Below are 72,089 nucleotides of genomic sequence, written 5' to 3' on the forward strand. Positions count from 1 at the left end.
ACCAGCACTACCCCTCCAGTACCCAGCCTGGAACGGAAAGGACCTATAGGTAAGCAGGACACCGCTATCCTATATCATTGAATGAACTAGCGTAGCATCAATTCGCTAACCATCTGGACACTTCAGTGTGCATATACCCTAATACTGTATTTCATTTTCTTGTCTATACTCTGTAGTATTGTCATTTTTTGAGTGTATATTGTTGTGAGCAACCTCATTTGTACATTTATTACAGGGTTTTGATATTGTATTTCAGTCAATACAATCTTTTTCTACACCTGTATAGTTTCTGTCACAAATATATGTATTACAATTCTGTGATTGACACTGTGTTTAACCATTAAACAGATTTTTCACTCATTATCCATCCAAATCTTTATTAGACTAAGGTACACAAACCACATATAGGGGTATAGTGCAGTAAATTTCGCTCTATATAAAGAAGAAAAGAAAGCTCTTAAAGAACTAAAAGAAGATAAAACAATAGTTATTAAACCCGCAGACAAAAGGGGAGGAGTGGTCATAATGCAAAAAGAAAAATATACAACTGAGGCAGAACGTCTATTATCAAACACATATACTTATGAATTACTAAAAAATTATCCCACAGAATAAGTTTCAAGAGAACTGGATGAATTATTGGAAGAAGGTTTCGAACTAGGTATAATTAACAGAAAAGAATATGAGTTTATTAAAGAAAAGAACCCTAGGATACCAACATTTTATTTCTTACCAAAAGCCCACAAAGACATAAACAATCTGCCTGGATGTCCAATCATATCCGGGATAGGATCAATTACAGCAAACCTGTCAAAGTACATCAATGTATTTTTACAAGATCTAGTAATACAACAGAAGAGCTATCTGAAAGACATGATCAGTATCCTCCAAATTTTAGAAAATATAGAATGGAGAAAAGGTTACACACTATGCACAAAAAAGCGTTGTACACATGTATTTCACATGAGAAAGGCTGTGACCATGCATGCCACTATCTCTCTGCCCTAACAGACATTCCAAATCGACATATATACTTTGTTATGGAAGGCATGAACTTTTTTGAAAAATAATTACGTCTGGTATTTAAAAATGTAGTAGTTGTGCCAAGTTACGCAAATTTATTCATAGCCAAATGGAAGGATAAGTATTTCTTGAGCAATAATAACTATAGAGGCAACATTGTATGTTGGAAGAGATATATAGATGACATCTTCTTTGTTTGGGATGGCACAGATGAAGACTTAGAAAATTTAATTCAACACATCAACAGCAATCCAATCAATCTAGAATACACAATTACAAATAAAGAAATGGTAGTATTTTTAGACTTGGAAATCTACATAAAAAATGATTCAATACATACACGAACCCACATAAAGAAAGTGAATGAAAACAACATATTACCTATTTCAAGTAATCAACATCAAAAATGAAAAAAATAATATACCGATTGGCCAATTCAGAAGAGTGAGGCGCACTGCACAGAAGATGAGGTTTATCAAACACAAAGTAATGAACAAAAGAAGAACTTTATTGACAAAAGGTATAAAGAAATGGATTTAGAAAGACAAATGCACAAAATAGACCAACTACAAAGGAAAGACCTGGTGCAATATAAAGTAAAGAAAAAGAAAGAAAATCAAGAACTCCTCTTCATAACACAATTTAACAGTAATTCAAAACTAATAGAAAACATGATGATGAACACTGGCATGTCCTCAAATTAGATGAAGACCTGAAATCAATACTTCCAGATAAACCAAGGATAGTCTACAGAACGGCAAAAAATATAAAACAAGAGCTTACTAAAAGTTTTCTACCATCTGAAAAAAAACACACAGAAAGTAAATAAAGGATTCCATTATTGCCTGAATTGCAAAGCCTTTGAAAACTTAGACAAAGCCACAACAAAAAAATAATAAGTTTTTAAATCAAATCAAACAGGAATAGTACATCAAATTAAAGATCATATTTCCTGCGATACAGAGGGAGCTATCTATTTGCTTGAATACCCATGTGGGCTCCAGTACATCAGTCAAACAAAAAGAAAAATCTAAATTAGACTAGCAGAACATCTATATAACATCAAGAGGGGATTAACCACCCATAGTGTGTCGAATCACTTCCTGGAAGTCCACAACTAGAATCCTAAAGGCCTTATGTTTCTAGCAGTGCAGAAAGTAGATTGCAACTGTAGAGATAGATACACAACAATTAACTTAAAATGAAAGAATCAGAATGGATTTTCAAACTGAAAACCCTACAACCATATGGAATGAATATTGATTTTGAACTGAATGTTTTTTTGTAACAAACAGTATTAACGATATATAAATGAAATTATTATTATAATTATTATAATTATCATTTATTTTTTATGGCACCACAAATGTTCTGCAGCACCTTACAAAGTACATAAACAAGCTGTAGACAAGCGACTTACAGAACAATACACTACAGGACCAGGACATGGATAATATATATTGCTAAATTAGCAACCATAACACCCAGATTAGCAACAGAGCATAAGCAACCAAGTGTTAGGTGCCCTAGTGGTGAGTAAGAAGTAGATGAAACTAAAGTAGGGAAGAGCACAAGAGGGTAGGGGGCCCTGCTCGTAAGAGCTTACATTCTAAAAAACACTTACATATCATAAGTAGCACCAAATCTTTATGTCTCTTATTTTTTTATAGCTTGGTTTATCATTTTTCATTCTTAAACTCTACTTCTATATTTCTTTTTATTTTTGTTATTCATCTTTATTTTTATTTATTTTTCACTCTATATCCTTTACACTGTTAATTTAACTTTCTTATCATTTTGTTTTAACTCACCCTTTTTTGTATTAACATTAAAGCCATTTGAAATGAAGATCAAAATGGCTTTTTTTACATGCAGTTACCGCCGTTTTTAACACATTTCCAGATTTGGACTTCCGGTTTTTATGGGATCAATAAAGATTTTGGGACTATAAAATAGGAACATTTCCTTTATGCAAGCCATCCTTGAAAAAGTGCCTTCAATGCATGAAACACGTTGGAGGCTACCTGGTGAGACCGGCAGGAAGAAAACTACATCCAGCAGCATTGCTCACATACATCATCCACCCACGGCATGCAGTAGTGACGTCATCGCCATTGGCGAGCCGGGCCAAGTCACGCGGCAATACAGCGCTCATAGAAGAATATCAGCACAAGCAGTGCATCAGCCGGGACTCGGCAAACTGAACCAAGTTGCTGCCACCCTTAAAGATAGAGGTAGGGAAAGCTAGCACTGGACTTTTATGGTGTGTATACTACGTACAGGAGCATCACTTATCTGGTCTCCACCAACACTTCAGAAAAGAGCTATAAACATATTTTATACATCAATATTTATACATAAATGTTTTGTTTACTTTCCCCCCTCTTTCTATCTTTAACCCTTATTTATCTTCCTTTTCAGGTTCCACATATAGTAATAGCGCTCATTTCTATACAAACTTGAGGTGGTTTTGCCAAAACATGATGAATTAGAACCAAACCCAAAACTAAAACACATGGATCCCCAGCAAATCTGTAATGTAGATAACAATATATTGTAAGGGAAACTGTATTCACTTTGAGTTGTCTTTAATGAGAATTTAAGTATATGCTCCACTCTAAATTCTAAATCAGTAGTACTTTACACTAGCCACACATAATGAAAACTGTATATGGACCACCATGCTTATGTCTATGCCTGTTTGATTCATTATGTAGTCTCTGTAGATTTATAACAGACAATCCACCTAATGCCTGACATTATGGTACCCCAAAAATGTCTTTGTAAAATAGCAGACTAAAGCCTGAAGAGACTTGAAATATACAATTTGGACATACATATATTTGACACTTTTAATACTGCACACTAGCATTTAATGTTAAATAAAGGGCAGATGGACATATAGTACTGTTTAATTGTAATTGAGTCCAGCTACTTGTCACGATTGTCTTAAGTAACATATATTCTTCATACAGATTAAGTTAACACAAGATGTGTTTATAAGAGGGACTTTCTAGATTTTTCTTTCATGGCACCCAAAGTAATACAGAGAAATTAGTCCTTTTCCCAAAAATGGCACTATCTGAAACATAAATGTATGAACAATATGGTCCAAAAGGTATTTCATTGTGTGTGTGATTGTGGTATGCTTTAAAAGAAGAGAGAAGCTCCAAGAATTGTAAAGTATGAGGGGTAAATTCACTAAGCTTCGTGTTTGATCGTATAGTCCAATACGGGAGTGTTTGCCAACACAGAGATTTACTATTACAAAGACTGGTGTTTTTTCCGTCTTTATGGAGGTGAACACTGGAATTTTTGTACTTAAAATGCGGCCGTAAACAATACACCAAATGAATTGAATACCACATCAACTCAAGACGGCAGTACTTTCCATACACAGATGCAAAACATGGGAATTTACCATCAATTGTATTATAAACATTGGCAGTAAATGTGTGAAATAGAAGTTTCAAATGCATCTGCTTTTGGCCAGCAATTTGGATAAGCACCTGCTTTGGGAACAGCCTTTTTCACATGTGTGTTCATTTGAAAGCATTCTGCAAACATGATGCCTATAAAAGGGTACAAAGTTGCAACATACCTTTCTCTGATTCCAAGATGGCAGAATTTGTGTAGTTTGGTTTGATGCAGGGTGCTATGGGAGTCCTGAGACTCTAACACCAGGCTTAAAGGACCCAGGAACAAGACACTAAACAAGATCAGCAGGTTATTCAGGTACAGTAGAGGCTGCACAGGCATTTTTTTTTTAGAGGGCATTTGAACCTAAATGCATTGGTTGATGGCGAGGTCATACAGCTGTTCCAGCCCAATCATAACAACTTACTCCATCTCTGTGATCTAGTCAAACTTAACCTAGACCCTGAGACAGCACATTCACGCTCTGTCTCAGGCCTGCATAAACTCATGGCTGTGTTGCACTTTCTGGCTACTGGGAATTTTCAGTCTGTCACTGGCAGAGTTATTGGGATCTCACAATCCACCTTTTCCCACTACTTCAATCAGGTAATGGCTGCAATCTAGCCTTTGATTGGTGCCTCTATCTGCTTCCCTAGCCAGGAGTCATAGTGGCATGCAGTCAGGGTACATTTTTATAGTATAGCATGCATACCAAATGTTCTGGGTGCGATTGACTGCACACACATTGGGCTGAGACCACCTAGCACTCGTGCACATGTATATCTTAATAGGTACCACACACACTCCACTAATGTGCAGGTGCTTTGTGATGAAAACCTAAAAACTATGAGTGTTGTGGTGGATTACCCTTGCCCATGTCATGACTTATTTATCAGTCAGTTGGCCCTTCCTGATAAATTTGAGGCTGGACAAATTCCAGAGGGTTGGCTATTGGGTGAGTAATTAAATCAATGGCCCTTTAAAGCCAACACAAATGTCTGTATGTAAATGTTTTTTTATTTGTTTCTTTGTTTAGGGGATTCTGGGTATGGCTGTTTCTCCCAGATACTGACTCAGTTGTTGCTTCCAGAATACCCTGCTGAGCACAGGTATAATGATGCACATAAGGCCACTAGAGCGGTGATAGAACGATTTTTTAGGCTACTGACATCTTGGTTACGCTGTCTGGACAGTTTGGGTGGCATTTTGTTGTACAGTCCATCTAAAATATCAAACATTGTGCTCAGTTCCTGTATCAATCTGACATCAGAGAGTGGGATTTATGTAAATATACAGTATATCTGTCATGTGGGTACTGTAGTAAAAAATAACCAATATATTTGATTACATCATTTAATTTTAAAATATTGTGTTTTTCTAATATTTGTTAAATAATAAACACAACATAAAAGATTGACAGTGACATTTGTCCCCGTGTCACATTTTTCGCAGAAGTCCATATACGTCTGTTCAGTGTCTATGCACAATTGGCATGTTGGACTCTGAAGAAATATATAATTTCAATATAGTTGTTAAACTAATTATTTTCTTGGATGTATATTAATCTGTAAGTATTAAATAGTGTAGAGCATAGTGATGAAAGACCACAAAATTTATCTTATTTGTCCACACTATACATATTAACCTAAAAAGAAGTAATCCAAGGAAGTTTTTAAAATGTTTATTTTTTGGATGTATATATATTTTTTTCAACTGTTTGACCACTGTACTCAATCAAATGTATAGGTGCCACATATCTTATTGGTCGTAGATTTGTAAATTTTAATGTAAAATGCCAAAAAAACACAATTTCAAATAATGTTATAAAAACTTATGAACATTTTTCTCAACACAGCCACCCCATAGAAGAGCCAATCCATGACTTTGTTTTTTGCTGTGATTTGCCAGAGCATTTTTGATGATGAGTAAACATGTTTTTCTTTTTTTTTTTTTACAAATGCATAGAAATAATATCCCAAACTATTATTCACATGTAAGTAAATGGGACATTTACAACATTTCAGAAAAAATATGCAAAAGCATAATTCGTACAATATATACATGTGTACACATAAAAAATTATGTTTGGTGTAATAAGAACCAACATTTTGTAACCGATAAACATTTGGTTTAATGTATATTATAAAATGATTAAGTATGTTAATTTATTCCATGCACATGACTACTACCAGAGGAGTGTCCTCTTTGTGGAGTAGCTGTAGAGTCTCTATTGCACAAACTGTGCCGTACAGGAGTCCCATTGGTGTGGTATGTAGGGTGGTACCCCCTAAATTGCTGACAACATCATCTGGTATTTTATTTATGATTTGTCTCCATAAATTGTTTAGGCTGTTATTTAAGCCCCTAGTACCATCATTTTAATTACAATTTGCTGATGTTTTAAATTAGCCTCCAGCATATGTAGCATGATGACATTTTTGATTGTTCTCCATCAAGTGCACAAATGTATCATGGCATCTGTTGTTGTCAGTGTGCATTTCTTCTAGCATGTTACCGACTCTTGTGACCTCTGTGTTTAAATGGCTGACATTTCTTGACATACGATCGGTATATCTTGTTTGTGTGCTTATTTCTTTTACTTGTTTTTGTAGATTTTCAAGCTGCTTGGTTTGGTGCTGGCCCTAGGTGTCCCAAAACCTTTCCTCAACAATTTGTTGTTCTGTTGGTGGTGGTGTTGGTGGTGGTGTGTGGCATGCTTGTGGTGTTGGCATGAATACTAGTGGAGTTGCACACAGCATCGATGATGTGGCAGGCTCACTGACAGCTGTGTAGGGTGAATGTGTCTTCTTCCATATTAGGTTGTGACCCTTCTGTCTGATGATCATCCTTGCTGTTGTCTTCCTGTGAGACTGCAGTTGAAAAATGTGTAAGTATAGTACATTTTTAAAGTAATATTTTATACATATTACATTCATAAGATTGAATAGTTACTGACAAATACTGTGCACATATATTGTCCACTATAAAAATAGTGTTTAAGTAATTTTTGGGCTTGATTTTGGAATGAATATTAATATTTAAAACAACATTATTTTTTATGTAGGGAGTAGAAAATTACTAAAAAGTTCAAACCTCATCATAAAATTTACATCACTTAAATGTTTAAACACATTGTACATCTTATTTATATTACACTGTATGTTCTGATAATGCACAACACAGTCATTTTAGAGTTGTGGAGTGCACATTGTTTGGTTCCAGGGATTCTTTTTTTAAACAAATTTAAATAACATTTTGAAAATCATTAGAAATTTGTTTGTACAGTGTTAAACCAACACAGTTCCTGCTTCCATACCTTTTCAACTTCTTTCATTATATAATGTATTTATTGTTTTGGTATATAAAAAAATGAGGTTCATTTTAATATGTAAAAATACATACAGGCCTTTAATAGTAATTTGATATTTTCTTGGATGCTTTGTAAGAAGTTGGGTTAATACAACCTTAACTTATATATTTTAACCCCATAAAGAAACTAACAGCAGTTTCACCACTATACTGAAAAAATGTTGCTTCCAAAGAATAAAATGTATTTACTCATTAAGGGTAAAATATATAATTGGTATGTTTGCTTTTTTTGTGTGTGCTGCAATGTATAATTGTGTATTTCAATGTGCTATAGACTCACCAATAGGCTGTGGTGAAGGCAGCTGCATGTTTTCAGTTGTCTCCAGGATCATGCTGGGTGGTGTACTGGCAACCACGGAAATCCTCTGAGTGGGTGGCATTGTAGCCGAAGATGGTCCTAAAAAGAATAATGTTTCATTTTTGCAATAGAGAACTTTCCTGGAAAACATTTTAAGTAGACATTGTTAAAATTTGTACCTGTGGCCTCTTCATCCCCCACAAAATGTTTTGCAACTGTGTGCCTTTCCTAATCATTTTTAATGTATAAAAAATTGTTGAAGGATTATAAACACCATCATAAGTATTAATATTAAACATTTGTATCAGCCTATCCCTGAGAAAAAATATTTTCAATAAAAAATGCAGGAACAAATTAAATACAGTTTCTGTGAAAAATGCTATAGTAGTAGTTTTCTCTCTGCATGTGAAGGTTACTGTGAATTATGTATTGTTACTCAACAGATCTGGTGGTTAGAGTGTGTGTAAATACTTTATTTTAGAATTGAAAAAGTGTAAATCAAATGACAGCAGCTTTAGAATCATTCAACACACAGTGGAGGAACATGATGAAGGGAACTAAACTTATTAATGTAGCAAAAAAGTGGATTTTGCATCCGCATGGGCATAACTGCACACGATAGGGTATTGGTATATACATGTAACTTTCCCTTTTAACTTGGTATGTATTGTAATGTTATTTGTGTATAGGAAATATAAAACCTTTGAAGATGGACATAAAGATTGTGAGAGAGGTTTAGGAGGTTCTGCTTTCCTGCGTTGGCCATAATTATGTCAAATTGTATATAGCAGGTCAGAAAGATGTCCATGGAAATTACATGACATCTGGCCAGACCCTGAAGTATTGCTTATACCAGTGACACACAGTCTTGAAATGTGTGTATTCCCACACCTAAGTCCATGGGCATGTTTATTGACACAAGTCTGTGATCCCAAACCTCTCAGCTTCACAAAGGGCTGAAGGTATAATAAAAGAACCCCTGCCCAAATGACCGGGAGACACTGGAGCTCCAGCTAGAGTTACAATACACTTCGAGCTGACAAAGGTTAAAATCACCCCAGGGAGGGGGGTGAGGGAGGGATGCTGGAAAAGCAGGCATAAAAATGTGATACACTGGTAGTTCAGGGTTCATTCTGAGAGAGGCTATCGATAGGTACAGATGAGTTCGCTAGTGGGACTGCCTTGTCCCAGAACCACTTAAATGGTGTGGTTTGTTTATTCCATTTTTATTTCTGAACTTGCAAATAATTGTGTGATTCCTTTTTTACCATTATTATATTCTTGTAACTTTTTGTAATTAAACTCTGAAGATATTCTTGAATTAAAACAGTAATTCAAGTTCTGGAACTGTTTTTATGACCCAAGGCCTCATATGGCTCATGTTACCCATTTTTGTAAGTATTGATAAATGTGTTTTCAGGTGGGAGCAGAAGCCTCCCTTATGCTTTAGCATTACAATTTCTTTCTGCTGGCGACAGTTACCTAGTTTATTTAATCACACGTGCTGAGGTAACCTGTAAATATCACGGGTGGCAATTCTCAGATTGGTGTATCTGGAGGGTCGGAACACAGGACCGTGACAATTAAGGCCAAAAGTGATTTGGATCTGCTAACCACCTTAAAATTCTACCTAAAAAATTCTACCTAAAAAATGTTGACAAAAAAAATATAAGCAGTGGGTATATAGGTGTGGTCAAACCACATGTGGCAACATGTATTGGTGGATTTAAACTATCAATACAAATTAACATATTGCAAACTTTATAAAGGAATAAGTTCTTTCACAATACCTAAAGAAGATCACATTGGGACAGGTTTTTTTGGTTATTGATTTTAAGCACAACACATGTGTGAGTGTGTCTACATCATTACAGTATACAATACAAACATTACTTTCTAATGGTAGTGGGATGCAAAAAACATTAAAGTACACACATTTATATGTTGGTTAAAGGAACTTAACCCTGCGTTTTGCACATATGGAAATGGTCATACATGATGCCTACAATATACTCAATACATTAGACATCACTGTAAAACACAGCACATACAAAATTATAATAGATGGCTTAGAAGCACACACACAGCCTCAAACAGAACCACTGACAAAACAATATGGCTAAAACATTGGACAATTATGAACCAAATGTATAATTACCAGCTTGCCTGGGCGCATTGGTGTCATGCACATGCGCTCCACTACCTTAGGAGGAATCAGCACCTTCAGTGACTCCTCATAGTCAAGATATTCTGCAACATAGGGAGAGCAACCACCTGTCCCCCTTGCAGACTTTGCCTCCTTCCCCATCTTCTTTTTCATATGGTGCTTGATTTCTGACAGGCGTTTCTTACAGACATCTGTGGTCTCACACACATGACCCCCAGCATTAACTGCCGCCACCACCTTTTGTCATATTGCATTCTAATTACGGGTTCTGACCCAAGCTCTCTCATGCCCAAAAAGCTGATGGTGATGCTTCATAACCTCTCTCACCATTGCCATGTTTTCACCAGAAGAAAATTTTACCAAGCATCCAGTCTTGGTCATGGTACGTGTCCTGGGTGCACCAGCACTACCCTCATCAGAAGACTGAGGATCCTAGACTACAACACCTTCCACCTCATTAACCTCTGACCCTGACATGTTATTAGAGAACAATTACAAAAAACACTGAAAATTCAAGACAAACAAACACACTCCAAAACTCCCAATACACTACAAACACACAGTCACACAAAGACTGACAAAGACTTTAAATTAAGTGAACAAAGACCACAAAATTAATCAGACTAATAAATAATAAGAGAACATAATGGACAAGACAACTTACACACACAATACAACACTCAGAAATCGCTTCAACACCAAATCCACCAACAACTCACCAAACTCCAACTACCTCTCCTTACTTCACTCAGTAAACCCACAAGGTATGGACAGTTTTGGGCATATTTCTAAGTCTGGAATTACACTCCCACATAGGACACTTTCCACCAATCAGAAATGTCTGAGTACGTGCACTCTCATATATACATGAATGCGGCTGCAAATAACAAAGATGGTCATCTACCAAAACAGCCATATTAGTGATTTCAGCAGAAAAATATGGTAAACTAATTTGGATACATGCACCATCGGAAAACACGGGAGCATACTAAGTTCCTGTATATATTTTTAAAAAACTCCTGTGTTTGCTCAATCCGATCCATGTTTAAACATGGTCAAACATGGGCAAAATACGATTCTTAGTAAGTTTACCATTGAGAATAAAAATACATCTATACATTATTTCCAAAAATGGTAATCTTTCCCAAACAAGATAAAGGGTGGGATGTACTAAGCATAAAAATGCAGGCAAAACTCAGAAAATGCTGTTTTTGGAGTTTTGGCCACATTTCCATATGTACCAAGTTCAAGAATGTGATACATTCCAGAGCTTGGACAAAATCTTTAGATGGCCTTACCCAATAAAAACCTATGGGCTTCTTATTGGGTTTCTTTTGAGAGGAATCTAATTGCATCCATCTCAGCGTCTCCTCTGTGGCGCATGCCATTCTGCGCATGCACAGAGGGACTTCTAGGTAATAAACCCAGAAGTCCCTCTAGCATCTAGCTTTCACAAAGGACAGCTCTTATCTGGAGAGCTGTCCTTTGTGACCTTAATCACATTTCTAAGTACATACTGGCATAATTAACATTAGTATGTACCCAATAAGTGGTGGCATGTACCACCATATGTGATGCTTTAAATATCCTGTCCTAAATCTCTCAGCAGCTTTACCACTGTTCCCTTCTGTTATGATTCTGCCTCTTTAAATATAACAATAGATCTACTTTTTTATTATTATTATTACATTTTATTTATAGGGTGCAACAAGTGGTCCACAGTGCCGTACATACAGTAAAGGGTACACAGAACATTACATTACATTACAATACAGTAACCAAAATATAAACAGAACACAAGTAACAATTAGCAACACTATACTCAGTACACAGTATACACGGTACAGCTCTGAAGGTGAAGGCTGTCATAGAAGTGCTAGAGAAGAAGGCTGTGAGACAGTGGCGAGGAGGACCCTGCTCCTAGGAGCTTACAATCTAGGGGAGAGGGGAGACAGACAGATGACATGAGGCATGAGTGTGTAGAGGGGGACTTGAGAGCAGGAAGTAAGAAAGGTAGAGATGGCTGAGGCGGGAGGGACAGAGACCTGGTAACATGGTTATGTGGTGGAAGGGTAAGCTTTGGTGAACAGGTGGGTTTTCAGTGCATGTTTGCAGCTCTGCAAGGTCAGGGAGAGCCTGATCAAGTGAGGAAGCTCATTCCAGTGGAGGGGGGCTGCACAGGCAAAATCTTGGACATGAGCATGAGATGAAGTAACCAGGGTGGAGGAGAGGTAACAGTCATTAGCAGACAGGAGTGAGTGGGAGGGAGTGTGTAAGGAGATGAGGTTGGAGATGTAGGGAGCAGTAGAGTTAGAGAGGGCCTTGTATGTGAAGGTGAGGAGTTTGAAGAGGATTCTGAAGGGGAATGGGAGCCAGTGAAGGTTTTGGCAGAGGGAAGCAGCAGAAGTGGAATGGCGGGAGAGGAAGATAAATCTAGCTGCAGCTATGAGAACAGACTGGCGGGGGGCAAGATGGCAATGTGGGAGGCCAGTAAGGAGAAGGTTGCAGTAGTCAAGCCGAGAAATGATTAATGAATGAATAATCAGTTTGGTAGCATTCTGGGAGAGGAAAGGCGTAATGCGAGTGATGTTGCATAGCTGGAACCGACAGGATTGTGCAGGAGATTGAATGTGGGGGGTGAAGAAGAGTGTGGAGTCAAGTATGACACCCAAACAGTGAAGTTGGGGGACAGGGGAGATGATGGTGTTGTCAACAGTGATAGTGAGATTGGATGGAGTTGAGAGTCTCTTAGGGGGAAATATGATGAGTTCGGTTTTGTCCATGTTGAGCTTCAGAGAGTGCTCGGACATCCAGGGAGAGATGGCAGAGAGGCAGCTGGATACCTGAGTTTGGACAGAAGGGGAGAGCTCCAGAAAGGAGAGGTATAGTTGCATGTCATCGGCAAAGAGGTGGTATTGGAGGCCGAAGGAGCTGATGAGTTCTCCTAGTGTAAAGGTGTACAGGGAGAAGAGCAGCGGGCCCAGGACAGAACCCTGCAGGACACCAATGGGAAGGGTGGAAGGGGGGAGGTGGAGCCAGAGGCAGACACAGAGAAGGAGCGGTTGGTGAGGTAAGAGGTGAACCAGGCATGGATGGTGCTAGAGATGCCAAAGGTCTGAAGGGTGCGGAGGAGGAGAGTATGATCCATGGTGTCGAAGGCTGCAGAGAGGTCCAGGAGGATGAACAGAGAAAAGTGGCCCATGGATTTCGCTGTAAGCAGGTCAGACTTTGGCCAGGGCAGTTTCAGTGGAGTGAAGTGGGCGAAAGCCAAATTGAAGAGGATCAAGGATGGAGTTGTCAGAGAGATAGCTGGTGATGTGGCTGTAGACAAGCTGCTCAAGTACTTTGGAGGCAAAAGGGAGAAGAGAAAATGGGGCGGTAATAGCCAGGTGAGGACGGGTCGAGATTGGGTTTTTTAAGAATAGGTGTGACAAGAGCATGTTTGAATGAGGAGGGAAAGATGCCGATGGAGAGAGATAAGTTGAAAAGGTGAGCAAGGTGGGAGCAGGCAGTGGAGGAAAGGAAGTATAGAAGGTGAGAAGGGAGGCAGTCAAGGGGGCAGGTGGAAGGGGGAGAGGACAAGATGAGGGAGTTGACCTCATTGCCCATGGTGGGGCTGAAGGAGCACAAGGTGGGATGGCCGGGACGTACAGATGGTGGGGGAGGCAGGGTTGCAGCAAAGAGATTAAAGGAAATTCTGTGATGAATTGCCTCAATTTTGGAAGAGAAGAAGGAGGCAAAGTCAAATGCAGTGAGGGAGGATGGGAGGGGTGGAGGGGGGGGACGAAGCAGAGTGTTGAAAGTACCAAAAAAACAGCGGGGATAGGAGGACTGAGAGGTGATGAGTGACTGGAAGAAAGATTGCTTGGCAAGGGAGAGGGCTGAGTTGTATGAAGAGACTACAAACTTGAATTGAAGGAAGTCTGCCAGAGAGCGAGATTTCCTCCAGAGGTGCTTGGCTGTGCGTGAGCACTTTTGGAGATACCAGGTCAGTTTGGAGTGCCAGGGTTGGGGATTGGACTGATGGAGGGGGGCAGAGGAGATGGGGCAACAGAGTCAAGTGCAGAAGTGAGGGTGATGTTGTAGAAGGAGGCTGCCTGATTAGGGCAGGCCATGGTTGATAGAGGAGAGAGGAGAGTATCAAGTGATGAGGACAGGACAAAAGGGTCAAGAGTCTCAAGATTGCATCTTGTGATGGTGGCTTTGGGTGAGGGGAGGAGTGGAGAAGTTGAGAAAAAGAAGGAAAGCAGATGGTGGTCAGAGAGTGGGAAGGGAGAGTTGGAGAAGTCAGTGAGAGTACACAGATGGGTGAAGACAAGGTCAAGGGAGTGGACCAGACAGTGGGTAGCGGTGGAGGTTCATTGAGAAAGTCCAAAGGAGGAGGAGAGGGCAAGAAAATTGGTGGATGCAGGATTAATGATGTCAATAAGATGTTAAAGTTACCAAGGATTATGGAGGGAAGGTTAGCAGAGAGGAAGTGGGGAAGCCAGGCAGCAAAGTTGTCAAGGAATTGGGTGGAGGAGCCTGGGGGACAGTAGATGACTGCAACATGGAGATGAATGGGAAAAAGAGATGGATAGAGTGTACCTCAAAGTTGGAGAAAGAAAGGGAGGGCTCAGGTGGGATAATGCTAAAGGTGCAGTTGGGGGATAAGAGGATGCCCACTCTGCTGCCTTGGCAGACTGGATACATACATAAAAATGCCTTTGTTTTCACTGGTGTTTGGTAATGAGGTTTCCTACCCGTGGACCACGGTATGAGAAACTGTGCTCTTGTATTATCCAGCCGGCTGGGGAGTTGAGAAAAACTCAGCACACACTGTGATGAATTCAACTCAACTCTGAGGTACATCCTCTTTGAGCTGCCTTTTATAAGTTCAAGAAAACTGCTGTGTTACAAGCATTTGCCAAAAATGGTCAACAGAAAACTATACATATAATTGGTTAACAGCACATAAGATGTGTCAGAGGGTCTTCACTCTGTCTTGTATTCATAGAGTCCAAACTTAGGGGTAAATTTACTAAAGTGAGAGTTTTTAGAAGTGAGTTTTAGAAGTGATGTTGCCCATAGCAACCAATCAGATTCTAGCTAAAATCTTCTAGAAGGTGCAAGTTAAATGATAAGTAGAATCTGATTGGTTGCTATGGGCAACATATCTTCTAAAACTCACTTCTAAAATCTCTCACTATAGTAAATTTACCCCCTAGTTTTCTATTTCTGGAGTTGCCAGCTGTTCCTCTGTATCAGCTGCTGTTACGATCTCATGATTTTTGTGTAAAGGGAAATAGCTTTGTACTGATGAATCTTATGCTTTATTAAACACCCTACAAATTATTATAGACCCTCACAATCCCCTCTTTTTATTAAAACATAATATCCCTCCCTTATTGGAGTCATGGCATTTCTATAGTAACTATATTACTTCCATAGTCACCCTAATGATGGTATGCAAGTAGATGCAAGCATAATTCATTACTAGAATACCAAGAATCCTGGCTCATCTTTCCCTAGAAAGAGGGGTTTCAGTACTACAGAAAACACATATCTTCTCAACTGTGATCAATGTAATTTTTTCACACTCTAACCACTTACACTTTTTCCACTCGGAAGTACACTTCTTCTGTGTGACAAAGAGAGTTCCTACCAGTGCAGATGCCTTATTTACCATTTTCCAAAAACTATAAGACAGATAGCAATTCCACAGAATGTGCAAAATTAATACAATAATTATAACTATTACTGGTTGATTGAGACCACTAAACATCCTATTGACTGAAGGTGAGTTATCTGTGATTATATTGTATTGTATTGTATTTTAGTTGTGTGGTTTCTACAACTGTCTGCATTTGTGCATGATGGGCAAAATAGTTTACTTTCTGCAAGTGGTGAGCAAGTTTTTTTGTATTATTAATGGCATTAATGATACTTTGGAGGTTAACTATAAGGTTATGGGGAGGTATCTTAGTCACCTGAAATTCAAACTGTACATCTTCTTGTCTCTTTGCATAGAACACATAAGTAGTGTTCTTCCACCTGAGGTGTGTAACGTTAAATAAGCATCCAGAAAAAGGATTTGGTAAATTATAGAGGGAAGTTGTATTCATATTATATGTGACTAGGCATACAACCTGAGGCTCTACCTATAAAAACATATCCACCTTTTTATCATGCAATTCCCAGTTGCATACACTGGTTGGATGTTCTAACTTACAAGGCTCATATAGCTGTGTTTGCTGAGGACATACTAATCCATCATCGGTATCAGTACATAGGGATAAGTCATGTGTCCTTTTACTGGTGTCTATGTGTGTACCTCTCATATGGGGAGTCCACAACTCAGTGCCTCTAGTAGTTGTCCACAAGATTAAAAACTTCAATCATCACCTGTCTCTGTGTGACATTGTAAATATGAACTACACTCGTGCAACAGTTGTCAGTATACAAAATCTTCTTGCCCTGAATTTGAATCCAAAACAAGGAAGATATATTAAACATCCTTCTGTATATTTGTTCGTTACCTGTCATTAACTGTGTTTGTGCTTTGACCTTTTATATATGTTGATGCATGGTTCTGAGGTAACATTCAGACCAATTTAACAGTTTTGAAACAGTTGTTGATAGGTAAAATGTGCTAAACAATGTGCTATTGAACACCTGTAAATATTCATTTCCCAAGATATACTGGCCTGTAATGCGGTAAATACTGTAGGCATCCATGTAGCTTGCATTGTACCTAATATTTTTATATATTCTCCTGCATTACTCATTTTGCTGGATAAAGTTTCTATATCTATACTTTTAAGTAACCATATACCTGTACCTGATGCTCTTAGCAATGTAGCATACCATTCTCTCTTCTGCATGTTATAGCATTTTGGATCTGGGGGGGAAAGAAATATTAAATCTTAATATAGTGGTTTGTCTTTTGGTACTCACATTTACACAAGTGGAGGGAACTTTAACTAGTGAGTCATTCCTTATAATGGGCTTATTATTTAAGATGTACATCCTTGTCATCATTACTGAATTATTTGGTAATTGCATGGCATTAGTGCAAACTAGCACTACACCTCTTTCTATAGTTGTTTGGCTTCCTAAGCATATACCAGGGTCTGTACTATTGACACACTGAATACCCTGTGTACACATTTTCATAATTCCCTTAAAACCCATAAACTAATCAATACAACACTTAATTTTTATTCCACTTATGATAGTAATATTATCATGCTCCCTCAGTACCCAATAGAGATGCCTTATATTATATTTTCCCAAACTTTTTATATATATTGAACCTCCTGACCAGGTTACATTAAATCTATGTAACAGGTAAGTCTGGTTACCATAGACTACCCTAGAGTACTCTATTTGTTCTCCTGTTGTCCCATGTGTGTGTGCCATACCGGTAGACTAAGTATAGCCAACACTATTACACAGAAAGGATTCATGATGGTTGTTCAATCTTGGCTATCAGTTTCTTGCAATGTGAGGTGTGTATCCACGTGCTTCCTCCAATTTTCACTGCTGTAGTCAACAGAACCTGATGTGGACCATCAAATCTTAGCTCAAGAGACTTTCTGACATGTCTCTTAGTGTATACCCAATCGCCCCGGTTCCAATGAATGTACACCAGGTACCAATTCTGGGTCTGGAAGGGAGGAGAAAACTAAAGAATGGATGTTATTCACTTGAGTACAAAGAGTAGCTACATAGTCTGTTAAATCTGCATAATTGTGCTGCAACTGTTGGGGGAAATAACACCCTGTCTTAGGAGGTCCTAAGAATAATATCTCATAAGGTGACAACTTATGTTTCTTACTGGGTGTGGTTCTTACTGAATATAAAGCTATGGGCAGACAGTCCACCCATGTCTTGCCTGTCTGTGCCATCATCTTTTGTATCTTTAGTTTGAGGGTACCATTAATTCTCTCTACATGCCCACTGACCGGAGGCCTATAAGGGGTGTGAAATGCTTTTTCAATGCCCATATCCTTCATAATATGCTGCATAATTTATTTTGTAAAGTGTGACCCTCTATCAGACTCTATAGTTTCTGGTATCCCATATCTGCAAATTATTACACTTATTAATTTCTTGGCTGTTGTTTTTGCAAGGGCTTTAGCAACTGGCCAAGCCTCTGGCCAATTAGAGAAGAGATCTGTACAGATGAGGGCGTACTCATATGTCCCCACCTTAGGCAACTGAATAAAGTCTATCTGCAGCCTCTGAAATGGGTATAATGGCTTTGGTGTATGCCTTTGTGGTACTTTTACTGTCTGTCCTGGATTGTGTTTCCCACACACTTGGCATGATGCTACATACACTGTAGCTGCTGCATTAAAGCCTATTGCTATCCAGTGCTGGAGCACCATGTTAACCATGGCCTCCTTTGAATTATGCACTGGACCATGAGCCATCTGGGTCATCACGGGACACAGAGCCCTTGGGAGGCACCACCTGGTGGCCTTAGCACAATATATATTAACACAAGCGGTTCCCTCATTTTCCCAGCCTTTGATTTTCTCATTCTCTTGTTTTTGAAACTGGTGTAATGTCTGTATGTCCATGTGGTCTTTCTTTGTGTCTGTTTCTATACCATAGATGGCTTGGATAGGTAACAGGGCAGCTTACTTAGCTGCAGCATCTGCTTTGGCATTCCCCTTGGCCTAGGCTGTTTTCTCCTTGGTGTGTGCTTGCACCTTTAAAATGGCTACTCTATTTGGAAGATGTAAGTCTGCAAACAATGATCTAATGAGCTCAGCATGCTTAATGGGTTTACCAGCCGAGCCTATAAAATCTCTACTGTTCCAAATAGGCCCAAAATCATGGGCCACACCCCAGGTGTACCTGGAGTCAGTGTAAATGTTTGCTGTCTGATTTTCAGCCATTGTACATGCCTCAGCAAGTGCCCTCAACTCTGCTTCCTGTGCTAAGCAGGAAGGTGGGAGTGGTTGCTGAATCAATACCTCACCTAAGGTAGTGACTGCATACCCTGTTCTTGGGGACCCTTCATGTTAATATCTAGAGCCATCTACAAACAATTCTCAGTTTGGATTAGATAAGGGAACATCTTTCACATTCTCTTTTTTCTTCATTTCCATTTTCATAAGTTCAAGACAATCATGTTCACAATAATTTGATTTGTATTATTATCTAACTGTATTTGCAGTACATTATCCCCCACATAATCCTCACTGTTGTGTTCCTTATTGCCATTACCTGATATTTTGTCAACAGGTGTATGTATGCCTCCCTCACTATTCACCTCTTTGGAATCCTGCATTGGAAGCAATGTAGCAAGATTCAACACTGTGCACCTCTTAATGGTCACATTGGTAGGGCTTAATAGGGCTACCTCATACTTGGTTAACATGGCTGCAGAAAGATGCTTAGATGTGGCCTGTTTAAGTATTTAAGTTACTAAGTTGCGAACCTGTGTTATCAATGAGTGGTCCAGCACTAAATCTGCTGCCTTGTCTTAAAGCATAGCTACAGCTGCAGCAGCTACTACTCTTATACAAGAGGGTGCTCCTTTGATTATAATATCAAGCTGCACTAATAATATGCCAAGGGCCTTTGTTTACTACCATGTTCCTGCACTAATACCCCTTGAGCATGTCCTTGTGTTTCATGACAGAATAGCATAAAAGGTCTATCATATCTGGGTAATCCTAGGGCAGGTGCTTGTGTAACTCCAGGTTTTATCTGCATAAAAGCTTCCTTCTGTTCTGATGTTAATGTTACTGTTTTGTCTTTTGTATCTGTCAATGCATCATAGAGGGGCTGCATTATGAGAGATGTATTGGTAATCCATTCCCTGCAATACCCAATTATTCCTAGAAATGCTCTGAGTTGCCTGGTGGTAATGGGCTCTGGTACTTTCTGTATAGCTGATATCCTATCTTGTGTCAAATGTCATGTACCTTGAGAAATACAATGTCCTTACTTGTGCTTGAGCTGTTTGCAATTTTTCTTTTTGTCCCTCTGTATCTGCACATACAGTAGAAGCAATCATCCATGTACTGCAACAACTGGGTGGTCTCAAACTGTGATCTCCATCCTTGCAGTGGACATAGCCTCTGTAAATGCAGATGGTTAGGTTGCACCTCCTTGGGGTAATCTAATCCAGCAATACTGTTTGCCCATACTTGTAAAAGCTAAATAGAGCTGACACTCTGATGTAAGAGGTACAGAAAATAATGCATTAGCTAAGTCAATTACTGTGATGATTTGCTGTTGCTGGTATTTGGTTTAGCAAGGTGTGTGGATTAGGCACTATAGGTAGGTCCACCACCAACCATTTGTTTACCTCTCTTAGATCATGCACCATCCAGTATTCCTGTTTACAATCTGCCCCCGCATTCTTTTTCACTGGAAATATTGGGGTGCTCCATGGGGACCTGCATTCTCTTATAACCCCTTTTTCCTGATATGCAGCAATCTGCTGCTGTATGGCCTCTTCTTGATCTCTTGTCAGTGGGTATTGTTTAATCTTTACTGGCACTACACCTGGTTTTAAGGTGAGTTTAACCGGTTGTACATCCAGTAATCCCACATCTGTTTTACCATTAGACCACAATTTTCAGGGACTCCTGAAAGCCAGTCAGGGACCATCACTTCTATCTATCTATTGCTGCTGCTAGCTGACAATGAAGATCCTGCCCCTTTCAGGATTACATTAACATCCCTGTACTCAATGGTAGCTTGTAATACATTAAGAATATATGCTCCAAATAAATTAACTGGACAGGATGTGGAGGTCAGTTATTCTAAAGGGACTTTAATTTCTTCTGACCCCACTGCAGCTTTTATGGAGTTAAATGTAAGGAAATGGTATGTCCTATTAGTACTGTTCCAGGAATTGTCTGATTTGTTACATACTTCTTTGGAACATCTTCTGCTCTTAAAATGGTATGGCTTGCACCAGTATCTATTATACAGTCAATTTGTCCCCCCCCAGGTAGTGTCAATTGTATTATTCTATTGGGACCTAAGGTATTAATAGTGGATTGTGGGGGACCAGAAACTGGATGGCCTATTCCCTATGGGCTATGCACTGTTTGAACCCCTACGCCAAATTGCTGCCTTTCTCTGCCCATTCCTTATATTTCTGACAATCCCTTTTCATGTGACCTGCTTTAAGAAAGCCCTCTCCTTTTTGCTTCTTCTAGTGATATTTTCCTATTATCTCTGGTCTGTCTAGGCTTTGGTTCATTATAGGGACCATCCTGCATCAAATGGACTGTCACTCTCAGTACCTGACCTTTCTCTCTTACTTTCCTTTTCCTTTCTTCATTTTGATCTTCTATAGCTCTTAAGACATCCAGTACATCTGGAAGTGTCATAGTTCCTGCTTCTGGTCTCTTTTGATATAGTCCCACTCCCAAATTTTCAAGTAAGCCTCCCAAGAAATCAGTTCAAATCAACCACTCATGGGTAGGATTATTATCTTGGAATCCCCTATTATGTGTTTGATCATAATAATCCTTCACTGACTGTCCCACTATATGCCTGCCTGCAGGCACAGCAGGCATACATTGATGTAGCTGCTCACACCACCTCCTTAACCTAGTAACAAAAAGTGTTCCTGACTCAGGAGTTTTTCTGTTATCTGCACCTGGGACTGCCACTACTCCTGCTTTACCTTTTAGCAGAGCTAGTATTTCTGTCAGGCTGCCTGTTCCCACTGTAATCCTACATATTTCCTCCAAATCTCCCCAAGTAGCTCCCCAAATGGATACTAATCTCTCTCTACATATCTATGGAGAGCCACTGGATTCTTTCTGGTGTCTGGGGCTTAATTTACAATATCATTCATCTCTGCTGCAGTCCAGGGTCTATATTGATTTTGGGTTCTTGCTCTTATCATAACTGCTGCATTCTGGAGATCTGGCTCAAACACCTCCTGTGTAGTTATAGGATAAGCCTATACAGATGTGTTTTGGTAGGGGTGTGGGCCTGTGCCTTTCTGAAAGTATATCTGTTCACCCCCAGTGTTCACAGCTACAAGGTTCATCATTATTGCTTGTGGCTTGCTTCTTGCACACCCATGTCTTGTGTCTGTTTTTATTAACCATCCAAGGCATTAAGTTGCCTGACCAACCTTGTATGTGAATAGGGCTGACATTCCTCCTGCATAAGGCAATGGAGGAGCTGGTGGTGTAACAGGTGATAAGTGTGGAGGTGAGGGATAATAAGGTGATCTGGTTAAGCCTTGTTGATCACAGGGTTCCCCTGGCCAGGGCACTTGATTCCCACAAAATAAGCAATTAGTGTTATCATTAGGTACACATTTACCACATACTGAGCATTTCCTGCCATCCCTTACTGGTGTGGTAAATGGAGCCAAACTTTAGTACTTTGGGTTTAAATCAGGGGCTGTTAGTGATTCCTGTTGATTAACAAAAGGGGTCACTGGGACAGGCCTCACAGTATTTGGACCACAATCTTCCATAAACTCAGTGTTTTGTGTTTTGCCTCCTGTTCTTTATGTGTTTCTTTGGCTACCTTTAACCAAGCCTGTACTTGCTTGCCTACTTTCTTACACTCTATCCAAGCCCTGTTTTTTATGCAAAGGTTTCTTACAGGATCTAGGGAACACACATTGGGCAACTCTGCTATCTGCAGTATATTTTGAATATCTTTAGGTGCACTTTTCCCCTCCCTGGATTCAAATAGATCCACGGGAGCACATGGTATTTCTTTTGCCATGTCTTTACTTCCCTGAGCCCCCATTGTGGGTTACTGGCTCCTAGTCTTTCCTGAATCCTCTGAGGAATCTTTATTTTATTCAAAAGAACACTTACAACTTATTATTTAATTCTGGGTTCCTACTGAGTAAACATACAACAATACCTGTCTTATCAGCTTCAAATGGCTATCAATTGGCAACCCCATAATAACTGGACAGGCTAATACTGAACTGTCCCTGCACAAATTACTGGGTAACTAAATTATTAGTCCAGCCCAATCCTGCCCTATCCTGGTAGCCAAATATGTTGACACCCTATGAGGCAAGTATATACCAGAAGGATCCTTTTTATTTACTACAGCTATTAGATCAGGACTTATAAATGATCTGGTTTTCTGTAAGATCACTACACAAGTACACCCCTCACACTTTAGTTATATGTGGTTCATATATCAGACTCTGGAGACCTGTTATCCCTGTCCTTAATTTCCAGAGACAATACAGTATTCCCAATGTCACTACAACACTCACACAGATTATGACCCACTGTTCTAACCCTTCTGGCATGCTTCACAGATGAATAACATGTACAACCCTCCGGCCCCAGGTGCCCCTAGGGGTACCATCAAGGAAATGCAAAGGACACTATCCCGACTTAATGGGCACCTTTCTCTGCACCCCTAAACACTTTTACCATGTTTAGGCACTAGGTATCACTTTTTACAGCTACTATGAGAGCAAGGAGATCAGTGAATGTCTCAACCCAGGGGTCAAACCTCTCAAAAGACAGGACAAGCCTCTAATTGTAGATGAGAAGTGAAGTCTTTGGTTTATTATTAAAAGATCTGGTTCCTTTATATACATCTCATAGTTAGCACACATACTATCATACTCCTTTCACTCATCTTCAAGACAAGACAACTTATACTTTAAAAGAGCAGGTTTGTCATACAATATATTATTCATAGATCCCTGATTAGCCCATCCATATTGAACCACACAGTACTAATTAGGAAGTGCAGAAGAGAGCATTGAATGAGCAAATGCGCATTTGTTATTCAATACTCAACAATCGGAATTTGCTTCTGCGGTTCCAAAGTTTCTGGTGTTCATTGGTCAGTACTGGAAAGGCAGTTGGGGATCCCAGACAAGCCCCCAGGAAATATTGGGGTAATGAGGCTTCCTACCCTTGGCCCAAGGTATGAGAAACTATGCTCTTGTTTTATCCAGCCAGCTGGGGAGATCAGAAAAACTCAGCACACACTGTGATGAATTCAACACAACTCTGAGGTACATCCTCTTTGAGCTGCCTTTTATAAGTTCAAGAATACTGCTGTGTTACAAGCATTTGCCAAAAATGGTTAACAGCAAACTATACATATAATTGGTTAACAGCACATAAGATGTGTCAGAGGGTCTTCACTCTGTCTTGTCTTCACAGAGTCCAAACTTAGTGTTCCATTTTGGGATTTGTCAGCTGTTCCTCTGTATCAGCTGCAGGTTCAATCTCAAGATTTTTGTGGAAAGGGAAATAGCTTTTTCTCATAAGTACTGATGAATCCTTTGCTTTATTAAACACTTTACAAATAATTATAGACCCTCACACTGGTGCCTCCAGGTTCTTTTAAGAAGCACATTTAGTCTGTGTTCACTATTACTCTGCAAACTAAAAGTGCTCCTATGTTTATGAAGAGACTGGAAATTCAAAGATATACACTGTGCAAATGTCATATTTATCACAATGTTCCTACTAGTTAGACTCACACTATATATTGTATCCATTTTTTTAGTTTTTCTAAAACTTCTGCTCATTTTAATCTCCCTTATATATGGTACATTTGTGTAATAGAATTATTTGTTTTTTACATTAGCTACCTAAAGGTATTTTTCTCCACCAATGTGCAACTACAAATTGAATATCTTTAGAATCAAAGAACTAAACACGATTTTTCTCAGCTGTCAATTGTATTTTAGGTGCGAAAATCGCTGTTTGCCCTTTAGCAAAGTAAATAATGCCCTAAAATTGTTTTGTCTTCACCCCTTTATCTCATTTAAAAAAACTCACACCTCAAAATGATATTGTGGAGTTTATGTAATAGGGTGTGATCTGCAGCTGCTGCAAGAACTCCTTCGAGTCTTCCCGTATTTTTAAAGCATAATATAAGAGGCAAAACCAAGCTGGGTTTGCCTTTAAAATGATTGCTGCTTTAAAAATATGGGAAGATTCGCATGAGTTCCTGCAGCAATTGCAGATCGCACCCTATTACATAAACTACACAATATAATTTTGAGGTGTAAGTTTTTTACTACATAAGCCCCTGTATCTTGTTTATGCACTGCCCTATAAATTATGTTGTGCCTAATCATTACTTAAGAATGTATTTCTCATTATTTTTCTCTGCACGCCTATGTGTTCTGGAGGGAATCTATGCAATCCTGTGCAATTTAAGGTGCCCATCACCACCAAACAAAGATGTTGCTGTGTGTCTTAACTGTTTTGTCCTTCATAAATACCTGCACTGAGGATCTGATTCAGATTTGGGAACAGAGTAAGAAAGAGCAAGTAATATCCCTTTCAGATATAAGACCCAGGAAATTGTCTATCAAACTGGCAATTTCATGGAGCACAGAGCAGGATTGTGGACCCAGGACCTCAGCCAAGGATGTTTGCTTTCACACATAGTAAAAACCTGCATTCATGTGCAAAAACCAGGGTGAAAGGGGTATAGCTGTGCATCTTGGTAAAAACCATGTTGCACTGCAGGTAGGGCAGATATAAAATGTGCAGAGAGATTTAGATTTGGGAAGGGTGTGTCCAAACTGAAATCTAAATTGAAGTGTGAAAATAAAGCTGTCTAGCATGTGTGGGCTACATGCAATAGCAGTCACTATTTACCCAACATGCAAAAAAAAATTATGCATATGCACTCCTTGCACTGCACCATGGTTTGCCTAGGTACACACAGTTACTTGCTCTATATTACTCTATTCCCAAATATGAATCAGGCCCTGAGAGCAAAGGTAATAGTCAGCAGCGGCTCTTACCTGAGTGTCACCTCTGCTGGTCTTGCCATGGCTGGCCTGGTAACAACACCTTCGCAATGAATCTGGCAGGTGCTGGGACCAACGCATGCACATGGGTGGTATAGGGCTGCCTGAAAGACAGAGCAGTGTCTTCCACTGGAGCTGCTCTCTGCTAATTACAGCCCAGACTGGCAGTCCGAGGGGGATGAGACACTTTCCGGTAGAGCTGCCTGTCCTTTGTGTGACTGGCAGGTGGCACTTCCAATGGGAAGCCACTGCCAGTCACACTATAGCCAGTGTAGTCACAGACTGCAACTGGCTCACTGAAGTGGTAGATTTTACTGGGGGAGTCGGCGGGATCACAGCCCATAGGTAAAATCCACCACTGATGATAGTGCTCAAATAAATGTGTCATCAATGTTATTGGCACCACCTCTTACTACTCCAGCCCAGACTTTAGTATATAGCAAGCAACTAAAAAGATAATTGGGTGAGAAATATGATTCACAGATAGCTGCACACCAACTTTAAAAGTTACATAGTTGTAATATAAAACATATACAGAATAGTTGACTGACACTTAGCTGATTATGAGATTTATCTGAAGTTAGTCCAGACTAACAGGGTCATTTAACTAGTTCCAGTGTCGACAACAAAATACACAATTTGATACAATTTCGCAACATGAATATGTTTTTAATTTTGACCTTTCTCAAATACACTCACTAACTTTAGGGTTATAATTTGACCATTCTTTCAAGTATCCTTTTTTACAGTAGGCAGAGTAATACAGTGCACTCTGGCCCTGATTCAGGGCCGGATGCTCTGACAGAGTGCTCGCTCTGAATCAGGGCCATCCCTCCTTCATTTTGGAGCAGCCGCCTGGCCGCTCGCATAGCTGTGGGTGACCATCGGGCTTGCGACGAGACCCTGTGGTAGGGTCTCGCTGCCGCAAGCCTAGTTGTGCTTTTGGCTCTATCAGAGCCAAAAGCACTCCCACTGACATCACTAGTGATATCAGTGGGGCCGGCCCCAGATGGTAGGTGTTCCCATGGGAATGCCTACATCTGGGCAGCCACGCCCCCGGCATGCCCACCAAAAGGGGGCGTGCTGTCAATCACCATCGACAGCACGCCCCCTTTATTGCGAGACCCATAACGACGGCTTGTCTGTCATTATTCGGGTCTCGAGTATGCGCATGACGGAGCCGCCTCTGTCGTGCACATGCGCACTTGGGCACCATCGACCCGCTTGTGAGCGCTCCGCACTCGTGAGCGGGTCTAAATCAGGCCCTCTGTGTGATCTGGGTTGAGTAACAGACGGTGTTGGAGTGATACAGCTCTGTATAACTTGTACAGTTAGAGAACATGGCGTAGAGTGAGATACAGAGCTCCTGTGATTCCAGTTATTTAAAATGGTGTGGGCATCTTAGCCAAAGCCCCAGAGAGAAGGGGAGGAGTTCCTGGGGTCCCCTGGAATCCTAAACTGATGAAGAGAGAGAGAGTCATCCAAAAACATGTTGTGAAATACCACTCAAAGTAGGAGCATAGAGCCCATATATGTAGAGGAGAGAATCACCCATGACATGAGCCCAATTATGGAGAGATGGAGTTAGATCCTTGCATTACTATTAAAGAGGGGGAGAAATCCACACATACAAGAGCCATTAGCAGCCAGTAAATGGAGGGTTCCTACAAAGGCAGTGTTGTTAAACTAATAAGGTAGCCTCAAAATAGGAGAAACTGTAAGTGAGGGAAGGCTAAGGCAGCAGACAAACCCCAAAGTCTGAGGGGAAGTGATACAGTGGTGTGATGATTGAGTGAGAGCAGTAGTAAAGAGATGCAGAGCTATTATAAAGAGATCCAGTGCTGTGATAAATAGATGCAGTAATAAATATAGAGAAGCAGGAATATGAAAAAAAAGAGAGGCAGATCTATTTAAAGCCCTATGAGGTGATCAGCGGAGTCAAAGCCCCCTGGGAATATTAGATCCCCTGTTGGCCTAGATGAACAGGGATACCACTGCAAGCTCTCAGACCAGGCAGAGTTGATAAACATTGGGTATCAATGGCACTCACATACACCTTGCTGGGCTGCCACAACCCCATGGACACCTCATTCAATATATAGAGGGGCCTTACTACTAATTTCACCCCGGCCATAAGGCTTCACCTAGCCATGAGTTTAGTGCAAATAACTGCAAGCAGACCCTCTTGCAGCCCTCCTGGTGGTAACAGCAGCTGTTCATCCTGCTCATGAGGTTAGTGGGAAATCTAGCATGTAAGCTATGCTATGTTATGCATTGTGGGCAGATCCGGCCCTAACCAATTTGGTGACCTAGGCAATATTTTCTCTGGTGACCCCAGCAGAAAATCCCAGGTTCTCCCCTTGCAGCACACTGCTATAACTAAAGAAAAGAGGGACAGGTTTTAGGGGAAAGTTCCTTATAGCCCCACCACAGAAGGCATTCTATAGGGTAAATTCTACCCATGCAACACTCCTCTTCCCTCACTGCACAGCACACATCACTCAACAGAGCGCCAATCACCCAGCACCCCTCACTCAGCACAGTACACCTCACCCCTCCCCAGCACCTCTACCAGCACAGCACCCCTCACAGCACAGCACCCCGTGCACAGCAACACACCACAGCACCCATCACCCCTCAGCCAGCACAGCACAATTAGTACCCATCATTCAGTATAGGCATACCCCTACACCCCACCTGCTGCATATAAGTTTAATGGACACCCATGTAGGCTGTTGTTGCACATCACAGTAGAATGGTAGCACCTTGTTGTTACTTCCTACCCCCTTCTATGCTGGTGACCATCATCATCACTAGTGCACACACTGGGTCCCTTCTTACCAATGTGGATGATGGAGTCCATCAATGCCTATAGCAGTGTCATATCCCCCTGGGCCCCACTTCCAATATCTCTCCCCTCCCCCCCAAAGCAGTGTCATAAATACCCTGAGCCCCCACTCCCTATGTTTCTGCCTTCTGCCCTCTCTCAATAGCAGTATCCTCAGCCCTGAGCTCCCACATGCCCTTGTCTCTGCCTCCCTCCCATAACAGTGTCATCATCCCCCACATATATCTACCAACCCCTCCCCCATAGCAGTATAATCAGCTCCCTGAGCCACTATTCCCCATGTCTTTGTCTCCCCCTATCATAGTAGTGTCATCAGCCCCCACATGCATATATCTCCCCCTCCCCATAGCAGTATCCTCAGCTCCCTGAGCTCCTACTCCCCATGTCTTTGTCTCCCCTTCCATAGTAGTGCCATCAGCCCCCACTCCCCAAATGTATCTGCCTCCCCTCATCCAGCTCTTACCTTTAACCCTGTATGGTGGAGCTGGGTCCGCGGGTGTTGCCTGGCTTCTCCTCCTTACTCTGCAGTAGCTCGCGTAAGCCTCACACACAGGCAGAAAGTGAATCTAAAAATACACTGGAAAGTTGGTCTAGGGTTAGGAGAATGTTAAATTGAAGAAAGAGAAGATGTGATAGGTGTTTACTATAAGAAGAGAGTTAGATAGGGAGCTATAAAAGGTTAGGTGGGTGGTCCTGGAATCTGATAAGCTTGTCTGAAGAGGTGAGTTTTCAGAGAACGCTTGAATGTTTGGAAACTATTGGAAAGTCTTATTGTGCATGGAATGGCATTCCACAGGGTGGGTGCAGCCTGAAAAAAGTCCTGTAACCGTTATTAAAGAGATGCAGAGTTGGGAAGGGCATATTCGATTCCTACCTAGCTCTGTTATAAATTTCAGTGTAAAACAAAGCTTTATTATGTGCTACATGCAAAATCGGCCCATATTTTCTCTGCATGCAAACGCTTTTTTTTGGGGGGGGAGCGGGAGTTGATGAGCTGCTTGACAATATCCGTGCGGTTCTAAAAATAATCCTTATTTTAAGACCTGATTCTGGGAGAGTAATCAATTATTCTTTTACATCAATAAACATCTTATTTAATTTTCTTGGCACCCATTTTATTTTAGGTGATATAAAAGTGAACAATCTGAAGCATCCCATATGCCTGTCAACCATAATTGTGTTTTTGACTATTGGCACATTCCATAACACATGAGAAACATTAGTTATAGATTTATTTTCATCTGCAGTACATACTTTTTTACCCCAAAGCAGCGTCAGACCATTCCTTTATTAGTTATTAGTTATTATTATCACTCAATAATTACTAATTGAAGAAAAAAAACAACTAAAACGAAACAGTCAAACAATCAGTAAAGTAAACCTATTTATATTTACATATAAATATATATATATATATATATATATATAGTTGATACCACACACAAAAGCAGGTATGTAAGGGCACTCGCCATGCTTTTGTGTGTGGTATCAACTTTATATATTCGTATGGATAGAGATGTCCAAGTGGAACACCCCAGCTTTCTGTCACTTAAACATCTGAATTAGACGTGAGTGCAGGAATCTTTCCTTATGTTTATATATATATATATATATATATAATGCAGAGAAAACGGGCGGCACTGCAGGACTTTTTCCATAAGCAAAGTTTAATGCCAACATTTCAGGGCCTCACGCCCCTTTGTCAAGGTTACATACAAAGAATACAACATGTGTTCCTACCTTATGTAGATCACCCTCGTGCTTGAATGGTGCCTGTGGAGACCTGCGCTCCTGCACTCTGCAGGGCGCGTCCCACACTTGTGACGTACACAGCTGTCAGCTTCCCCGGTTGCCTGGGTTACCATTGTGTCTCATCTCTAGGAGTTATTAGTATTGTGATGTGAACCACCACCAGTACTTGCTAGCAATATTGCTAAGTACAAATAACAACCAGACTGTATTGAAAAAATTAAAAAACAGTACATAAAAGGTGAAGGGATCTAGATACCTGGAATACAGGGTTTAGAGGCACGAGAGAAACAAATAAAGGACTGACGATGAGACCATCATGATACATATTAAAGACAAATGATGGATTACTGTATGAACAGATGTAATAAGTATATAGGTAACATGTGAGAGATTAGATATGACCTGATTAAATACTAAGAGCGGCTGTCCAATTTGATATATTAAAAAGTATTCCAACAGATCTTGTCATTCAGGCCTTTCGGTGAGATGGTGTTCAATTCCATAATCCACTTGGCTTCAAGTTGCAGTAGCCATCTTTCCCTGTCTCCTCCTCTTAATGTTAGCGGGACGTGATCTATGATTTTGTGTTTTAATGCTGCCAGGGGATGTTTTTGTTCGGAGAATTGGCGTGCCACGGGTTGTTTGCTGCTTTTTCCTAGTAGTGCAGACCTTATAGCCATTTGATGTAAAGCCATCCTTTCCCTCATGGTTCTAATGGTTTTGCCAATGTAGGTCAATCCGAAAGGACATATTATGATGTATATAATGAATGATGATGTACATGTTAATATATGATTGATTTTATAATTTTTGTTATTATGTGGATTTTTGAAGTCCCCTCCTATTAACATATTTTGACACATGGTACATTTTAGACACTTGTAACATCCATTAGGCTTAGTGAGGAATTTAGATTTATTTGTCCGCATGTACTATGGTATCTCTTATATTGCGTCCTCTAAGGAAAAAAGTCATAGGTCGTCTACCTCTAAAACAAGGGAGGTCTTTGTCTGTTGCAAGGATTGGCCACAATGCCTTACTAGCATGTTGTATCACTGGACTAGAGATGGAATATTTTTGTTTCCAAGTGATTACTGGTTTTACTTGTTAATTTGTTGGTTGTAATAGCTGGTCTCTATTCATTTTCAAGATTTCCAATTTTTGTTTTTTAAGTAAACTGGAATCATAGCCCCTATTGCTGAATTTGGTGATGATGTCGTCCAGCGCTCCCTCTCTTTCCTCCGGATTGCTGGTTATTCGGGCAACTCTCAGCATTTGAGACCTGGGGAGACTCCTCTTCAGTGGCACTGGATGAAAGCTTGAAGCAAGAAGCAGATTATTCTTGTCTGTGGTTTTGCTGTATACTGAGGTTACAATTTGTTTATTTGTAATAGACACCTTTGCATCCCTCATATCGGCCAAAAACTCCATATATCAGCCAATCTCACAGTTCTTAGACATCATTTTGCAACCTTTTGTTTCCAAGCAGCGAACCACATTTAAAGACACAATGTCCTTTTTACTTCAGCTAAAACAAATTGGCACAGTACCTGAAGACACCTTAATTTGCGTTATGGACGTATGCAATCTATACACAGTTTAGATAAATCTAAATTCCTCACTAAGCCTAATGGATGTTACAAGTGTCTAAAATGTACCATGTGTCAAAATATGTTAATAGGAGGGGACTTCAAAAATCCACATAATAACAAAAATTATAAAATCAATCATATATTAACATGTACATCATCATTCATTATATACATCATAATATGTCCTTGCGGATTGACCTACATTGGCAAAACCATTAGAACCATGAGGGAAAGGATGGCTTTACATCGAACGGCTATAAGGTCTGCACTACTAGGAAAAAGCAGCGAACAACAAGTGGCACGCCACTTCTCCGAACAAAAACATCCCCTGGCAGCTTTAAAACACAAAATCATAGATCATAGATTAAGAGGAGGAGACAGAGAAAGATGGCTACTGTGACTTGAAGCCAAGTGGATTATGGAAATGAACACAATCTCACCGAAAGGCCTGAATGACAAGATCTGTTGGAATACTTTTTAATATATATCAAATTGGACAGCAGCTCTTAGTATTTAATCAGGTCATATCTAATCTTTCACATGTTACCTATATACTTATTACATCTGTTCATACAGTAATCCATCATTTGTCTTTAATATGTATCATGATGGTCTCATTGTCAGCCCTTTATTTGTTTCTCCCATGCCTCTAAACCCTGTCTTCCAGGTATCTAGATCCCTTCACCTTTTATGTACTGTTTTTTAATTTTTTCAATACAGTCTGGTTGTTATTTGTACTTAGCAATATTGCTAGCAAGTACTGGTGGAGGTTCACATCACAATACTAATAACTCCTAGAGACGAGACACAACGGTAACCCAGGCAACCGGGGAAGCCGACAGCTGTGTACGTCACAAATGTGGGATGTGCCCTGCAGAGTGCGGAAGCGCGGGTCTCCACAGGCACCATTCAAGCACGAGGGTGATCTACATAAGGTAGGAACACATGTTTTATTCTTTGTATGTAACCTTGACAAAGAGGCGTGAGGCCCTGAAATGTTGGCATTAAACTTTGCTTATGGAAAAAGTCCTGCAGTGCTGCCTGTTTACTCTGCATTCTATCATTCCATTCCGAGGAGGGCACGCAGGCCATTACACACAACGGGACATGGGAGTGCCGGACCGACTGGATCCTTATATATATATATATATATATATATATATACTTTAAACTCAGAAAAAAAGAAGATAAAAAGTAAAATAAATCCAGATGTATATGAGTGTGTGTATCCATCATTAGAGGAACTATCAGCTAGTTTTATTTATTAAGAGTAAATAGCATATTATTTTCCAGAATTAAGTCATTTCTCTCAGCAAAAAATGCTGCATTCATTTTACATAGCAATCCTCACTGGTTGATCTTGTTAGAAAAAAAAGAATCGATTCAACAGTATATGTTGATGTTTTACTAGACTCAACTAAAGACAAAGCAAAATCATATATTGTTATGCAGCAAGATCAGAGACTATTATGAGTGGAATAGTTAATATTTCACCGACATACTGCTTTTGTGATTGCATTAGTAAATGAGCCAACTGCAAACTGATAGAGATATTATAAACAGATACACAGACAAGTGCCTGCTTTCTCCATCAATGTCTTCGCAATGTTATGTGGCTGAGCCAGGAAAAGTGTTTATATTGAACATAAATCAAATAATAACTCAGCTTCTATTTCCATGGTTAATTGTCTCATAGCAACAACAGATATTAGCAGTCAGTGAAACTTCTCTAAGGTTAATGAATCATAAGAATGTAATGTAGCATGATTCTAAGAAACAAAGATTGTCTGTATAGCATTCAAACAGTCAGGAACATAAATGACATCTTTAAAGAAAAAAAATGTTTTGTATTCAGTATAGACAATGTTCTATTTATTCTTTTTTTCTGAATTCAAAAGAAATTGTGTCTTACAGGAAATCTTTTATCCAAGATGAAACTACATTATTGTATTTGTAGATGTGTACACATTTAAGTAACATTAATTTACAATGTTTAGTGGTTCATCAGCATTTGTAGAAAGTAATACATTTTTAAAGCCTATATATATTAAAAAAAGAAAAGAAAAAGAAAAAAGAAAAGAAACAAGAAGGTTTAGGTCAATGTAAAGGTGCATACACACATAAAGATTTTCTGTCCAACCATCCAACTAGTTGATTGGTTGGAATGAAAATCTGGTAAGGTATGAAAGCAAATAACAAATCAGCAGTTTGCTCCTAAATGCCGGAAAATGGACAAAAACTGTTGTTTGAACAAATTGTTTAGATCAAACATTTAACAAACTTGTCTTTCATCTGTTTTCTGGCATTTAGGAGCAAATTGCTGATCATCAGTTACTCCCATACGTTACCAGATTTTCATTCCAACCAATCAACTAGTTGTATGGTTGGACAGAAAATCTTTACGTGTGTATTCAGCTTTAGTTGTAAATCATGATGTTACTTTCATTGTTGCATCAACATATATGGGTGAATTCAATTAGGTGTGATCATCTTGCACCTGCATGTGAGGGGGGTGAGCTGCTGTTGCCATGGTGTGTAAATGGCAACAGCATTAGAAGTCTCCCCCTTGTGGCTTAGACTCAAGCCAGACTCACACATTTTTGCTCGCAGCCCTATAAAGGGTGAAGATTAGAGCTAAAAAACAAAAGAAATCATGTGTTGACCATTTTTGTGGCAACCACTTTTTTGTCAACATTTTGACCCTGCCAACCATTTGTACCAGTTGACTTTTTACATTTCGACCTTTAGTGTGTTGACCTTTTGTCCTTGTTGACATTTTGTCCCAGTCAACCTTTTTACTGTCTGTTAATCCACACCCGAGGCTGAGAACAAAAATCTACAAGTTCAGAAGTATCATAAGTGCGGTATACAGCTGCACTTACTCATGTTTGCCAGATAATCGCACCTAATTATGTTCCCCACATTTAGTTAAACAATACAAAAGAGCTTCAAAAACAAAATATAAATTATGTCTGTGTTTTGTAATTGTTGTACACCTGACAGAGCTTTAGAAAAGAGCTAAGTGTGTCCTTTGTATTGCATGCTCTGAATAGATTTTTTTGTACAGGAAAACAGGATCATTCTGGGCCTGATTTAGAGTTAGGAGCATACAGTATGCAGCTTGAGTGCAAATTTGCACCTGGAGAAAACATGTTGCGACATAAGTGGTACAATTCCAAATTTTAGTTTGTACACAGGGAAAATACTTCCTGCTTTTTACATTGCACACAACACAAACACTAAGGACTAATGTAATAGGATGAGAGTTTTGAAAATATAAGTGTTTAGCACTAAACTTTCACACTTTTTAAACTCATCCAATGCAATAGAGTCCAAGGACATACAAACTCACATGTTTTTAGACTCAAAAAACTCTCATGATTTAAACTCTCATCCAAATATTTCCCCATTTTGAAAACAAAACTCGACCAATGTAAGAGATTACTGCTAAACTCTCACATTTTCTAAACTCTCAACCTATTACATTTGGCCCTATGTAGCCTTATTTTCACACTGCAATTTAGAGCTGAGGTAGAATGTGCCTCCATAATTAAGAGCTTTCATCTACCTTTTACATTTAGCTGCCCTTCCATACAATCTTCCATATCTATAGTATCCTCTTTGTGAATTAAAACCAAACTGAACTGGATATTGAAGGTGTCAATAGTGCTTTTTAATTGAGATACCACACATTTTATACTTGATAATATCTTGCTGGCTATGCGTATAGCAAATAGACATTGCATGGTATTGTTAGACTATTGTAAAAAAATAAACTGACATTTAGCCTAGAATCAACCAATAATGTTTTATCTAATGTTAATTTAAAGCATATTTGTAGCTCCTAAATACATAACTTAATATGTATCCAACTTGAAATGTAACTGCCACGTTATTGCGCAATATCTCAATATAGAGTCCTTTGTACTGATTAGACATCTTATATGGAATTTAGTGCACTATATTATTTTGTGTATTCTGCAAACACAATGAAAGTGCTTCTAATTTAAATATTTACATCTATATAATAAAATCAAGTGCTGATATAAATAATACCATTTTTGTCAGTTAATGACAGTTGGTCTGAAATCTAAACCCTTCCACCAGTGTCAGTGATGTCACTTCCAGAAAGTTTAGTCATAACACACATCTACAATCTCAAATAGATCCCATTTAGTTGTTATGTGGCATGCGCATTGTGTTTGTGATTGTATTGTCTGGTAAATTCATGAGAATATTTAAAAATAAATAAACTAGAAGAATACATTTTTATTTTCTTTTATCATGAATTCTAATGAACAAATAAGACTTACTGTAAAAATTACACCACTCAGGATCACATTAATATGCCCAATAACATTATAGCAATCAGACAAACTCCTGTCCACAAAATATATTTTATATCATTGTCTTAGAATATGTACAACCTATTACTACAACGCATATTCAGATTATGTACAGTACCATTTATTCACAATATCACATGTTGGGTATGTACATATTTTGATGGGTACAATTTATTAATTTGTTATGCTTAAACCAACAATCTCTATATCACCACAAAACTGAGTTTTTGAAAAGACATTGCCCTCACAACCCCACCCATGAAACAGATTCAACAATTTAAATTGTGTCGTGACCAGGCAAAAGTAGATCATTATGTAGGATATCTGTAGCATTATGACAAAATGGGATACTATACTGCACGAATGCTCTAAACAACTAATAAAATTAATCATTATCACACACTGAAACACTCAAAAAGCTAGAAGGAGACTTAGATTCACTGAACAACCAATTAGAAGAATACAAAAAAATTAGGAATACCTACAGTTAGAAGTCATCGCCCTCATCAAACTTGCAAAACATGAAAGTTCAATAGTTCATATTAAACAGTCCAAAATATTAAGAGACCGACTACAGTAGGTAAAACCAAAACCAAAAATAACAACAAAATCAAGATTAAAACATTTGATTCACCACACCAGGATTCCAAAAAATCAAGAAATCAAAAATTCCCCAAACAAATAAAACAAATACCTATGACTACTACATAGTCTACAAAAAAACTAAATTTAACAAATCAGCAATTTATGACCAGGCTGCAAAACAACCAACAAAACAAGGATATCATAAAACAGACAAAAAAACAGAACAACTAACACTGGAGAACATCACACTAAATACTAGCATTGACTCAACTTTCTCTACTTATGGCATAGAAGAAGACACTGATTATGAACAACTAGCTAGGCTCTCAGTAGATGCAGGTCTACAAACATTCACAGATATTTCTTCGACATTCCCCCCATTCCCCCCACCAACTCCTCCAACTTATATAGAAAGGACTCACAATAAGAATGGGGTACAGTTTTTTAGATATGGGTGCAGGCATGTTAGCCTGCCAAAAGACTCACACTCCCCTAAAATGAAAACTAGAAACCACAGAAGGGGATGTACAGTAGATGAGGCAGTCCACCAATAAAAAGGCCAACAGAACACAGACACAACAAGAACCAATGGGATCTTCAACCTGAGCACATGCACATTGCACAAAACTCACATAACGGTGCTCAACAAAGGCTTCAAAATTTGACCCCCATAAAAGCATTAACAAATTTGAAACTTACCTTGATCTTAATAAATTTATTAGGAAACTCACTCTACAAAAATACTACAAAGATGACAGTAGAGTGGACTACAGACCTAAAGAGGATTCTTTCGGTTTCAGACACTCCAATCTTAAACCGGCCTTTAAGATCTATCCACAACACCTATGAGGCCCATTCATCGACACATTCAAGTCCTTAGTCAACAAGGACTTGGACAATCTGAAAACAGACAAAAACCACAAAGTCAACCTAACTAGAACAGAAAGAGTTGCTCAACATGAGCTAATGGATAATACAAACCTGATAATTAAACCAGCTGACAAGGGAGGGGGGATTGTCCTACTAGAAAAATCAGACTACATAGAGGAGTGTAATAGAATACTAGGAGATAAGAACATATACTCAGTCATGGATTTGGATTCCACAAAAAAATATTATGCACAATTACAATATCTACTAGAGACAGGCCAAGACAGAGGCATTCTAAGCAAAGCAGAGTACCAATTCCTGGTTAATAAACACCCCATAATACCCATTTTCTATTATCTTCCCAAAATTCATAAAAGCATCCATAAACCACCAGGCAGACCCATCATTTCAGGGATTAACTCACTCACAGCAAATTTATTGTGATATATTGACAGGTTTCTACAACCATATGTAAAGAAGCAAAGGTCATATCTAAAAGATACATCTGATGTACTAAGAATCCTTACAGACATCCAACCGACTACTGGCTATGCATTAGCGACATTGCATCATTGTATATGGTAATTCAACAGGAACAAGGTTTACTAGCCATAGAAAAAATTCTAACAGCTGACATAGATCTACAGATAGATCAAGTGACTTCATACTAGAGGGAGTGAAATTTATATTACAACACAATTACATTTGGTTTAACAACAAATTTTACAAACAGACTACCGGTACAGCCATGGGGACTACATTTGCACCAAGCTATGCTAACATTTTCATGAGTTCATGGGAAGATAGCACCATCTGTTCATTTGGCGAGTTCAGCCCAAATCTAGTCCTCTGGCGATGCTATATCAATGATATCCTGTTTATTTGGAAAGGAGACGAGATGTCCCTAAATTCCTTCTTAAATTACATCAACCAGAAAGACAGAAACCTAACATTTAACACTGATTACAGCCGAGAACAAGTCAACTTTTTAGACCTCACCATTTTCATTCAAAACAATCAAATACTGACAAAAACCTTCCATAAAACTGTAGATGTCAACAGCTATATTTTATCTACCAGTGGTCACCACCCTAATTGGTTGGGAAGCATTCCCATGGGGCAATTTCAAAGAGTAAGATACAATTGCACACTAGTACAGGACTACATAGAACAAGAGAAGGAGATGAAAAAATTATTTCTATCCAAACAATATGATTCCATAGCAATAGAGGCAGCTTATGACAAAGCTTTAGGAACTGACAGGAACACACTCATCAAACATAAACCAAAGCTACAAACTACCAATGCAAAACATGCATGGTGACACAATATAGCCGTGTCTCAACGTCCATCCAGAAGATCATGAGAAAACACTGACACATCCTCCTTCAGGATGATAAACTTTCAGACATTCTGCCAAACAAATCTCAAATAATATATAGAAAACCCCAGATCTCAACTCCAAGCTCAAGAAAAACCATATCCCCCCAACTAGCTTAATAGAGAACACAAATACTGCGGGCTTCCTCTTTTGTGGGTGCTGCTCCTATTGATGCTCCTGCAACAGCACCACCAAATGCATAAAAACCTTTATGTCTTTAAAAACCAAAACAGAATACAAAATCAAGGAACAGATCACTTGCGACAGTAAAGGACTCATACACCTAGCTGAGTGTCCTTGCAATTTACAGTACATGGGAAGGACTAAGAGGAAAGAGCTTCAGAACATGTGTGAAACATCAAGAAAGGCCTAGCCACCCACAGCCTATCAAATCACTGTAAAAACTCACACAACAATGATGCTAGGGGATTACAGATAATAGGCATCCAACTGATTCATAAGAACTGGAGGGGTGGTAATTTTGAGCAATGTCTGGACAAGGAAGAACTCAAGTGGATATTTACACTTAAGACAAAAACACACAAAGGACTTAACATTGACACCTAGATTAAATATATTAATAACTACTGAACCTCTCACCCCATCAATAAGGTTCTCCATGTACTTGGTTACCTTCCACCACTCCCCTCATTTATCCTATCCATAGAAGTCCGGTCATTCAATTACTTAACAAATTATTTACTGGTTACAGAACCTCTTCAATATACTATCACGTTAGCTTTTTCTACCTCTTTTACATATTGGTTGTCAAAGTCAAATAATTGGATATGATCGCTTGCAATTATTATCTGATGATCTAATCCATCTATGGTCTGACAATGGTTTACCACGATGCTACTTTACGTTGGTGCAATCTGATGCACACAAATGTGAATCCACCACACACATATATACTGATGCACATAAAGCACACATATAAACTTATATGCATACACAGAGATGCTTGTATGTGTATCCACATGCATACACATAGATGTTCACATGCATATTCACATACATACATACAAACACTTCCTATTTCAATATACAGACACGCATATGCGAATGCATACATATTAATTGGTTCCCACACATTATAGTTAATAATCAGAGTTATTAGAGGTTTTGTTTGTTAATAATTATGATGTAATATGTGCTTAAATGAGATCTAGAATACAGTGGACATGTCATGTTTGGTATCATACTAAATCCCTGTTTATTTGCAGACATCAATTTCTATCGGCGAAGGATTCGCATCTTGTGTTCGCTAGTTATGGGTTATAGGGAGTTATTGGTTAGAATGCTATTCTCTGTATGCAGTGTTTTTAGCCAGTTTAAACTAGTTCCTCGGAGGGAAGTTACACAAACAAGCTGTTGGAAAACCGAGCCATACCTCTGATGACACCATATGAACTGACCAATGACCAGATTGACCAGATGCAAGAACCAATGAAAACATTCCAACTTGTCCCTTTGTTATCCTTGTAACCTGTAATGTATATATGCTGTGTGCTGTGCTCAGTGTTCAGTCATTCTCCATTTTGGGTGTCCGCAGGATTCAGGATTGAAGGACTGCATACTGGGACAAGTAGCGCATGCGTATGTATCATCTTGTACTTATATATATATCTTATTGCTATTTATTCTTGTTGTTAAATTTTTCCATGTTTACATAAATAACTTTTTGTGCTTTGGAACCACAAGATTGGACTGGAAAGCAATTCTTTCTTAAGCGGCTTGTGGCGCTAAATAGTGACTAGCGACTATTATGAATCAATAGATGGGGGCTCGGCCTTGAGGTCAAGCTACTGGAAATTACTCAAAGCGATGAACGGATTTAGATCCCTCATCAAAGGGTGGACGCATCACACACGGGTAAGAACGCAATGTATTTTGAACCTGTTTTGTACTCAGTGTTGTGAAATTGAATATCCATTTTTGGGTGATCTAAGGAGCACTGTTTAGAATCCAGGGACAAGAGAGAAAAGGCTGTTTCTTTTATTGTCACTTTTGCACTGCAATAGGTGATTCACAAATAGTGTATGCATCTGCCCTGTATTACTGCCGTATGTTTAAACAATCGTTGTAATAGATAGTCTTGTATCACTTGTTAAAATCCTCTGTATTGGTATAGCCAAGGGGAAAGCATTTTTCTGGCCAGAAACAAAGGTATATGAATGTGAACGTATGCTTGTGATGTGAAAAGGGGAAAAGAAAAATGGAAAAGGTTTTTCTTCACTGTTGGAGAGAGACAGGAGAGACCCGGTAGGTGTCTGACGAGGCACAACTACTACTGAGTAGGTATACACAGCAGATATACCGAGCGAGAAACTGGAGGTTGTTTCTTGGTCAACTTCCAATTGTAATCGCAAAGTCCATTCATAGGGTAGTGTCTCTGGGCAATGTGATTGGACCGCACGGTTGTGCGAACCATGATTGTGAAATTGGTTGTGGTGTAGGATACCCTTGGCAAGGGTAAGTGTTAATGGAATACTTAAATTCTACCAGGGGAGAGTCAAAGTAGGAAGCGGTCGGACAAAGCTTGGTATAATTTGTCGGGAAAGCAGAATAATTGCATAGGCTATTTTCTGTTTCTTCGTTGTGCATGCTAATGGTAAAATGTTTAGCGGTTGGCGGTGCACAACAGGTGGAAGTGAGTGGACTCAGCTTATTTCATTCGTCCACCGTCGAAGTCCCTAGTGAAAGAAGCAAAAGCATTGTCCCAGATGGGTACTAAGCAGTCGCTAGGGATGGTACAGGGAGAGCTGCTTATGAATGGGCCGATTGGATCGGCAAGGTATATAATGAATGAGAAGTATGTCGAGTATGCAACTGCATACTGCAACATATAGGTCAAGATGACCAAAGAATGCATAAAACCCTTTCCCAAAGTTGGCAGTTTTGGTTCAGAGGTACTGAGTAATGTTAGAAATAACATATGTTTAGTCAAATCTTTGAAGAAAAGAGTAAAGTATGATTGTTTAAAGTTATGGCAGCACAAGGGGAACACATGGCATGGTGGTATATGTGAGTCACAAAACAGCGTACTCACGCTGCAAAGCAAGATGCCGCCCAGTAGCATACCCACGCTGCAAGGTAGCGTCACTGTGCATAAAGAAGATAGCACATTGCACACCTCCGCCGCCTTATGCTGCCACAGGTGGAAGTATAGCTGATACCAAAAATAAAAAAAATGTAACAAGTAACTTATATCCTGTTTTAAGGTATTTTTTTAAGGTAATGTTCCTGAAGAAGATAATGAACCCACTGTAAAATCAGCCATTGCCTGTGCTATTAACATGCAAGAAGTACCATGCAGGTAAGGAAGGGGAGTGGTTTCCCCCAGTAGGGACAGCAGCTGAAATTGGTGAGATGAGTTTAAAACGTAATGGTTATGTTAGTTCAAATGTGTTGTCAATCAAATTAATTTATCATAGCCATAAAGGGAAATTGTTAATATTTTAGATATTTAAATAATTTTAAGTATGTGCAAGCCTTAGTCATTGTACATTGTGGAAAGATCAGGTGTCCTTGTTTACAGTAAATATTGAGATTGGGATATATTAATAAGAACAGGCTTTTTTTGGTCTACCTGGAGAGTTAGACAATAGCTTAATTTGTTGTTGCAAGAGGTTCACTTTGATCAAGTCACACTTGGTAAAATAGATCTCTTTATAATGACTTAACTGCATTGCCATGAGGCCCCACCATCCCATTCAAAACAACACAAATCACCCAACATACACATGCACATACATGCACAAATAATTATTTTCTCTGATAGATTGCTCTCCACAATTTATCTCTAGACCAGTAGTCGAGCCAGAAGTGCAGGTGAATAATTAATATTACCTTAAAATATACATACAGTATATCATATATTCCCCCATATACACACACGTGTACACTTTGCACACATACAACCACGGTATATCATTCCATTTCACCCTACAGCATATCTGCAGTGAAACGTGTGCATTAAGGTCACATAATACCCATTGGCACATGAGAGAATTCTTAATTAATCACAACAAACCCAAAAATGAATAATAATTTTTTTCTTATAAATATTAATTCTTTATATATACATGAAGCCAATGAATGTAAAATTAGAAATTCATTTAGAGATGGTAAAAGTATTTTTCCTATTGCAGGTGGTTTCCAATGTGTTGTGTTCTGAGAATGTCACAAACATTACAATTGGCAAAGTTTATGATGTTTGTTATGAATAATCATGATTTATACAGGAGCTAGAATCAGCACAAATATGAATCATGATTTGCATTTATTACTCTCCGTTGTTCTCAAAAGTCTGGTTGTGCACAAAGGGTGGGGTTTACACATGATCTCAGAAAACAGGGATCTGTGCACTGAACCCACACATGGCTGCAATACATAAGTTTTGAGGTATTTGTGCTGTAACATGATCTTGGTGTCCTGTGTAGAGTTTGTATGTACTTTCCTGTGTGGAGTTTGTATGTACGTCTGAAAAATCCTTGCAATATAGCAGTTTATAGATTTACTTTGGGTTAAGAAATTAAATTCTTGTGACGGATATATATGTGATGCTGGTGTGAAGCTTAGAATCAGGTGATGTATTGCTAAGCAGGGTGTGATTAAATTGGATCATATAGCAGATTTGCAATGAGTCTTGTAATAATCATTATATATGTATTAGTAAGCAGAATGGTTGGAAAAGACTGAATCGTAAGTCGGCGAATTCTGTAATAAAGGTAAACCAGTCATGTGGTAAGTATATATGACTGCAGGAAATATGACTTTCTTAAACAGAGATATACATTACATTATACATTATAGATTATACAATGTGATATGCGTAACACTCAGAATGTTGGACATGGGATATTCCTTAGAAGTAGGGATATCATATGAAAAGCAGAAATAAGGAAATCTAGATTTGTCATCACTGTAGTAAATAAAAAGACATCCATATGGTATTGTATACAGGTAAACTATAATTATTAAATATGTGTCCCAGAGTAAAGGATTCAAAATCCCCTTAGTGGTAGAAAGTAAGTATTGGTATTGCAACCCCTGACCAAGTGTTCATAAGAAATAGTTTTTAGAGATCCCATGTGATTGTTAATAACAGGCACAAATGTGATTTTTTTATGTTTATAAATCCCTGTAAAATCTAGTTAAATTGTGATGTAGGTATTGTGGATAACCCAATGGTGGAGGTTTCATTCACCAGAACAGGGGGATTGCCATAGATCATAAAAATATACATATGATTATACTGTTTAAAATTGTTGCTCTGACAATAACTCAGCAGAATGTATGTTTTTCTCAAAAACACCTGTTGTAATTTTGCTGTTTTACCTCTTCTGGACAATAGGGACACTCACAGGTCCTAGGAGGAGTAGTAGGTAAGGGAAATACACATCCATTTCCCAGCAGAGGTGGTAATGCCTGGAATTACTAAGGGTTTTGAATAAAAAATTACATTTAAGGTTATTTTAAAATGGTCTTATATTTAAACAGGTTCCATAGGATGATTTACTGTTATTACTAAATGAATTGTGCATATCTATTAACAGTTTTGTATGTTTAGGATAGATAAGAATTAGTTACAAATTGACATACCCGTATTATGTATACTAACATTTCTTTCTATTTTCTCAGAACATTAGAATGCTGGTTAAAGTAGATCAAAGCGCCCAAGACTTCTCTGATTCTCCTCAACAATTAATACACAGATTATTGTCAGGAGAAAAGGGAGGGTGTTACATGGGTATTTGAGGGTTGGAAATTTTAGAATTTCCCAGATTAGGGAAATTTTCTGTCTTTGGAGATTCTCATCAAAAATGTTGTTTAACAGATCATTGGGAAGGCCCTTGCCAGGGGTTGTTGACCAGTGACACATCTTTGGGGGCAGCAGAAAGAGATACCTGGGTCCATTCCACTCACTGCAGAAAGGTCAACCACCCGAAGGAGATACAAGGCAGAGTTGAGACAGATAATGTGGGCCTGTCGATTGTGAGCCTGTTCCGGGAGAGCTAGAGATTGCAGTGAAAACACCTGAGCCAGAGATGTGTGCAGACCACTATTCCAGCAACGGAGTGGCGGGCTGTTTTTGTGTCCTTACCTCCTTCCAGGGTTCTCCTCATCCTTATTTGGGATTTCCTGTTTCTGTGATGGAGGACAGATGATGGAGAGGGAGGTCGATAATGATGTCGATAGAGTGGAGTTGGAAGAGAGAGCAATAAACCTATCAGGGCGTTATATGGTTAAACTCAGTTTAGAAATTAAGAGATCTGTTAGCCATGTAACTCGGTGACAGTGTGAGGGGTTATTGTCTGATGAATATTGTATTTGCGAGTACTGTGGGTCCGTAGTTGATGAGAAATGCATCCAACAATGCCAGTCCAAGAATAATCTGTATTTGGGTGAGCATCCTGTAGAGGATTACCATTCCTTACTGGGTAAGGTCTTAAACCAGACTGAATGTTGGGTGTGTTCCCAAGTACCTCAAGGACAGAGTAAATTGGGATTAGTGCCATACCCATTAAAGTTAGCAGAGGTAATTGAATTAAATGGGGGAAGACCGGTGGACAAGAAATGTAATATATATAAACCCCCTAGTCTTAAGCTCCACCAGAAACAGGTAGATAGATCCCTGGTATGCTTAAATATCACAAATTTCAGACAACCAGGAAATTGGGAGGTGACCTGGAACAATCAGACAATGACTTATTCACACTGAGCAGATAATGAGCCTATTGATTCTGAACTTGTATGCAGAATTGTTGCAACTGGGAGATACTTTTGGTATAGGTACACACGTAGATATGATACAGTAATGGTTGGCAGAGTATCACTAGGGTACTGTGCAAATAAAAAACAGAAGCGTGTACCAGTCAAATGGCGGAACTGGGAGCAGGATTCTTTGTAAGAATAATGTGTTCAATGATAATGATGCATTATGTTCCTTATGTTCTCCCAGATGATGTGTATTTTATATGTGGAAGGAAAGCGTACACGTGGCTCTCTCTGAGTTCTGAAGGTTTATGTTATCTTGGAAGGGTATTACCATAAATCATGACCCTTACGCATGATGAAATGATTGATATCCATAAAACTGCACCACCTCCATACATACACACACAGTATGAACATCATGACAAAAGAAATATGATACCTGGTGAAGAACATATAGCCACACAGTTGATTTGTGAAACAACTGGCTTCCAAATTTGGATAACATTAGATCCCACAAGGATCACTCGGGGAACTTTAAATTTTAGATACATCCAAGACCTGGCTAAATTAATAGACAACATCACCGAGATGTATGATGACACTTTCAAGTATACTGGTAAGGAGCTACAGGCTTTTAAAAAGGAATTGGTACAACATAGGCTAGTGTTAAACTACCTGACTGCTGTTACTGGTGGATATTGTGTGACTTTGGCCACCCAATTTGGTGTCAAGTGTTGCACGTACATCACCAATAATAATGATGACCCCAAAGAGGTGATAGACTGGAAAATGGATGAAATCCTACAACCGAATTGGGAATTTTGGAAGAACCATAATACTTTCCTGTATGAGACTGAGTTAAAGGTAGAGACATGGTTCTCATGGTTAAACCCTGTCAAATGGTTTGCCAGTCTGGGAGAGTGGGTACAGGAAATGGTTGCTAGTATAGGTAAGCTCCTTATTCTTATACTTGTCATTTTAGTAATTGGTTTATGTGTCAGATGTGTTCTTACTGTAGCAAAGGGTAGAAAATGTACCACCAAGGTTAACCGTGAAAATTAAATCATGATGGTGGTGAGTGGTGATGGTATAGGTACTAAGGTTGATAAAGAACTGCATTACAATCCTGAAATTGAATGTGCCATCAGATAACATGTGAATAGGCTTGGTCATCTATAATAAAATGTATTGTAAATGTTCCGTTAAAACATCCTAGATAATGTAGTCTCAATTCCCCCCCAAACTTCCTTTATAGCTTTGATGAGGTCCCACATCCTACCAATGGTCCCTTATAGATCCGCAGATCGCATATAAGGGTTGTTTTACCCTTTTCCTGAAATGCATTACTAACGGTTCAATGACCAAGTTGTGTCATATCGTTTAGAACACTGAATACTCATTTATTATGCCTGACTAAAAAGGTTGAATTGAATGTAATAGTTTTATGTTTCTTATCAAAGGGTGGACTGTCAAAGTCAAATAATTGGATATGATTGCTTGCAATTATTATCCGACGATCTATTCATCTATGGTCTGATGACAGGTTACCATGACGCTACTTTGCATCGGCACAATCTGATGCGGACAAATGCGAATCCACCACACACATATACACTGATGCACATAACTCACAAATATAAACTTATATGCATACACAGAGGCGCTACCATGTGTATCCACATGCGTACACATAGCCGCTCACATGCATATTCACATACATACATATGAACACTTCCTATTTCAATATACAGACTCACATATGCGAACACATACATATAAAATGGTTCCCACACATTATAGTTAATAACCAGAGTTATTAGAGGTTTTGTTTGTTAATAATTATGATGTAATATGTGCTTAAATGAGATCTAACGTTTAGAATACAGTGGACATGTCATGTTTGGTATTATACTAAATCCCTGTTTATTTGCAGACATCCATTTCTATCGGCGAAGGATTCGCATCTTGTGTTCGCTAGTTATGGATTATAGGGAGTTATTGGTTAGAATGCTATTCTCTATATGCAGTGTTTTTAGCCAGTTTAAACTAGTTCCTTGGAGGGAAGTTACACAAAGAAGCTGTTGGAAAACCGAGCCATACCTCTGATGATACCATATGAACTGACCAATGACCAGATTGACCAGATGCAAGAACCAATGAAAACATGCCAACTTGCCCCTTTGTTATCCTTGTAACCTGTACCATATATATGCTGTGTGCTGGCCTCAGTGTTCAGTCATCCTTCATTTTGGGTGACCGCAGGATTCAGGATTGAAGGACTGCATACTGGGACCAGTAGCGCATGTGTATGTATCGGCTTGTACTTATATATATATTATTGCTTTTTATTCTAATTGTTAAATCTTTCCCTGTTTCCATAAATAACTTTTTGTGCTTTGGAACCACAAGATTAGACTGGAAAGCAATTATTTCTTAAGTGACTTGCAGCGCTAAATAGCGACTAGCGACTTTTAGGAATCAATATGGTATACCTTCTGCACTTATTAATTTCCCACAGACACACCGGTTGCTAATATCCAATATTCAATTCACATCATGATTCTTTCACATACAAACAGTAAATCATTATGTTGCCAACATCCAGTTACGCACATCAATCATGATTCATTTACATACAAACAGTAAAATATGATGTCACTTATTGACTTCAATTAGGTTACTGTAATAAAGCAGGTTAGTTAAGCATCTGTTGATGCAATATTAATAAATACTATATCTTACTTAACAAGTTACCACTAACATAATGCTCGATATTTGAAAATCAATGTTTATTTACTCACAAAATTACTAATACCTGTATGACGTTTTTCACGAACAAACTAGCTTAGTTTATATTGCTCCTCCCTATTCAGGCTGCTGTCACACAAGATCCAATCCTATACATTGTTTCTAATACGAACAGCAGCCAATCAGCTTCTATGTGTCACATATGACAATGTGTAACCATGACAACAAGCATCACATGTCATTAACCATGTAAGTGGTTCTCCCCTATTTAAAGAGACCATGTACTCCATCCCAACACGTCCCTGAAGAAGGCTGGCAAGCCGCTACATGTCGGACATCCTTACAGATTTCTCTCCTTATATCAGCAATAGCCCACTACTCATGCCCATTGTACTTCAGCTGATCCAGGACAGTGTCCGAACTGTGCACAGCCCGAACTGACTACATCTCTCAAGTTTCTGCACCAGCCAGTGGGTCGAGCAGCCGGCTGCATCATCCGTCAGCCAGAACCACGTGACCGCAAGGGAGCGTGGGCTCCAGCAGACTATCTCGTGTCTGGTGACTAAGGTGGAACAATAGTGAGTATGTAACGAGGCACACACTCCAAAAGAAGGCAGTGGGATTAACATCAAGGACAGCAGAGGATTACAGCATTTATAGGATACTGGGTAAATTGACAGACCGGAGGGTACAGGCCGCCGCCCCTCGACAGCGCAACTACCATAGACTTTTAACAGCACATTGTTTTTTGCTTGAGACTTCTTTTCCCTTTTTTTCAAGATTTTGCATGTTACAACTTTATTGATTTTTTTCCCCTAATTTTGGTTATTTCTCCTACTTTCCTAAACATAGAAGTTCTCCATTACTGAACCACATCAGGACTGGTCTCCATCTTTCTCATATCTTCCCCAGTCCCACCCCAGCATTTTCCCCTTTTCTTTGTACAGCACTACTATTTATTGATTACAGAGAGGAGCACTGTGACTCCATCAATTTCTGTATTCTTGTTAATTAAATAAGTCCATCAAGTACTTATCTAGTCACCCTTTTTTTACAATAATACACACTTATGTACTCAATAATTTTTCAAGCGCAGGCACAAATCTTTTTGTTACATTATTAATCTAGGGGTTTGGATTACCCCCAGGTGCCTGCTAGTGATTTACTCTTTAGAGAGTAAGCACAGGTTATATTCACTTAATCTAAATTGTGTGCTGACCAGGCAGAAGTAGATACTTATGTAGGATGCCTGTAGCATTAACATAACATCTCAACACAAGGATGTTTTCATTCAAACACAGAGGAAAGTATCATATATTATGTTTTCCTTCCCATTATTCCTTGTGACCAAATCCCCATTCCATCTTTTATGGAACCAATTTTTTTCAGATCCTACATTCGTAGTAGGTGTCATTGGTGTGCAATGGATGTTAGTCCACATAACAGATAAACTTATCCAGGGATTGGTTTATTAACTGAGAGAAACAGATGCAGAAACAGATAGGGACAAACAGTATGCAGCATGTGCAGGGTGCAAGGATATCCAGTTGCAGCCAGGAGCATATAAGGGATATGCTAGTGCCTGTAGTGTGCATATGTATATATATACTAGTGGCAGTAGTATATATATAGTATACTCAGTGGTAGTGACACAGTGGTATTTGGGGTCTTTATGTGGCCTGTATATAGTCTTAGTTAGTGGAGTCTCAGGGGCAAATCCTTTACACAGAATGATGGAAGGAGAATGGTGTACAGGGAACCGTACATGTGTAGTAACACATTCAGCAGGTCAGATGTCGTGGCACTCAGTAGGTCGGAAATCATGCATCCAGCTGCTCCAGGTCCTAGCGCCTGGAGGCTAAAAGAGAGACATCACACAGAGGGCCTGCACAGCGCCCGCAAGCGGGTTGATGGTGGGGTACTGCGCATGTGCGGCGCGCGCATGTGCAAGCCCCAGAGTGACAGAGAAATTCTTTCGCTCCGGGACTCACTACAAAAAGGGGGCGGCTGTCGATGTTGATCAACAGCTCGCCCTGTTTTGTAGGAGGGGAGGGGGGGTGGCTACACAAACGGAGGCATTCCTGAAGGAACACCTGCCATTTGTGGGAGGCACCACTGACATCAAGAGTGATGTCAGTGGAGAACTTCCTGCTCTGTTACAGCAGGAAGCTCTTTGGGGCTTGCGATGGACGAGACCCTACCACAAGGGTCTCGTCGCAAGCCCCTATAGTCACGATGGTCACGACCTTCGTGACCATCACCTGGCTGCACGCAAAAGCTGTGGATGGTCACCCACAGCTTAGCGAGCGCCCTGATTCAGAGCGAGCGCTCTTAAAGAGCATCCGGATTTGAATCAGGCCCAGAGCGCTCTCTCCCAACAACCAATAGGTTCAGTAATTGGCTCTTAATTCTTGATGTAAAGTACTTTAATTATTTTTTGTATTACTGACTTGTTTTTCATTTTCTTTGTTTTCTTTTGTTAGTCTGGTGGCTAATCCTCTTGCTGTTTTGCAAATCTTGTTGCCATATTTCTAGTGCACAGGTTAAGATCTTGGGGTATATTTAGAATGTGGTGATTTTTCAAAGCCTTCAATAGTTGACTTTTTTTCCATGGTACTTAAATTATAAGTACGTAGTATTACATGCAAAACCAGGCATGCTTTGCATATAATATTATTGCCGTTTTAATTTTGGCAGGCAGAACCGCCAACAAAAATGTCTTCTTATTTAGATTTTTTTAAACAAACTGGTTTGTTTGTGAAACAGGGGCCTGATTAAGCATTGTACGCTACTACACAATTGAGGCATCTTAGTATGCAGCAACATTTTTATGATATGCTAATGTTGTGTCTTGTGTTGGCTTCTTTGATCTGCTGCTGCATCCAAGGATGCATCCATGGGAACACTTGCATGAACATCGACGACCTGAGTAATTCTTAGGTTACTCAGGATGGCTGTGTATTTCAGTGTTGGGGCCCCTGAATCTGTTTGGAAGATGTAGACACTAGCTTTTTCACAAACAGAAAATGGGGTCAACACACCCACATTTTCTGGGATGCTGGTCATTGCCACTCCTTCCCACTTCCAAATGGGGGCACTGTGAGTGATCTTGCAGAGCAAGATCTGCACATGTGCAATTTCCCACTAAACAAGGTATTACATCTGACAGTGTGCAGTTCACTACAGCTCATGTGTATGCTATTACATAAGCAGACCACTATTCTTGGCAGCCCCTGCAGCTGCTCAAGAGGTCATAAGCAGGTCACATGGGCAGTGTCAGGTGGTTAGGCAAGTGACAGCTGGAAGCAAGTGGCAGTTGGTCTGGACAGAGCTACATGAGGCCAATTATATATAAGAGAGCAGACACTGTCTGACAGTGGTCTGTCCTGAGGTGACCACTGAGAAGAGAGACCTGTGCTGCTGAGGTGTTGCTGCCAGCAACAGTGAGGGAGCTGCATCTCAGAGCCCAAAACTGTATGAATAGGTGCTGCGTGAGGTACTGATTGGGTGGTGCTGAGCATAAAGGCAGGCCCTATCTCCATGTCATTCAGAGTCAGAGGTGGACCTGGGGAAGCAGTACTGAAAGAGGAGACAGACTCTGAGACCTTGGCTGACAGGTAGCCCAAAGCATCAGAGGGGAATGCGCAGCAGATAGTGAGGAGCAGTATTACCTGAAGGTAACTCCTTTGTCTGCATATGGAATAGAGACTGTGACATAGCCAGTATAGCTCAGGTAGCTGCACACAACACAGTGCACCCTTACACTAGCTCACACCAGCCATACAGCAGCACCTGAGGTAACCCTGACTAGAAACTGAGCTATTTATTACTGATATCACCTCACAATTTGCAAAAACTCAATCCTTGATACAGTACCAAGGGGCTATATAAGAGTATTAATAGAAACAACTTCTGCCTTATGTATATAATTGTTCCCCAATAAGTCTACTCATTGCCAACTAACTATCCCATGTCATAAAGTTAGTACATAGATTGGAGTCAGCTAACAACAAAGAGCTGAAGCATAGATGACTACAGCATATATTGTGTATACACCATCAGCAGGCAATGTCATAGTGCATCCCACAAGTTCTACAGTACCTTTTCGGCTATCGTTTTTTGCTGATTGGCCAACTCTTTTCATATCTGTATAGCATATTTGCAGTGGAATAGACTGCCAGCATTACAGTGAGAGAGAGTACACTGCACTCAGCTAATGGCAGTCAAATTCGGTTTGTTTCAAAGTGCACCACTGAAAAGCTGCCAGGGGAGAACATATTATTGTTAAAGTATAGGCATATTTATATTTCTGGAATTATGTTTCTTTGGTTGCTTATTCCTTGTTCAGAATTAATTGCTTTGAACACATTATTTGTGATATTGTTGCATTATTGTGGAATCATAAGTATCACCATTATTTAGTAGTGTAAGCTATTGAAAGGGGTTCAGATTACATTAGTGTTTAGTAGTTCTTTATTTGTATATTCATGTTTGTAATTAAAGTTGTACTTTAATTTAGAGTACAACTACATAACCTAATATAGCTAATTAAATTTGTAACTAGAATTCATGGGTGTTGGAATTATGAACAGTGAACGAGAGGGCTAGACTACAAAGAGTAGTTAGAAAAGCAGAAAAAATAACAGGTGTTGAACTCCCCCTCCATACAGGAGTTATATTTGTCCAGGGTGAGGAAGTGACTAGGAATATTGTGGCAGATGGAACACAACCTGGTCATGATTTCTTTCAATTGCTCCCGTCAAGTAGGCGATATAGATCGCATTCTGTAAAGACAACTAGACATCTTAAAGTTTTTTCCAGCAGGCGGTTCTTTTATTAAATACCTAACTGGGGAATATTTTGTTCAGTATTAATAACTGTTTTAATTAGGAGGTTTATATCTAGATATGTATTGTATTGAATTTGTATTATTTATGGATTGGTACAGTATATTGTGAATGTATGCCTGCTGTGTTCTTTTATGGAAATAGTTTGCTAGTTGTTAAGCAGAGTTAAATTCCTTGTATATGAAAGTATACTTGGCCAATAAAGTTGATTCTGATTCTACATGTCTAGTATTGCATAAATATAAGATACTATGGTGTTACTGTGTGTAACTTACTATCACTTAACCCTTGCATATGAGATTCCTGATTTCAAGAAGAGTTCCAGTTAAATAAAGTGAAAATGGTTTTATTCATTGTGTCAATTATTGTGTTGCGGTTTGGAGGACCACCTACATTTTTGCTGTGGTGTGGCATAGCAGAAACAACAGGTATGATGAGATTGGTGAGAAATTCCATACTACAGATCCCTAATCACCCTCGGATATTATACATTAGCAGTACAGATCCTGTAAGTACTCAGATCAAAAACCTTCTTCAGATTTACGTCAAACTTTGAATCAGGCTTGGAGTGTGCCTAGTAAATAGTTTGGTGTAAAATATTTGCTTCACTATGATGTTGGCTAATTTAAATAATTCTACTTGGTACCACCATTTACTGTAATGCCATTAAAATGTGTGTCTCTAGGCACCAGTGATGTAATTGGGCCATTGGTGTTACTGTATATGCAAAGCACTAAGTAAAAATGTATAGCAACTGATGTAAGATGCAGCATGAGCAATCATTTTCTCAAAAAGATTGGCTGACTTAGATGTACATGTGATAATAGGGACATTTAATATAGAATGTTAGCTACCCATAGTGATGAGCCCATTTATATTCCCAAATGTAAGCAATATACATTTAATATACATATAGATTTGTGTATTTGTTACCCTCTTGGATTGTTGACAAAAAGATTAATACACAACTGTATAGAGGTGAAATTATAATGCATGTGTGGGTAGGCTTCCGAGTATAGTGATCATAATGATTGATGACTACTCAATAATGCTAATACTTTATAAGCTTCTCCCAGTCCTGATTTATTTGTAACACCTAACCTTTTTCTATCCCTCTTAGTGTCTGATTTAACATATACTTTGTATTACCTAATCATTGTGATATTAGCAGGGCACAGCACTTGTTAGTAATGTTAACTGCTAAAGTGGTAATACTCTACCTGGTAATGTAATCTTGAAATATATAAAAACAAATGTCCTTACTCACTGACTCATTAATGCCCAGCCCAAACTATTGCACCTAGAAACAAGAAATTTGGAGAGTATATTCCTTCCATGACCTAAACACCCAATAAGTAGGGATTTTTCAAACTTCAACTCCTAAGGGAGTGAAAAGGAGTAAAATGTTTCCTCTCATCCAAGGTGACTGGGTGACAATCAACATGGCCCCAAGTGCTGCTGGACTATAACTCTGGTACAAGTGGTAGCTCCAGAGGTGTGGCTGCAGCGCACTCCAATATTCAAATAGGGGAGCCACACCAACTGCCAGTAATATTTGGCAACATTTGAGGTGGCATTTGGTGTGGGTTCTCTATTTAAATATTTGACTGTACTGCAGCACCAACTCTGGACTAACGCATTAACACTTTGACTAGGTTTTTATTATTTTTTGAAAATTCGCTTGATTTGTATTTGAATATTGAAAACTTACCTTAATTTAAATTGTAACACAGTACTACACTTGAATTATGATTTGAATTTTGAACATGGCAATTGAGTTTGAGAATGTTTATGCTCCTTTATCCCAGAGGCATAAAATTTGCAAAGCAAATAAGGTACTGTAAATTAAAATGGGATAAAGGAAATGGAAATATTAAATATCGAACATCTACCTAATTTTTTATAAGTCTATCACCACTTGCAGTGGTTAAAAGAAATTCCACATGTTATTGGGTGATTTAGTATATGGCAGAGTCATATACAGTATACTGTAAAGGTCTACTGGAGAATTTATAGGAAAAGGACAACTCCTCTCATGTCACTTAGACAAGATATAGAGATAAATATAAACCATGTTGCTTAAAGTCTGTATATTGTAGAAAAGATTTTCTGTTCTATACTGTGTTTTAGGTGCACAGAAGAGCAAAAAAGGGAAAAGTGGGACTCTTCTTTTAGGGGCACTATTATATATGTATAATGTGAAAATTTAAAATATAACTTTTACTATGATTTTATTAAAATGGAAAAAAAGGCCTTTGTTGTGTTGGCTCGTTATAAAGAATACAAACAACACACTAAGATACTAGGAATCATTAAATATAATATAATTAAATCAAATTGGTATGGAGAGGAGAAAATTATTATTACATGAGCATGAATTGATAGTGTTACTTCCATTAATGATATAAGGTGAAAATATATATATCCTTACATTTTCCAGAACCACATTTATTAAGAAATGTGTATCAGGTTCATAAGTCTCAAATATTTATTAATTTGCTTAACCTGTAACAGTATATCTCATTCAGCCTTTTTATTGGAGTCAATTTACCAATTAGGCACATCAAATTTGTAGCAACAGGGACACACACAGAGAAGACTTATATCAGTTTGTATAATTTTATCCTTATGTCTTGTTTAGTTCTCTGCTAAACTGTACTTGACCCAAAGTTTGACATATTTCACAATGGTATAATGATTGTTTATCACAGACCAGATGTATAGATAAGCACATCAGACTGGAGTATAGATGGAACAGGAGACTTGCATGAACCAGGCTAGAACAGGAATAGCACAGACTGAAACTGTTCAGATTCAGAATACCTGGAAGCTCAGCAGAGAGAACCAAAAATACTGGAGGACAGACAGAAGATGCTTGAAGAGGAATCAAGGCAGTGATCAAAGTTTGAATTGAGAGTTGATGAGAGACATCCTGGAGATGTTGTCCCATATATTGCTGAGTTGTCTCATGGGTCTCCATGCATGCCAGCAAATTCTGGAGGACTCCTTCCCCTTGTGACCTGGCAGCTTCCATTTGGCCTGTGCAAACTGTCTGGCCTGGGTCCTGTTTGTTCACAGTTTTAGGCTGTACCAAGTGAACAGGTTGCAGCCCCTGGAATAGGTATCTGAGAGTAGCAAGAAGACAAAGGACAAGACCACAAATGTACTGGAGGGACAACTAGAAGGGCTAGCAAGATGGGGCAGTTGCCAATGCAATGGGGACAAGTCTGGCACTCCAGATAATGTTTGCCACCGATAGCTGCACTGGGACACCAGATGCTGTATGGTGAATAGTACTACTGGTTGATTTGGTAATTGAATAGTGGAGATAAAATACTGAGTATCCAGATGCTATATAGCAATGGGTAACAGCTTGCAGTGAATCAGACACTGTATAGTGAAGGATGACAGCTACGAGTGAACCAGATGCTGTATAATGATGGATGACAGCTTCAAATGAACCAGAAGCTGTATAATAATGGAAGACAGATTCAAGTGAACCAGACACTGTATAGCGATGGATGACAGCTTTGAGTGATCCAGATGCTGTATAGCGATGGATTACAGCTTCGAGTGAACCAGATGCTGTATAGCAATGAGAATCACAGGGGTTGCAACTTGATAGAGAACACTAGGGAATAGTGTTGAGCTTATGACACAGTCTCAGCAAATAAACACTAGAGAATTGAAGTTGCACAGGCAATTTCCTGTTCCAAAGACTAAGCTTAAATACCCTTAGGTAGCTAGTCATTGGCCAAAATAAGCAGCTGATTGACTGCAGGCCACCAGTGGAGGACACTAGTCAGATGACTCAAACCAACATAGCAGCACCCATGTCCACACTAATGGAACCAAGATGTGCACATGAAGATTCTAGCAGACCCCGGGGAGAATACTCAGCTGCAACCACTCCTAGGCCTGCCATCCACATGCCTCAGAGCTTGAAGACAACGGCATAGGGGTGAGTAGTGGCCAATCCCATGCCACATCTTGACAGTACCCCCTCCTTTCAGGGTAGACTCTGGACACGGGATGGCTTGTTAGGAAATTTCCTGTGTGAAGGAGCGGATGAGCTGAGGAGCACATACATTCAAGGCTGCAACCCAAGAGCATTCTTTGGGGACAAAAAATCTTCTAAACAATCAAGTATTGGAGCTGTCCCAACTGAAGACTAGAATCCAGAATTTGTTTAACTTCAAATTCAACTCCCCATTGGGTGTAAACCTGAGGAGTTTTTGGTGGGAATTGTTGAAACCGATTAAGGATTAAAGGATGAAGCAGTGAGATATGAAAGGATTTTGATATCTTTAAGTGAGGAGGCAAGTCCAATTGATAAAAGACTGGATTTATGACTTTCAAAATGTTATGAGGCCCAATGAACCATGGAGCGAATTTCATGTTTGGCACCTTCATCCTGATGTTTTTTGTGGATAACCAGACCTTGTCACCATGTGTCAACAAAGGAATGGATATTCGCTTTTGGTCAGCAAATTTTTTATAATTACAAGAGGTTCTTTTTAAAGAGGCATGGACTTCCTTCCAAATTCCTGAATATGATTGAAGAAGAAGCATCATAACTGCTGGAACTTCTAATGGAGGCAGACCTTGAAATTCCGGTACCTTAGGATGTCTACCGAACACTGTGAAGAAGGGTTTACAATTAATAGAAGTATGGCATCAGAAGTTGTGAGCAAATTCCACCCATGGTAGCAGATCCAGCCAATAATCCTGGGAAGAGGATACGAACAACCTTATTAAGGTTTCCAGCCCTTGATTCACCCATTCAGTTTGCCCGTTGGTCTGAGGGTGGTATGCCAAGGAGAATCTCAGCTTGATTCCACAGGAGAAACATAATGCATGCCAAAATTTAGCCACAAACTGCACTCCACTATCGAACACAATTTTAGAAGGTAGACCGTGCAGACAAAAAATCTCCCAAATAAAAATTTTGGTTAGTTGAGGTACAAAAGGCAAACCTTGTAATGGAACAAAATGAGCCATTTTGGAAAAGCGGTCCATGACCACCCAATTAGTGTTGTAACCCTGAAAGATAGGCAGATCAGTCACAAAATCCATGGAGACATGAGACCATGGTCTAGTATGAATGGGAAGAGGCTGAAGAAGCCACAATTACTTTCCTACGAGGATTTTTGTGCCGGGCAGATTTATCACATGAAGCAATGAATTCCTTGACATCTTTAGCCATTGTTGGACACCAGTACGCACACTGTAAATATTTTAGAGTTTTCAAGACTCCAAAGTGCCCCAAAAACAAAGAAGCATGAGCCCATGTAAGAAGTTGTTTTCAGCGATCCGGAATCACAAAAAGGGTCTATTTGGGTTTGAGCAAACACCATAGGAAGAAGTATGGTCTGTGATTTGGAGCAATCTTCATTACCCTCAACAGATACAAATGATCTTGAAGGAGCTTGTCTGGGGTTGAGTCTTAATGCAGACTCAACCCCAATACAGAAGATTTTTGTGGTCTGAAATTATAGTAACTGGAAACCTAGCTCCTTCCAGAAGTTGCCTCCACTCCTCTAAAGCCATCTTTATTGCTAAAAGCTCCTGGTCACCAATGGTATCTTTCCGCAGGTGAGAAGTTATGGGAGAAGAATACACAAGGATGATTTCGGCCATTTGCAGATACTTGAGCCAAATTGCCCCATTGCTGATGGAAGATGCATCCACCTCTAGTATGAATGGTCTTTTTACATATGGCTGATTTAGGATAGGAGTAGACACAAAAACTTCCTTGAGAGTTTGGAAGGTTAACACTGCAGGATGATGCCAAAGGGCAGGGTTTGCTCCCTTCTTAGTCAGAGCTGTAATGGGGGCAAATATGGTTGAGAAATTGTGGATGAATCTTCGCCCAAAAATCGTTGGACTCCCTTTAAAGAAATTGGCTGGGCCAATCACTGATGGCATTCAATTTCTCAGATTCCATCTGCAAAGATTCTCCTGAAATGATGTGACCCAAAAAAGGTACAGGAGATTTCTCAAAGATGTATTTATAGATCGTTACATATATTTGATGATTTCAGAGCCATAATAGAACTTCTTTGACATGTAGGTGATGAGACTTGTGATCTTTGGAAAAGATTAGAATGTCATCTAGGTATACAACAACGAAGATGTAAAGAATGTCTCAAAAAATATAATTGTTGTATCCGTGGAAGACTGCCAGGAGTTACTCAATCCAAAGGGCATAACCAAGTACTCGTAATGCCCATCCCTGGTGTTGAAGGCAGTCTTCCACTCATCTCCAGCTTAGTGAAGATAGTGGCTCCTCGCACCTTGTCAAATAACTCTGAATGGAGGGGAAGAGAATACCATTTTTAGACATTGATGTCGTTGAGGCCAGTGTAGTCTATGCAGGGTCTCAGACCCCAGTCTTTCATTTTGACAAAGAAAAAATGGCCCCAGCAGGAGAAGAAGATGGTCATATGAAGCCCTTGGCTAAGTTTTCTTTTATGTAATTTAACATTGCAGCTGTTTCTGGTACAGCAAGAGGATAGATATGGCCACAAGCTGGCATCTTCCCAGGAATAAGATCAATACCACAGTCCCACTTGCAGTGTGGATGTAACTTATCCCCTACTTTTTCACAGTATGGTTCCGGTAAAAGAACAAGATTTGAGTCAGGCGAGAGTTTCTGCTCTGGGGTACAGTTTGAAATGGTCCGTACCGGCAGAATTTTTGGGAGACACTTGTTTCAACAATTATCTCCCCAAGCCCACACATACATGTTGGTCCAGTCCACGGTTGGGTTATGGATTTTCAACCATGGCAGACCGAGAACCAAATCATGAGTATCACTGGGTAACACAAACAACTCAATGACTACCTGATGAAGGGCACCAATGTGAAGAACTAGAGGTACAGATTTGGAAGATATGATTCCAGCCTAAAGAGTATTCCCATGAACACCAGACAAATCTAAATTACACTGAAGAGGCACAAGAGGAATTTGTAATTCATGGACAATGGGACTCAGAAATTTTTTTCCCTGCAGCTCCTGAATCAATTAATGCAAAAAGGTCCTTTGAATGAGAATCCACTGAGAGTGAAACCAGAAAAAGAGGGTTGATTAAATGAGAAGATTTGGACCCCACCCTTATCCATACTCAATAGTTAAGGTTTCTCGTTTCCTGGCAGCAGGGAACAGGTTTTCAGGAAGTGATAAGGCCCAGCACAGTAGAGGCAGAGTTAGTTGTGCATCCAACAATTTTGTTCAGAAGGAGCTAACTGGGATTTGTTAATCTGCATGGGCTCATCCAAATGGGAAGAAGATGGGGCAATACGGGCAGATGTATGAACTTCACGTCTCTGACTGGCTTGTCTTTCTCGATGCCGCAGGTCAATTTTGATACATAAGGAAATTAGATTGTTCAGAGACTCAGGGAGATCCCTAGAAGCTAGTTCATCCTTCATTCTTTCTGACAGACCATGCAAGAAGGATGCTCTGAGAGCTGCATTGTTCTATTGTCCTTTGGCCGCAGTTGTCTGGAATAATACTACGTATTGGCCCACAAAACGAGAACCCCATCAAAGTTGTAGGAGTTTAGAAGAAGCCGATATTGATCTTCCAGGCTCATCGAATATACATTTCAAAGCTTTAATAAATTTGTCATAGTTGGACACTAGTGGATCTTCAAAAAGAGATGTACAGAATTGAAATGCGCAACCCAAAAGCAGCTAGTGTCAAAAAAAGAGAGGTATCCTTCACCCTCCACCAGAGAACACAAAAAAACGAAAGTGACACCCCACTACCAGCGCTAATACATATATATACTTAAAACCAATGGTAGGTGACTCCAAAGTCCTCCAACTTTCATAAATAGTGGATGGTCGGATGATTCTTAGACACAATGTAGTCCGTTGAAACAAATGGCATATGTCCCCATATAAAAAAGAGGATGTAGCATATAGTGAAGTACAGTTTTAATACATTAAAAAACATGTAACAAAAGCACAATAAACACAGAGATGGTTTCTAATAAACCCGCAGAAATTACTGGCAATGGCACATAATGAAGGGCAGTAGGTTCTTTTAGAATGGAATCCCCCACCAGCCAAAATGAAAACAATTACCAGCTGAATGAAAAAAACTTGCAGCAGTCAGGTCTTTGTAAACTGCGTCATTTTCTTGGCTGTAGCTATAGTAATAGGACGCTTCTTGAGAGCAATACTTAGTTCTCTATTCAGTTCCACACAGCGTATCTGTTAAATCTATAGATTTTTTTCATAGAAATTGCGGAAAGAAAGACGCCCGCATTTCCCTGATGCCGGGAGACCGGCGCCCGGTATCATGATCATAGTGATGCCGGGCGCCGCGAGCGGACAGCCCCGGGGGAGGGTTAGGTTTTGGGCTCCCGGGGGGGACTTAGGGTTAGGCACCACCCCGGGAGGGTTAGGGTTAGGCTAGGGGGAGGGAGGGTTAGGGTTAGGCACCCCCGGGGGGACTTAGGGTTAGGCACCCCCACGGGGGACTTAGGTTTAGGTAGCGGGGAAGGGGGTGGTTAGGGTTAGGCACTTAGAGGGGGGATTAGGGTTAGGCACTTGGGGGGGAAGTTAGGGTTAGGCACCCCTAAGGAGGGTTAGGGTTAGGGGGGTTAGGTTAGTGGATACTTACCTATCCACGATCAGGATTTCCAGTGCTGTCGGGCTTCCGCTGCATCGCACTCTGCTCCTGTCGGGCTGCCACTGATGGGAATCGAACCCATTCCATCTACTTATATAGGCTACTAACAGATGTTGGTGAGACCCACTCCTGAGCATGGAGTCTAATCCACCTGATGGTATTCACCGGTAACCCCTCCGAGCTGGATATGGGTTTCCTTGCACCAAGTGAACAGGTAGCAGCCCCGGAGTAGGTATCTGAGTGTAGCAAGAAGACAAGGGACAAGACCACAAATGTACTGGAGGGACAACTAGAAGGGCTAGCAAGATGGGGCAGTTGCCAATAGCAATGGGGACAACTCTGGCACTCCATATAATGTTTGCCACAGATAGCTAAACTGGGACACCAGAGCCTGTATGGTGACTAGTACTACTGGTTGTTTCAGTCACTGAATAGATGCTAAATAGCGATGGGTAACTATTTTGAGTGAACCAGACACTGTATTGATGAGGCTTTGAGTGAACCAGATGCTGTATAGCAATGGATGACAGCTTTGAGTGAACCAGATGCTGTAGAGTGATGAGAATCACAAGGGTTGTAACTTGATAGAGAGCACTAGGGAATAGTGTTGAGCCTAGGATTTAGTCTCTGCAAATGAACACTAGTGAAGTGAAGTTGCACAGGAAACCTCCTGTTCCAAAGACTAAGCTTAAATACCCTTAGGTAGCTGGTCATTGGCCAAAAGAAGCAGCTGACTGACTGCAGACTTCCAGTGGAGGATACTAGTCAGATGACTCGAACCAACATGGCAGTACCCATGTCCATGCTAATGGAACCAAGAAGCACACATGAGGATTCTAGTAGACCCCAGGGAGAATACTCAGCAGCAACTGCTCCTAGGCCTGCCATCCACATGCCTCGGAGCATGAAGATGATGGTGAAGGGGTGAGTAGCGGCCAATCCCAGTCCACATCCTGACAAACCCCTTAGATGTAATATTACACATTTCTTGTCAATAAACTGCTCTTCACCCACATATCTTTAAAGTTATTAGCTTTGTGGCATACAAACACCTGTTTTTCAGTAATATGTTTCCTAAGAAGAGGGTCCCTATTGAGAATACCAAAAAAAGTACCTCATTTTCACTTATCTCAAATGTGAGTTGTATATTTTTCTCATTAGAATTAAGATGACTGCAGAACCTTTCTAATGACACCCTGTCGCCTCCCCAGATGAACAAGATGTCATCTATGTACCTGATCCATAGTACCAGACTGGAACCCAGCTCATGCGAAGCCCACACTGCCTGATCCTCCCAGTGGGAAATAAAAAGATTGGCATAGTTGGGGGCCAGTCTGGTACCCATCGCTGTGCTGATAAGTTGCAAGAAGTAATCACCCTTGCACCAAAAAAAAGTATTTTCCAAAATCAACCTGATACCTTCAAGTATAAAATTCTTGTATTGAATGGTTGAATCTATTTTAACTAAATAATGTTCTTCCCCCTCTAATCCTAAATCATGCTTTATAACCATATAAAGGGAGGTTATGTCTGCCATCACGAGGAACCACCCTGATTCCCATTTCACTTTGGAAAGAATATTGACAACCAAAATGGTATCCATAACAGAAGAATGAGTGCTACTAACTAACGGTTGGATCTGATGGTCTAAAATACAAGAAAGATTGGATGTTACTGAATTGTCACCTTCCACTATAGGGTGTCCCGGGGGATTATTGATACATTTATGAACTTTGGGTAGCATATATACTGTAATACAGGTATGGATGGTTTTTCTATTGTCATGTATATTTTTTCCTCCTCTGTAATTACCTGTTTCGATGTATATATTATTATTAGTTTATTGTTTCCTTAAGTGCTAGGGAGATTATAACATATACAGGCTACATAAAATATTATTATTTGTTTATTGTGTATTAGATGGATATTTTTATTGTATTTATTTATTTCACTGTATTTATTACTTTGAGTGTATTGTAATGTTTTTTGACCATTTGAGACATTATATGTATGTAAGCAAAGCATTTTATATATATATGTACCAAGTTTTGCATGCATGAAATAACTTTTCGCAACATGTTTTCCCATTAGCACAGTGTCAGGAACATGTTTTCTTGATAGCACAGTTTAAAGTGAGACAACAGATAGATAGGACTTTAAGAATTGAAAACACTTAAGAACTGATTAATCACAGCTGGTAAAAGAACCTCTATTGCTGGAGGAAGGATGTCATGTGATTTGGACTCAGGGTGACTGTGAGGAATACAGCTGCCTTATTTATTAGGACACGTGGAGTTTTCTTCCCTACTGTCACCTGCTGGGTACGAGGCTAAACATATGCCTTGTTATTTTATTCTTTCTATGTATTTTATATTAGCATCATGTTTGGAGCCAATTAAAACTATCTTTTATGAACATTGCATGATTAGGATCCTTTTTATATTTTTTCTACATGCCGATTCATTGTGTGAGTGAGAGAAAAAAAGTTTTGAACCCAGCATGACCTCTGATGGGAGATTGATTGCCTGAAAAGAAACCTTTATGTGATTTGCAGCCAGAATATGCGTTGGTGCTGTGAGGAGGTTATCCAGGACAGATAGAGGTACTGCTACCGGAGAGCTGGGGACATGTGCATGGACCAGTGGAGTTTCCGGGACTTACATTGATGTGATACATCTCATGCTCATTGGGGTATTTTACTCCTCGGGCCATCTGGTAATTACATACCTTTGTCCATTTGGATACCCTGCCTAAACAATGCTGCTATTTTAAAAATGTGTGTCTCTTGTTATAATATTATTAAAAACTGTGCTGCACTATATGCACTTTTTTCCTTTTTTCACTCCCATGGGGAGTTTATAAGGTCTCCTGTTGGGATGGATCACCCTCTATGTGTGGTATATTAATCCTATAAAAAGTGGAGATCCTGAAATACTGTGACTGGGCGCAGGTTATGTGTTTTTCTGCTTTTTCACATCATTAATAATTGTAATATAAGGATTCAATTATAAATAGATGAATAATAACTAGGTTTGTATAAATAGAAAAGCACACCTAGCTTAAATACATTTGGAAAAACAAACCTAGTTTTAAAAAATACAACCAAAGCTTTGTCTAATAAAATTTAAGCACTCTAATGGCAGATGATAGCCTGTAACCACAATGCAACCCAAATCTTATCAAATTAATTTAAATTTTAATTAATAAATAAAAAACACAAGACACATGCATAGCATGGGAATAAAAGCTCAGCTTTATTTATTATTAATGAACCTATATTGTAGAGAATAATTAATTCACAGCTAACAGTATAGCCACTTGCACAAACAAAATTCAACAGGTCTTAGATGAGGGCCAACTGCCAGCCCATAAGCATGAACAACACAAAATATACAAACACCCCTTCTGGGTGGTACTGCTGGCCCCAGAAAGGAAAAATCAGCCTACCTGTGAATTTATCACTGAGTTCCGTTATTTCCTACCAAAATAAAATATACAAAATCAAGGGGGTAAATTTACTAAGATGAGAGGTTTTTTTTAAGTGGAGATGTTGCCTATAGCAACCAATCAGATTCTACTTAACATTTAACTAGCAACTTCTAGAAGAAAATAGCTAGAATCTAATTGGTTGCTATGGGCAATATCTTCATTTCTAAAAACTCTCATCTTAGTAAATTTACCCTACAAATAAAAACATGGGAGAATGGGAGGGATTTTCCAAAGGGAAAAGATGTGCCAGACCAGGCAACCTGTAATATATCATTAATACCCCTTACCCCAATTTCTGCTACAAAGAACCTTGTAAGGGACAACAACTGTTCATGCAAACAAACCCTGAAACCATCCTAATCAACATAAGAAACTTAGAGTAACTGGCCATTCCAGCTTTTTGAGTGCTTGTATATATGGAACATTTTTGGGGGTGTATATACTAAATATGATTATGTTTACTATGTTCTATATTGAGAGTCATAGATAGTGAGTCATATATACAGAGCTGGTATCATTTATTTCAGTTTTAGGTCAAGCAATCTTGTTTCTATTTGAAAATAGTATAATTCTAAATTATTTAGATGAAATTATTTTGAAAAAATATGTGTTACAATTGTAGACACAACAGCAATGTTTACATTACTTTTACTTTGCCACACTTTTATAGGTACAGTATGTAGTCATTATCCCGGCTGTCGGGATGCCGGCACTCAAAATGCCGGCGTCAAAATCCCGAAACTAGTCAGAATCCCAGTGCCAGGAACCCAACATTAAGTATTGGGGTTAGGGGGATGGTTAAGATTAGGCACTAGGGGGGAGGGTTAAGGTTAGGCACTAGGGAGAGAGGGTTAGGTTTAAGGTGCAGGGGGGAGGTAAGGTTTAAACTGATGGGTTACAGTTAGGGGTAGGGGATGGGTAATATACTTACCTGCATCTGTCAGCATTGTGATAAAGTCGGGATGCAGGAGTTGGGATTCTGATCGCCAGGAACCCAAGTGTTGGCATCCCATACCCCACCCCTATTATATATATCAAATGTGTCATATTATAACGTAATAAATATATATTTAATCACACTTTATTTTTGCTATGTTTAATTTTTCTTTATACATTGTGGCTTGTTAATTGCCCAATAGAGACCTGTTACTGGCCACATATATAGCACATAAGCCAAATGTATTTTTTGCACAAATAAGAGAAATTTACTGCTTCACATGGACAAATGGCTGCAAAGATTTTCTGTTGGTCTCATACCGACCTGCAGAATAATGTCTTTTTTCTACCTACAATATATGATGGACCTGGCGCCCAGCAATGTTAATATATTTCAACTATGTTGGGTGTAAAAGAATCATAACAACTCTCATTCATCCAATTTGCTGTAAATCAGAATCACAGGAGGGGTGAAAATAGAAAAGATTTGCCGTCAGGTGATGTTTTGTAAAAAAAAGTTTTGAAAATGTACAAAGCACAAGATGTCCCTGGAGTACTAAATGATCACCGACACACTTGAAAAAACACCAGTTAATAAGCAATTAATATACAGCAATCGAAAACATTTTGCTATCATATTTAATGCCTTCTACTAAACTATTAGAATTTTATTTTTGTGACAAAGGCAACAGTACGCTATCTCTATTTCTATAATACCACATATAAAGTCAAGAGAACAAGCAACAAGAGAAATAGATATCAATTTGTAGCAGAAATGTGTCAGCATCATACTGTCTTTGTATTGTTAAGAGTTCAGTCATCTAATTACAAACAGTCAGCCTAATCTTCATACACACCTAAAGAATTATAACCTTAATGCTGCTAGATGTTTCTGCAACAAGAGACATATTTAATCACTGTGATTTATATCCATAACTCCTTTTGCTATAGTAATTAATGTTTGTTTTCAGTCAATAACAGATTAAAAACATACATTAAAATATGTGTGATGCAAGTTTAGAACCCAATTCCTGCACTTCGCTAGAGCTCCACAACTGCATCTGGGGAAGTAGCCAACATTCTCATGGAATGGTCTAATTACAGCAATCATTCATTTTAAAACACCTCAATCATAATCACATGGCACCGCAGTGCATACAGTATTCAACCATGTAGTCAGACTTTTTGTGTACGATTGGTATTAATAAAGTAAACCCTTTGAGATCAACATTGGTACACAGGTGAAGTCGTAAACTAATCATATCATGAAGATACCTATATCTAAACATAAGGCTAATCAAATAATGCAGCCACACTATATTTTGGAATGTTACACACTTGTTTATGGATTGTAGAAAGCTGGGGCATGGCCTAATTGAGGAAGGTGTGGCCACATCTCCTTAGGGTAAAAAAACCTTTTTTGCAGCACCACAAAGCAGTGCTGCATGCTGGAAAGGGGGCACTGTGAGCCCCTCAGCCCTGCGCAAATCCAGGGGGGTGCTTTCAGTGCACCCCTTGCATTGCAACATGGTTTTCCAGATGCACAATTACTTACTTTATCTTACTCTATTCCCAAATTGCCAGGAACTGTTGCAAAGTGTTAAGGGCTTTGCTGACCTAACTGCCTCATTAACTGTCCCCTTAACAGGAATAATTGGGAGGGCAGGTGGAAGTTTAGGGTGGTGCAGAGTCACTAAACAAATAATGGTCTGAAGTAGCAATGGCCATGGCCACAAGCTCATATTCCTAAACAGCAATACAGGCAATGATCAGAAAACATGGGCACAGAAATTCAGGCAGAGGTCTGTTACACAATATAATAACACAGTAATAGGATGCTGGAGCTAGCAAATGACCTACCAAATTTCATTTAATGATGCACATTGCATGATGATGCATGTTTTATATATGTGGGGATATTGAATTCGGTGCCGTTATAATGTTACAAATGGCTATCTATCTCTTTAAATTCCCTCATAGTGTGCTTCGCTCCTGTTAAAGCTAGAGGTAGCTCAATAACTCAGTCCAGCAACAGGCTAGAGGGCTAGATAACTTGGCTCGCTTCAGCCATGTAACAGCCTTTAGTGCTGAGTATTCTTGGCTGGTAGTGGCCTGTGAGCCATAAGTAATAATGCAGCCTTTGGGCCCTGAAACAGCCTTGAGGGCTGGTAGCTCTTGGCTAGAAGCGGCCTGTGGGCCGAAGAATAAGATGCACTTTTTGGGCCATCAAGCAGCTTTGAGGGCTGGTAATTCTTGGTTAGAAGTGGCCTGTGGGCCATAGAACAAGATGCCGGTCTTTGGGTCATGAAGCTGCCTTGCAGGCAAGTAGTCGCTGTGATGTGGCTTATGCTGCCGGGTTCACACAAGCGATGCTATGCAGGATGGTGTACTTTGGATGCTGGAGTGCGGTCTGTGCCACTGGGTTGACACAAGCTGTGGTTGGCAAGATAGTGTACTTTGAACGCTTGAGTGCAGCCTGTGCTACCGGGTTGACACAAGTGGTGGTACACAAGATTGCGTACTTTGGATGCTGGAGAGTGGCCTTTACCACCAGGTTGACACAAGTGGCAGTACACAGGATTGCGTACTCTTAACAGTGCACTCTGGACACAGGAGTATGAACCATACCGCCTGAATGACACAAACGGGAAGAAGTTGGAATGCGGCCCATGCTGCCTGGATGACACAAATGGCAGGTAGCATGTATGCAGACCCTGCTGACTGGATGACACAAATGAAAAGATAATCAAAGCTGACAGGATGGCTGTGTACACGACTGAACCAATAGGAGACAATGGGCCTGATTCAGACCCACTCGCGAGCGGCTGTCCGCTCGCGAGTGGGTCGATGGTGTGCACTGCGCATGCGCACGACGGAGGGAGCTCCGTCGTGCGCATGCACCAGATGCGACGAGCGAAGGACTTTCCTTCGCTCGTTGTGTCTGATCAAAGGGGGCGTGCTGTCGATGTTGATTGACAGCACGCCCCCTTTGGTGGGCATGCCAGGGGCGTGCCTGCCAGACGGAGGCATTCCCAAGGGAATGCCTACCGTCAGAAGCCGGCCCCACTGACATCACTAGTGATGTCACTGGGAGTGATTTTGGCTCTGATAGAGCCAAAATCATCCTGGCCTTGCGGTTGAGAAACGCAACCGCAGGCTTCTGCTCGCACTGGCGATGGTCACGATGGTCAAGACCATCGCGACCATCATCCTGCACGCTCGTATATGCTGTGGGTGGTGACCCACAGCTATACAAGCATCCAGGAGGACGCTCCATATTTATGGAGGTGGGTCCTGATTCAGAGCGAGCGCTCTGGTCAGAGTGTCCAGCTCTGAATCAGGGCCAATGCCAGAACTGGAAACACAAAACAATGCTATCACCAGGGTTGGAGCAGCCTGTGCACCCACAGGAAATAGTCATAGGATTCCATCCGGATCAAACAAGGGATGATTGACAATTGATGGGGAGGAGTTCAGCAAATGATCACCTGGCATTCGCCTTGCCCTGTGTTTGCAGTGCGGCGGCTTGTGACAGTACCCCCTCCTTGACGAGGGGTTAAGGAAACCCCAGAACCTGGTTTGTCAGGAAAGATCTCAAAAAATCTCTTCTTAAGAACAGGAGCATACAAAGATCTTTCTGAAATCCAGGAGTGCTCCTCCGGTGGATATCCCTTCCAGTGGACCAGGAATTGAAGGCAACCTCGAGAATTTCTGGAGTCAAGGATTTTTTCCACAATGAATTCCTGGTGACCTTGAGCAAGCATCGGTGGAGGCCTGATTGAACACCTAAGAGAAAAGCCAGAGGAAAAGAAAACCGGTTTCAGAAGAGAACAATGGAAAGTATTGATGATCCTGAGAGTTCGGGGTAGCTTCAGTCGAAATGCCACAGGATTAACTTGATAAATAATTCTAAATCGACCGATGAACTTGGGACCCAACTTCTGTGATCACTGGTGTAGGTTAATGTTTTTGGAGGATAGCCAAACTAAGTCTCCCACTTTGAAATGACAGGGCCTGTGAGGTTTGTCAGCCCTGACCTTAGAACGACCAGATTCTTGGAGAAGAGAATGGGGCACTATCTTCCAGATAGATCATAGCCTGGAAACAGATAAGGATGAAGGAGTTGTAATTGATGTTGCCTCAAAAGACTTACACCTAGGATGAATCCCAAAATTGCATAGGAAAGGATACATGGAAGAATCAGAATGGCAGGAATTGTTGTATGCAAATTTAGCAAATGGTAAAATAGTAACCCAGTTGTTTTGACACTTGGAGATGAAGCAACAAAGGTACTGTTCCAGGGACTGATTGGCCCACTCCAACTGTCCATTAGACTGTGGATGGTATCCAGAAGACAGACTGACATTGGTACCCAAATCTGTACAAAAATACCTCCAAAACCGAGCAACAAATTGGGTACCTCGATCCGAGACAATGTCTGACAGAAGTCCATGGAGTCTAAACACCTTTTGGATAAAGAGTACAGACAACTCCTTAGCTGAAGGCAATTTGCTGAGAATAACAAAATGTACCATCTTCGAAAATCGATCCACAATGGTCCAGATGACCAAACAGCAAGAAGATGATGGAAGATATACCACAAAATCCATAGTGATATGGATCCAAGGTTTCAAAGGAATGGGTAGTGGACACAAGAGACCAGAGGGAGATGTTTGTAGAGTCTTGTTCTTGGAACATGTGTCACAAGCCGCTACAAATTCCCGAACATCCCGAGACATGGACTGCCACCAAAGAGAATGGGCAAAAGTTCAAGAGTCCTGGCAATGCCTGGATGACCAGCAGCTTTGGATGAGTGGAAGTCGTTCAGGACTGCCTTGCGAGACTTCTCATGAACAAACAGTAATCCTGGGGGCTTTTCAGGAGGGGCTTCAGACTGACCTTGCCTAAGGGAATTAGCCAAAGTACTAGTTAAGGCAAGTAGAATCCAGGAGGTTGGAATGATGGTCTCTTCCATAACACTAGGAGACTGAGCGATGGGAAAACTATGTGACAGGGCATCTGCCTTCAAATTCTTGGAACTGGGTAGGAAAGAAATAACAAAAATTGAAGCTGGTAAAAAACAGGGGCCATTGTGCTTGCCTTGCATTCAGCCTTTAGGCAGACTCAATATAGGCCAGATTCTTGTGGTCCATCAGAACAGAAACCACATGGTTAGCCCCCTCTAACCAGTGTCTCCAGTCCCCAAATGCCCATTTAATGTCCAAAAGCTCTCGGTTGCCCATGTCATAATTCTTCTGCACAGAATCAAACTTCTGAGAAAATAAAGCGCACAGATGCAGCTTGCCATCCTT

General features: G+C 39.7%; 1 pseudogene; it reads left to right on the top strand.

Moving 5' to 3' along the window:
- The first annotated feature begins 10,920 nt into the window (after positions 1-10,920).
- Positions 10,921-47,175, top strand: LOC148543025 (uncharacterized; annotated as a pseudogene).
- Positions 47,176-72,089: the final 24,914 nt, after the last annotated feature.

Source organism: Taudactylus pleione, unplaced genomic scaffold, assembly GCF_031769625.1.
Source record: "Taudactylus pleione unplaced genomic scaffold, aTauple2 ptg000006l, whole genome shotgun sequence".
NCBI classification, from domain to species: Eukaryota; Metazoa; Chordata; class Amphibia; order Anura; family Myobatrachidae; genus Taudactylus; species Taudactylus pleione.